The sequence below is a fragment of the Wolffia australiana genome, chromosome 6 (genome assembly GCF_029677425.1).
Source record: "Wolffia australiana isolate 7733 chromosome 6, ASM2967742v1".
In the NCBI taxonomy this organism is placed as follows: Eukaryota; Viridiplantae; Streptophyta; class Magnoliopsida; order Alismatales; family Araceae; genus Wolffia; species Wolffia australiana.
Window position 1 is genome coordinate 1,858,191 of NC_135840.1, and position 71,060 is coordinate 1,929,250.

At 38.3% G+C, this 71,060-nt stretch overlaps 5 protein-coding genes, 1 non-coding gene and 1 pseudogene across 11 annotated transcripts; 4 read left to right on the forward strand and 3 right to left on the reverse strand.

Annotated features, from left to right (window-relative positions):
- Nucleotides 1-6,275: 6,275 nt before the first annotated feature.
- LOC144704749 (small ribosomal subunit protein cS23-like) lies at nt 6,276-8,844 on the reverse strand. Its single transcript, XM_078577275.1, has 2 exons — nt 8,576-8,844; nt 6,276-6,757 (listed from the first exon to the last, which is right to left on the reverse strand). The coding sequence occupies exons 1-2, from the start codon at nt 8,810-8,812 to the stop codon at nt 6,470-6,472; spliced, it is 525 nt and encodes a 174-aa protein (XP_078433401.1). The 5' UTR covers nt 8,813-8,844; the 3' UTR covers nt 6,276-6,469.
- A 6,161-nt stretch (nt 8,845-15,005) lies between these two features.
- EMB1687 (ribonuclease P family protein / Rpp14 family protein) lies at nt 15,006-18,146 on the forward strand. The gene is made up of 4 exons (XM_078577450.1): nt 15,006-15,165; nt 16,142-16,342; nt 16,447-16,584; nt 17,976-18,146. Exons 2-4 carry the CDS (start codon nt 16,165-16,167, stop codon nt 18,122-18,124), a joined length of 465 nt encoding a protein of 154 aa, XP_078433576.1. The 5' UTR covers nt 15,006-15,165; nt 16,142-16,164; the 3' UTR covers nt 18,125-18,146.
- Nucleotides 18,147-18,811: 665 nt separating this feature from the next.
- LOC144705051 (U6 spliceosomal RNA) lies at nt 18,812-18,897 on the forward strand (annotated as a pseudogene).
- Nucleotides 18,898-19,186: 289 nt separating this feature from the next.
- On the forward strand, nt 19,187-19,258 carry TRNAW-CCA (transfer RNA tryptophan (anticodon CCA)). The gene has a single exon. It is a non-coding gene; the product is annotated as a tRNA-Trp (tRNA).
- A 2,518-nt stretch (nt 19,259-21,776) lies between these two features.
- Nucleotides 21,777-23,683, forward strand: LOC144704766 (Ribosomal protein L12/ ATP-dependent Clp protease adaptor protein ClpS family protein). 2 transcript variants are annotated; one of them, XM_078577290.1, is made up of 4 exons: nt 21,777-22,007; nt 22,691-22,747; nt 23,001-23,151; nt 23,250-23,683. In XM_078577290.1, the coding sequence occupies exons 1-4, from the start codon at nt 21,944-21,946 to the stop codon at nt 23,509-23,511; spliced, it is 534 nt and encodes a 177-aa protein (XP_078433416.1). In that variant the 5' UTR covers nt 21,777-21,943; the 3' UTR covers nt 23,512-23,683. The 2 variants fall into 2 exon arrangements, with proteins under 2 accessions (XP_078433416.1, XP_078433417.1); XM_078577291.1 differs by lacking the exon at nt 22,691-22,747 and having other exon boundaries at nt 21,789-22,007.
- An 8,602-nt stretch (nt 23,684-32,285) lies between these two features.
- Nucleotides 32,286-48,155, reverse strand: LOC144704143 (putative serine/threonine-protein kinase SIS8). 5 transcript variants are annotated; one of them, XM_078576415.1, is made up of 15 exons: nt 47,927-48,155; nt 46,694-47,471; nt 45,475-45,912; nt 44,497-44,600; nt 42,314-43,557; nt 42,169-42,209; nt 40,315-40,383; nt 39,404-39,504; nt 38,863-38,941; nt 38,656-38,754; nt 38,510-38,578; nt 33,330-33,379; nt 33,033-33,209; nt 32,524-32,655; nt 32,286-32,452 (listed from the first exon to the last, which is right to left on the reverse strand). In XM_078576415.1, exons 2-14 carry the CDS (start codon nt 47,180-47,182, stop codon nt 32,538-32,540), a joined length of 3,078 nt encoding a protein of 1,025 aa, XP_078432541.1. In that variant the 5' UTR covers nt 47,183-47,471; nt 47,927-48,155; the 3' UTR covers nt 32,286-32,452; nt 32,524-32,537. The 5 variants fall into 5 exon arrangements, with proteins under 5 accessions (XP_078432541.1, XP_078432542.1, XP_078432543.1 ...); XM_078576416.1 differs by adding an exon at nt 47,561-47,693 and having other exon boundaries at nt 32,286-32,655; XM_078576417.1 differs by having other exon boundaries at nt 32,286-32,655; nt 47,927-47,973; nt 48,039-48,142.
- A 2,928-nt stretch (nt 48,156-51,083) lies between these two features.
- On the reverse strand, nt 51,084-52,831 carry NDHL (inorganic carbon transport protein-like protein). The gene is made up of 5 exons (XM_078577184.1): nt 52,583-52,831; nt 52,366-52,437; nt 52,184-52,297; nt 52,001-52,095; nt 51,084-51,421 (listed from the first exon to the last, which is right to left on the reverse strand). Exons 1-5 carry the CDS (start codon nt 52,769-52,771, stop codon nt 51,307-51,309), a joined length of 585 nt encoding a protein of 194 aa, XP_078433310.1. The 5' UTR covers nt 52,772-52,831; the 3' UTR covers nt 51,084-51,306.
- Between the last annotated feature and the right edge of the window lie 18,229 nt (nt 52,832-71,060).

A 71,060-nucleotide genomic window follows, 5' to 3' on the forward strand; every position in this document is an offset into this window, starting at 1 on the left:
GTAGCGAGTAGGGAAAGAGAGGGAGTATAGAGTAGGGAATAGGTAGTAGTAGGGAGTAGGGAGTGCGAGAAAGAGAGATTGAAAGTGAAAATGTGAGAGAGGTCATGAGAGAGACTGATAGAGACTCTAAGAATGGGCGAGAAAGAATTGCACCACAACTCCACCTTTGTCACCGACGAAGCTGATATCCTCCCCCACTCTGGGAGTTTCTATCGTGACCTAGAAAGGCGAGAAAATGAATATAAAGTTAAGATTTACCGTAGGAAGCCTGCTTAACTTGTGGTCTAGAGGTGTGACTTTTTTAACTTCTTTATAAATTATCAAAGCCTTTTAATTGTTACAGTTTTTGTGCAGGGACTACGTGTTCGAATCCTGCCACCATGGTGTCATTGGGATATATGTAGTGAGACATACAAGTTTCTATTCGTTTTCAGAAAGAGAGAGACTAAATGGTGCCAGGATTCGAACACATACCCAGAGCACAAAAATAGGAAAGTCTGATTAGCATTGATGATTGATCAAGAAGTTGTTACATACATAACAGCTCGGTTAAGCAGACTTCCTCCTCCGGTATTTGTTAATCATACATTGTGGTTAAGCAAACATCCTCCTTGGATATATGTTAACCATACATTTAACCACGCATTGTGACAGAGACTTGAGAGTGTTGTGTCTAGCACTCAATCTTGTATTCTCTTCCTGGCCTTTCTATCTCACCTCTTGGGCAGCTGGAGGAAGGGGGAGGGATCGGCGTCTTAAGCGTTGATGGCGGCGGTGCGGTGGTATGTTTCTTTCTCGCTCACACTTTCCCTCTGTCAGTCTCTCTCATAATCTCTCACCTGCTCTCTCTCTCGCTCTCATTCTCTATCTCTCCATTTCTCTATCTCGCTTTCATTCTCTCTTTCTATCACCTTCCTCTGATGTGATACTTAAACTTTTCATCAAATTGGTCTTCATTCGTGCAATTCTGAGGTTAAGACAGAAGTAATCAATAGGCCACATATTTTTAGTGTCTAAGCTTGATATCCAACAATCTAGAAGGGGTTTCATGCCCAAAATTTTAATAATGGATTGCGTCTCTCTTCTCTGTCCATACACCCCTATCTATATTGAAATCCCTCTCAATGACTTATCTTGGTGATTTTTGGTCGTATAATTTTTTAAAAAATGATTGATTTCATCTTGAAAAAAAATTAGAAATGAATTTATAACATACCCTAGAAGAGATTGTTATAGACTATTGTCGCCAATTTACTCACCATTGGCACCCCCTCTTACGCACCCATAGTACGCTAACACCAGTAGAGTGTCTTGACAAGATATTTATCTCGTCAATACGCTCTAAACCTAGCCCTTATCTTCTAATAACTTGCAAATTATTACGTTAAATTGATGAATATATGTATTTTACTATCTATATTTGCATGTTATCATACTTCAATGGGCATAATGACTTGCACTATGATTTTATGATTGTTCTTAATTTTTTAGTTTTTTGTTACATTACATTTAACCTCAGTGCATTGAAGAATTATTTTTTTCAGGGCATAAAATACTTAGATAAAGGTTGTTAAGGGTTTTACTCATTTTTATGGATTTTTTTCCATTTTTTTATAATTTTGTGACCATTATATAGCCAAGAAATAATTTATATAATTAAAAGAATATGTTTTATGATTTATTTAATATATTAAAAATGTTTTTTATGAATTTTGTGGCACCACGTCATTAGCCCAAAAATTTGGGCGAATGGTTGGATGCATTAAAACGAGTGCTTTATTGGCTCATTATCGCGTAGCAATGCGTGATGCTATAATGAGCAAATTATTATCTCGAAAATGACATGGCGCGGGCGGCGAGGAAAAAGGTACGCTGTGTTTTTATTTGATTTGGCTTTTTCGTGCAATAAATGCACATGGACAATTGATCTCCGCGTGCATTTATTGAATAAGAATCTTCCACATAATCAATGAACGCGGAATTGATTAGCTGTGTGCATTGATTGCACACGGTATCAATTCCGCGTGCATAGATTTTAAGAAAATGAAAAAATATGTGCTTCTTTCTTAACTTTTTTACAGAGAATCGGAATAGGCAACGTGGCACTCTCCCATTCGCCAAAAAAGGTATAATTCTCTCTTATGAAAACGGTAGTAATTTTGTTATTTTCTGTGCACCACGTGGCAGCGTGCGATCCAAGGGCAGAGAAAACAAGGCGACAAATCAAAAAAATGTATTTTCCATCCGCGTGGAGGAGAGATGAAAAATATAACAGCCAGGATTAATCTCCATTAAAATGACGATATCTTGAGATCTAGCCGTCCGGTCGCTCTCAAATTTTGACGGTAGGTTTGTCTTTTCACCCTTTATGATCCATATGGTTGGATATTGAAATAGAGGTTTGGATAAATGGAAAAATCACCGAGGAAGCTCTTCCCCTAGAAATTGGCCAAGAAGGACAGAGGTGCTTCTTCTGAAGTCGACAGATCTTGGTTTGATATTCGAACTTGTTTTTTCTTCCTTGCTTGAACTTCTTCTTGAGCAATTTAAAACGCCACGGCATTGGCAAAATGTGCATGCTCTTGGAGATGGTTCCAATAGTGATTAGAATTGCAATTTGAATTTGATTCAATATCTGACTCTTAATTCTAGTTCTACATTAATTTTCATCTAATTTTGCATCTTAGATCTCTAGATTAGGGTTGAATTTCATCCTAAATTCAATTTTCCACAAATATTTATACTTTCTCTCTCTAGGTTAGATCACCTATTTTCCCTCTCTAGATCTAAAAATTGATTGTTGGAAAATTCAATTCAACATCTAAATACCTATACACAAAATTTCATCCAAAAATTCGTCCATCTTCAAGTCCAATTTTAAAAATCCCTTTCTTGCTTGTTAATTCCCAATTTTAATATATAAAAATTATCTTCATAAATCATCCTGATTTGAATATTAGAATTCAGAATTAATCTGATATAAGAATCAAAATTATTCTATCTGGATTGTCTTGATCAAAAATACTAAGATCACTATTAAGTTTTTGCTTAATTGTGATTAATTACAAAAAAAAATTAAACACAATTAAGGCTTATTAAATGCAAAAAAATTAATGCATTCTTGAATTGATTCATTTGAATTAGGATAAAAATTCTTGCAAGTTCCTCCTTGTGGTTTGACCCCTTTCTCATCCTAAACTTTCTATATTTTGAAAAAGGGAACTCTATAAATTTATTACATAAGCTTAAATCAAAACAACATTCATGAACACCAATTTTTGGCTTAGCATCTACACATCACCATCGCATACTTGCTATGGGTGCTATGGAAATGGTGAAATTCTTCTCGTTTTGTAGGGTCTACCATGAGAGCACTAGACGTCATACAACGCATCTGGAAAGGGCTACGAAGAACACACCATCTTGTACCACCCATTGCCCGATGCTCCCCACTTACATGCAGTATACTTTGCACATGGGGAATCACTACGGCTTTGACTTCCATCACCACTTGGCTGTAGATTGTCTTTCCCCATAAGCTATTTGTTGTATAAATTTTTTTAAAGATAGGTTTTGAATGAATTTTAGCTTCCGCTGCATTGAATCTGATTTCATGCACCAAACCGTAGCCCCATAGCATAATAAATCCATCATTCGATTAGTACTTATGCATAATGGGAGTCATTGGGGATTATCTTATCTAATATCTCCACTACACTTAACATGGATTGAATGCATCTTCCTTGAGTCAATCTCATCCTATATTAAAAGTAGATGACCTCGCTTAACCACTCAATCACCTTCATGTATTTTGTGATATGTTTAAGTATAGATGTGTCTGAATCCCATTAGATGCATCAGTGTCTCAAGTCAACGAATCACTCATACGATCATGATAGGAACCAGCATAATTTACTTTAAGTATAATCTCATTCAAGGATTCTGACAGATCAATTTAGTGAGCTATTTCTCTAAATAGCACCCACCATCTGTTCTTAGTGTCTCTATAATAATGTGTGCATGATCAACCATTATTATTGTATAAAAAGGATTAGATATTGTTATTTTTCTCTGGATAGCTTGGTCTCTGTCTTGTGTATCCATTAAATAGGAATATTTTGAATACATGATGTTATAATGAGTCCCTTATTATGCAGACCTAATTAGTGAATTATGATGATATCATGATACATTGATCGCAAGTGAATTTCAATGAACTTAAGAATGATACGAAAGCATGGTTGGTTTGACAACAGTATAATATAAATCAACTATGTCTTATAAAAAATCAAATGATTTAACATTTTAAAAAGATAATGCATTTAAAATGCAAAATTTGCTTAGTACTTCTTAGATTAGCATCCTCGCATGTTGGAACTAATATATCTAACTTTATAAGAGCATGTAAATCCATATTCATTTTTTTTATTCATATTTGTTCTCGCTTATTATATTATTTTCATTAGTCATGGATGTCGAAGCTGGAAAAATTCCTCGAACATTACGAATCATAAGTTTTGGATCATGTATATGGGATACACACGATGAACCCATTTATACTCCAGGAGATCTAAAAAATATGAGCATTGGTGTATAACCTGTAAACTGTGTAAATATCTTTAGTGGGATAGAATTTGGATTGTAGGAATAATATAATATATTTTATTATAATAGAGGTCCAAATGATATGGCTAGAAAAAAATTAAATAAAATATATGATATGTTTTAGGACTCAACTCATGGTTCCCATTTCATACCCTTAGCTCTCATGTCACCAATATTAAATAATCAGAGCATTTTTGTAACTTAATTATAAATTAATGTAAATAATATTTTTGAAACATATAACTTAATAGTAATAAATCAAAAGAACAATTATTTAACATAATGAAAATAGAAAAATTCATCTCAAAAGTAAAATAACAAATAAAATAGAGTAAAGTGGGGGAGATAAATATTTGAAGTTAGATACTGTAGCGATGAAGGTGAATGCAAACTAACATGGCTCTTAGTTGGTAAAATATCCGTACAAGATTAATGCAATTAGTTATTTAGGATACATTAAAGGCAATATAAGTTTTCCTCATTTATGATTTTTGTACATTAATAGAAAACATCACATTTTAGAAAATTCGAAGGTAACTTTCCCAGATTGATGCGGTGTATGGAATGTGTTTGACTATTGGTAATAGGCCAGAAATATACAATGTGTGACATTTTTTTGACTTCTGGTAACTAGGCTAGAACTACACAATGTGTGACATTTGTTTGACTTTGGTAAGTTTCCCAGATTTATGCAATGTATGAAATTTTTTACCTCTATATATGGATGTGGGGATTTGGAAAGAGCTCGATGAGGTTAAGGACCAAGTGATATTCACCATTTTAACACTGTAAACTTTTAAGCATATTAGAGTTCAAGATGTTCTTATACCGTAACAATTTATATTGACATCAAAATGTTCTTATACCGTAACAGTCTACATCCCAACCATCTTAAATTTGTTATTTCTAAGATGTTAGATATTGATACTTTGAGAAAATATTATTATTTTCCAAAATCCAGAAAATCGAGTATCACAAACTGGGATTAAGGCAGTCTTAAAATTTCAATTATTCACTATGTAAGGTCAATCAATACTCCATATAGATCCATCTTCACAGTTGAATATCCTGAAACACATTTTTGTTGGAATAGATGGAACTCTTCTTGAATGTCTCAACTAAAAGCTTAAGCTTTGGCCCTGACCCAAGAACAGACAGTGATCCCTTCAGGTTATTCATTTGTCAGATGGAGTTTGTAAAATTCAAAATCCAAAGTCCAGAATTTTAATTCCTGGATTGAGCTACCTCTAGAAGCATGCCGTGTTATTCTATAAGTTATAAACTCTCTGTGAAACTTTGACGCAGTCTTCTTTCTTCTAGGAGGCACTTGCAAAGAGCCCCAATTATATTGATCCACATAAGGCAATCATTTCTCCAAGAATCAGGATTAAGTGAAGTATGCATGGTATCATACAATCATCAAAATTATGTATCCTAAATAATAGTTTCTAGAAATTTTTTTATTTATTACTACTTTCTCAAAAAGAAAGAGAACAAGAATTACAAGGACCAAACTGCCCTTCTAAACAAGCATGAAACAAAACCCTCCACTTTGTAAACATCCCCGTCAGTCAAAACCCAAAACCCTTTTTATCTTTTTTCCAAGATGAGTTACTAAAGAAGTTCCCACTGTCAAAGATGAAGGTTCATCTTATAGATGAGCTAGTCAATGGATTTAACGATTGCTTTCCATTCTTGGAAGAAATCAAATTACAGCTGGATTTGATGCCAGGGTGAATTTCAGCTGCATCCAGGCATTGGTGGATTGCAGTTAGGAGGATGGACCAGAAGTGAAGTTGAATGAATGCTTTTTTTTTTGTGAATGGAGAAGTATGGATGGGAAGTGAAAGAAGAAAGAGATATGCTACCGAGAGTCACTGGAGACAGTTTGCTGCCAGAGATTAATGATTTCAGTGGCCTGGTTGAGGAGGATGATCATGCGTTTTTTAGAGATCCAGGGTTTACCTTGCAACAATGTTTTGAGTTGCTCCCATGCATCCTTCTGAGGCCAAAAATAGTAAGGGGTCAAGGGGATGGTGCCATGATTAGGAACAACCTGGTCCAACGCCAAGCCAATGCTCTTCTCCATCCAGATGAACTTGAGCACAATCCTTGGCTTTCCCTCCACCACCTTCACCACCACCCCCAATTTCTGTGCCACAGAAAAAAATGAAGAAATCTCAGATCTTGAGCCTAGAAATCTCATTTCTGCGCATGAGAAGAAATTTCAAATCTTGGGTGTCTAGAAATCTCATTTCTGCACAAGAGAAGAAACTTCAAATCTTTAGCCTAGAAATCTCATTTCTGCACAAGAGAGGAAACTTCAAATCTTGAGCCTAGAAATCTCATTTCTGCGCAAGAGAATAAATTTCAGAATCTTGGGTGCCTAGAAATTTCATTTCGTCGCAAGAGAAGAAATTTCAAATCTTGGGTGCCTAGAAATTTCATTTCGTCGCAAGAGAAGAAATTTCAAATCTTGGGTGCCTAGAAATTTCATTTCGTCGCAAGAGAAGAAATTTCAAATCTTGGGTGCCTAGAAATTTCATTTCGTCGCAAGAGAAGAAATTTCAAATCTTGGGTGCCTAGAAATCTCATTTCGGCACAAGAGAAGAAATTTCAAATCTTGGGTGCCTAGAAATCTCATTTCGGCGCAAGAGAAGAAATTTCAAATCTTGAGCTTAGAAATCCCATTTCTGCGTAAGAAAAGAAATTTCAAATCTTGAGCCTAGAAATCCTATTTCTGCGCAAGAGAAGAAATAACGAATCTCGAGCCAAGAACTCCCATTTCTGCGCAAAAGAAAAAGGAAATCGTAGACAGCGGGCCAAGAAATTCCCAATTTCTGCGCCAAAAAATGTAAAGAAATGTAAGATGGGAAACTCAGAAAATTGAAGAAAGCCCAGATAATTCCCAATTTGGCGAAAAATAAGTGAAGAGATCTCAGATAGCGAACCCAGAAATTCAGAATATCTGCGCAAAAAAAGTGAAGAAATCTCAAATACCAGGCCCAGATACCCATTTCTGAGACCAAAAACAAACGAAATCGCAGGTAGCGAGCCAAGGATTCTCCCTTCTACGCTAGAGAAAACAAATATCAAATCTTAAGCCAAGAAATCTAGGATATCGAGACGGTAAATCTCATCTCCGCGCCAGAGAAGAGAAACATCAGACTTTGAGCGTAGAAATCTCATTTCTGCGCAAGAAAAAAATTGGAAAATCGCTGATAGCAAGCCTAGAAGTCACAATTCTGCGCCAGAACGCAAAAGAAATCTCAAATAACGAACCAAGAACTCACAATTTCTGTGCCAGAAAGAAAAGGAAATCTCAGCTAGCGAGCTCACAAATCCCATTTCTGCACCAGTAAATAGGAAAAATCTCACATAACGAGCCAAAAAACCCATTTTTGGATCAAAAAAATTTTTTAAGAAAAAAACGCCAAAAGAAGCCAATCTCCGACTGAAACAGACTGAAGGCGAAATCAAAAGACGGAAGCGCCTCAAAAAACCCATTTCTACACCAGAAAATAGGGAAAATCTCACAGAACAAGCCAAGAAACCCCATTTCTGAATCAAAAAAATAAGAAAAAAACGCCAAAAGAAGCCAATCTCCGACTGAAACAGACTGAAGGCGAAATCAAAAGACGGATCCGCCTCAAAAAACCCATTTCTACACCAGAAAATAGGGAAAATCTCACAGAACAAGCCAAGAAACCCAATTTCTGAATCAAAAAAATAAGAAAAAAATGCCAAAAGAAGCCAATCTCCGACTGAAACAGACTGAAGGCGAAATCAAAAGACGGATGCGCCTCAAAAAACCCATTTCTACACCAGAAAATAGGAAAAATCTCACAGAACAAGCCAAGAAACCCCATTTCCGGGCCAAAAAAAAGAAAAAACGCCAGAAAGAAGCCAATCTCCGACTGAAACAGTCTGAAGGCGAAATCAAAAGACGGAAGCACCTAAAAAAACCCACCTCCGTGTGCTCATCCGCAGTTTCCGTGGCCTCCGCACTCGCCATTGCCGAGGCAGAAATCTTCCTGGCGCCATTGCGCGAGGCGAACGATGTAGAGGAATTGGGGAAGAAGAAAGAGCGAGATTTGGCGACCTTAGAGGACGAGTATCCATGGCTATGGTGGCAGCGGAGATGAAGAGAGTGGAGCTCGTACTGGGCTGGCGCCATGGCAGCTCCAGCGAGCGACGCGCCTATCATCCTCTTCAGCAAGAGAGAGAGAGAGAGAAAGAGAACTATAAAATATATATATAGAGAGAGAGAGAGAGAAGTAAAGAGGGAGATAGATATGAAAGAGAAAGAGATAGAGAGATACAGAGAGAGACAGAAACAAAGAGAGAAAGATATAGAGACTAAAGAGGGAGATAGATATGAAAGAGAAAGAGACAGAGAGATACAGAGAGAGAAAGAGATAGAGAGAGACAGATAGAAAGAGATGGAGAGAGAGGGAAAGAGAGAAAGAGAGAGAGAGAGAGAAAGAGATGGAGAGAAAGTGAACGAGAGAGAGAGAAAGAGATAGAGAGAAAGGGAAAGAGAGAAATATTATAGAGAGATAGAGAGAAAGAGATGGAGAGAGAGAGATGGAGAGAGAGAGAGAAAGAGAGATGGAGAGAAAGGGAAAGAGATAAATATTATAGAGAGAGATAGAGAGAAAGAGATGGAGAGAAAGAGAGAGAAAGAGATGGGGAGAAAGGGAAAGAGAGAAAGATTATAGAGAGAGAAAGGGAAAAAGAAAGATTATAGAGAGAGATAGAGAGAGAAATAGATGGAGAGGAAACATAGAAAGATATAGAGAGAGAGATAGAGAGAGAAATAGATGGAGAGGAAACAGAGAAAGATATAGAGAGAGAGACATGGACAGAAACAGATGGAGAGAAAGGGAGAGAGATAGATATATTGAGAGAGAGAGACAGATAGTGAGGGAAAGAGAAAGACAAAGACAAAGGGGAAAGAGAAAGATAGAGAGAGAGAGAGAGACATAGACAGAAAGAGACGGAGAGAAAGGGAAAGAGAGAAAGATAGAGAGAGAGAGAGAGAGATGGAGAGAAAGGGAAAGAGAGAAATATTATAAAGAGAGATAGATAGAGAGAAAGAGATCGAGAGTAAGGGAAAGAGAGAGAGATTATAGGGAGAGTGATAGAGAGAAACAGATGGAGAGAAAGGGAAACAGAGAAAGATATATATAGAGAGAGAGACATAGGCAGACACAGATGGAGAGAAAAGGAAATAGATTGATATATATAGAGAGAGAGAGACACAGATAGTGAGGGAAATAGAAATAGAAAGACAATGGGGGAAGAGAAAGATAGAGAGATAGAGACACAGACAGAAAGAGATGGAGAGAAAGGGAAATATATTGATACATAGAGGGAGACAGTGAGGGAAACAGAGAGAGAAAGACAGGGGGGAAGAGATTGAGAGAAATAGGGAAAGAGGGAGATAGACATAGAGAAAGGGGAAAGAGAAAGATATAGAGAGAGATAGAGAGCGATAAAGAGAGAGAAAGAGGGAAAGAGAGGGAGAGAGAGGGCTAAGAGGAGAGAGAAAAAGACTGATGAAGGAAAATTATATTCTTAACTTTAGTGTCATTGTAATTTAAATTTGCTTGAATCAAATAAACTTTATAAAAAATAGAAAAAAAATCACTCCAATGTATAGTATGAGTAAGGTAGTCTCCACAGGGTCTGGCCTTTAGATGTGAAATTCAATAATTGGATTATAGATAAGGAGAAGTAATAATATGAATAAAGATAATGAATAAAGTACAATATAAGTAATTAGTAAGCGGAAATGTTAAATGGATGGGGGAACTAGATATGAGAGAGAAAAATTTAGGTATTTTTTATATCTTTTTGTAGATATTAGAGACAATAAAGAAGTAAGATAATTAAAAATAAGTAATTGTTTTACAATTATGGGTGATGTTAATGTAGGTAGTGGGAAGTAGATAAGATTAAAAAGATATATAGTATAATTAAAATACTATTAACAGTGTCTAGGAGGTTATTTATTTAGTTAATAGTAAGCTATAGGTCAGCTAGGAGATAGAGATAATGATAATGTATATTAAGATCTTAGTTAGATAGCGAATAAGGTTTTATGGTACTAAGATGTAAGTAGTCAGTTGATAGGAGTATTTAAATTAGTAAGAGGTAAGAAGAAGAATGAAAAAGAAGAAAGGGAATATAATTATGAAGACCATGGAAATGAGGGATTAAGGGATTATTCAATTAGAATGAGATATACATTAGACTATAGATATATTAATATATAGATATTTTCAGAGCTTAATATAAAGATAGGTAGATATAATAAAATTTATTTAGCTCTAAAGGAATTCAGTTAATTAGATAGAGAGAGGGAGAGTGACAAAATATAATATGAGGATAAAAGAACTTAAGAGGTTAATACTTCCATTGTTTTAAGTTTTTGGTAGCTTAGAAGAATAGATATAAGTTTTATACAAGTAGAGATATTTAATAAGTTTTTAGTATGCTTTATAAGATTAAATCTAAAGATTAGTATGATATATCAGTGAAAGTTCCTTGATGCCCCATATATGTTTATAAAAATGCCAAAGAGATTGAGTTGAGGAAATGAGATTCAAAACTGGTCTAAAGCATCGATTTCTAATGTATCTTAGCATGGGGTTTTTCGTATAAGCTAAATATATATCCAAGAATGTTCAGAAGATCACCTGTAGCCTGATTTGGGCGATTGAGGATGGGAGCGATGTTCACCCCCCCCTGATTTTGACGTGTGTCTCAACCACCCTCCACTACGCTGGCACACCTTCGGTGAGTCCTGGACCTTCTCGAGCCAGACCCACCACCCTGAAACTGTCACCGACTCCAACACAGCTGAACAGGCTGCCGGAGGGATCTCACACCTATGTTTCTATCTTGATTGGGAGATACCAGAATTAGGAGTTGTAAGTCCCCTTTTAAGGACTCTATAGGGCCTTTGTTGGCCGTAGATGAGTGTTTCTGGCCAGGGGGGTGCTCCAGGGCCCATATGATGGCCTATGGTCCCCTCTTCTAGCTGAAATCTGTTGTCTGGCCGCCAATGTCAACGGGCAGGGGGTGGAGATGGATGGATCTGCCCCTGGCTATCTGATCTCCGTGATAGCTTATCCAACGGCTGCAATTAAATCTCAGACGTGGACCCTTAGTAATAATGTGCACCCATTTTTGTCATGTCAGCAACCTCATCAGATTGCCCCATCAGCATCTTCATGCGTGATTCGCCAATAGAGGGGTCCTGCCATCCTTGTTGGTGAGCTCAACCAATCAGAAACCTACAAATAGAAGAGAAAAAATTAATTGAAAGAGAAGATCTTTTCGTCCAATCTTTAGCAAGAAAATCAGATGGTCAAGATTATATCATTATACCTAAACCAGCCTGATGTGACACGGGCTTCAGGCCAGGTCAGCTCGAAGCCCGGTCATCTCTTATTCTTATGTTTCATTAAGATGTAGCCCATTGGGCCACGATGTATATCATCACTTGTCAACCCCGCCCGATACGGAGCTGAAAGAGATATTCAGATAAAATCTCATAGCAAAAAATTATAGGAAAAAGTAATGCTGTGTAAATCACATCAGATATTATAGATCGAAATAAATGAAAGACTCCACTCTTGCGCACGTGCACAGGCCCTTGTGGGCTCCTCTATGGGCTCCTTAGTGGGATCCTTGTCATATTGTTGGGGTTTATGCTTGGCGCTACCACTTGCACATGTGGGTAGGCTTGAGTGCTCTGCGTTCGCTTGCATGTGTCTAGCTTGGCTGCTGCACGTGGCATGGCCCCAGCTGCCCACTTAAACCCATTTTTTTATTTTTATGTATGTTGTTTATTTCTCTATATACATCTCTCTCTCTTTTATTTTTTCTTCAACTATGGATTCCTCCCGGAAAAAGCATAAATTTACATACTAGAGGGAGTATTAATCTCATTAAGATTTACAATGTTTCAAATATATTTTTACTAAGTAATACTCGGACTTGTAAAATACATAAAAATTACATTAAAATGCATTGTTTTATCACTTGCTCCATTTAGTGCATGAGATAAAAATTATTGTAAAGTTGAAGGTAATACACATAAAAATGATCCCAAAATGACTTTAGAATGTGTATAATCATATGCCACATTTTGGGTTTATCAAAGACAGAGAGCGAATGAGAGAGAAAAAAGAGAAATATATGTTTTTTTGAAAATTTATCATTTGAGTATAAGAGGAAGGAATCCCCAAATTAAATATGACCACACTAGTCTATCTTTGGGTGCTCCACCTCCCTTTCTCCTTGGGTATCCTTCCCTACATAGTGTGACCATAACAGTGAGATGACAGAGCTTATTGAGTAGAAGACTAGAGGAGGTTTCACATACATAGGACCATGGCAGTATGTCTAGAAACTGGACATGTGTACATATCAAGACGACTTATTCAAATGAAAGAACACTCTGCACGAGGTGGTTAGATCATCATTCATTTTTATTTTAAAGGTTCATTTTGATAAATTTTATTCTGTTGTGTGAATTGTTTTAAATCATTGTTCTTGACCCATGGCCTTATAGTGTAGGTTTTCAAAATAGTGCCTCCTTGTGCAGAGAGTAAAGACAATGAGAGTAGCTACCTCAGTAATACACTGAGCATGTCCTTAAATAAGAACATTATCATTTGTGTATACCTTTTTAGATGACACAACTGGTTTCCACCATTAACTTGATAGTTATTTGACCACTACTGCTTCACACACCAAGTGAGTTGGGCTGTCCTAAAAGACTCATGGCAGTGTACACCCCCATATTACTACACAATAATGTTGCCCCATCTATATGATTGTGACACCTTGTTTCCATCAGTCTTTGAACAAGATGTGCCGAAGCATTAGCCAAGATCTCTGGTCTTTGGTGACCTTTCCCTATTCTTCTATAAAAGAGTGTTAAAGTTCCTGAAAAGGATGTACTATTTGTACGCGTCTTGATTAGTCATTATGTTTCATATTACAAAATGCGATACAGAATTATACAGAATTGCCACTAACACTACATATGATGATGTCATCAACAGGTTGGGTCCAATGTCTACATCTCTGCCGGGCATGAAATCACCCGAGCACACAAGGGTGTATGACCCTCCTAGGGATAATGTGTGCATGTGTGCTCTCATTGACACACATTGCCAGCCTCATATGCTTGTTTACATCTGATCTAGAAAGAAATTGAGATGTGTGACTGGAAATGTAATGCATATGCCACATATGACATATGAAGATGTTTTTGCCCCATAAAAAAATTGTTTTGGAGTCTCGAGGCACGAATATTTATGTATGACTCCCTGATAGTGGAAACACTGCTCGGCATGCTACACTTCGCAAACACTCCTGTCTGACTTGTGATTGTAATTCTTATAATTTAAAATTAATTTTTTATTATTTATTAATGGCATGGCCAGAGCTCTTCCCCTTGAGTACGTATTGGTCATCCTTTTTGTGGCTTACTCCCTCTTCCATAGATCGTAAAGAAACCTTATATCTGCAACAAGTGAAATAAGGGCATGATGAAATTCTTCTTGACCCACAAATTCACAGACTCTAGAAATTGGTAGTTGTGGATATTTTCCATGAATTTCATTGCGAAAATGACAATGAAAGCCCCACAAGGGAAGAAGAGACCGATTATTTATGGAATTTACAACATATTAAAATATGAATGGAATTTCCTCCTACATGAATGACTGAAAGAATTTAAATTTTTAAAAATAAAATAATAAAAATTGAAGTATTGTTTTCTGACAGACAAAAAGTCAAATAGTCAAAGTACCAATGGCTGACGTTGACCGTTGCGCTCGCTGCTCATCAAGGGTATGGATGCTGTCTGTTGTTGTTATCACCTTCCATGCTCTCCAGTGTCGTGGATTTGTCTCCCACATTTAATTGTAATTTTAAAATTATTTTGGGATGTTTTTATCATTCTTGGGCCTCCATATTTATTCTTCCAATTTCTCTAATTTAAGGTAAATTCACCAAACTAGTTATCATCGAAGCTAATATACGAGAGAAAGAGAGAGAAAGCTAATATGAGAGAGAGAGAAAAACTAATATGAGAAAGAGAGAGAGAGCTAATATGAGAGAGAGAGAGAGAAAGAAAGCTAATATGAGAGAGAGAGAAAGAAAACTAATATGAGAGAGAGAAAGAAAGCTAATATGAGAGAGAGAGAGGGAGGGGGAGAGAGAGAGCGAGAGAGAGAGAGAGAGAGAGAGAGAGAGAGAGAGAGAGAGAGAGAGAGAGAGAGAGAGAGAGAGAGAGAGAGAGAGAGAGAGCTTTTTTGGGCTTTAAACTGAATAATTGGGCCATTTTCTTCTGGAACTCGACCCAGTATTGTTAATCTTTCATCTCTTCCGCCTTCCCAATTTTCGGTCCCTCCATTTTGTGAAGTTGAATGCTGGGAATGATCTTTGTGCCCTTAGCGACGGATTTCTTCGTCTCCATTACCTTGAATCGTTTCAAATATTAGTTGACTTCGAAGCATAACGTAAGGGTGCAAGGTAAGATATGCAGGACTCGTTTTGTTTAAACTCAAATCGTTCTTCTTTTTATTTTTTCTGTACTTTTAGTTATGATTTCTGGGAAGACGAAAAAGGGTTTCTTTGGATTGTTTTTTAGAGTTCTTTTTTCGCATTCTACAAGTTTCAAGTCCGACGGAATTGGGTTTCTGTTTAGTAGCAATCAGTGATATAGCTTAGTATGTTGCCATCCTCCCTCTGCCCACATGTTTACATTACTTTGATTGTGATATTGATTGAGCCGGAGAAACGCTTTGAGATCTGTTTATACAATGCAGAGGTTTGTATTTTATTTGAGTTTGAATATGATTCGTTTTAATTTTATTTTTTTCTATTTTTAATGAAATTTAACCTTGGGAGTCGTGCACCTCTTTTAAAGGTTTCAACTATTTATTATCGTTAATTTCGAATTAAATGAATCATGAGTCCGCTTTTCTGTTCCCTTTTGTATTCACATGTTTACTTTGAAGTGAAATCTACTTTAAGCCACACGAGAACTCTGTGAAATAAATAACAATTCCTCGTTCAATTCTAAGATTTATAATACTATTTTAAAATTAATGCATTGATCATTTATATTTTCGTCGAAGGCTATGCGGAAATCAAACTCCTATTCCACTATATCAGGTAATTCAACTTATTCATGCTCTGTGTAATATCTCTGTCATAACCTTGGAAAGGCTGCACCTGGTTCTTAACTACCAAGAAAGATGGTTTCCAGTGTCGCCTTTTGCTGCTTAATTTATTGTTTTTGATTGTCTCCAAGTAAAAAGTTATTTTCCCCTCTTGAATAATAGATATATCATTTCAACTTTGTTGAAAATCTTATGTTTTTAGGAAGCTTCATGGTAATGATCATATTTTCTTGTTAATCAAATCCATTGAACTCTGTTATTTCCTTATTTAAGAGAGTCATTGCTGTGCCGCTCCAGCTTATTCGTATTACTGTTATGGGCAGCGTTCATTCGATTTTCAAGCAAGATGGTGGCAGTTAAAAACCGCTACATGGTGATGGAAGTCTTCATTGATCCAAATAGAGAATGTCAAAAGAACGAGCCCGTAGTTCTTACACAATCCAATGTATTGAAGGCTATCAAAGAGAGCATTCTCTTAAACTTTGGGGAGTGCGGTCTTGCATCATCTCTAGGATCATTCCAAGGTGTGGCCCAAAGATTGATTAATTTGCTTGATTTGGATTTTTCCGTTTTTCTACATTAAAGCATAAATAGTCTTTTTTAAACTTATTAACATTGTTTTTTCCAGTCAAGTATATAAACCCTATCACAAATGTTTGCATCATAAGAACTTCAAGGGAAGCACACCAGAGGATTTGGTGTGCAATAACCCTGATCCAGCGCATTGCGAGCTGCTCAGTTTTTTTCAATTTGCTGGATCTGAGCGGTAAGTCAGATTCTTTTATCGCCTTGTATTTCTAGTTACCATTTTCCCAGAAAATTGTGCATAATTGCGATGAAATACATAAATGCAATATCTTTTACCTAGGGGGGTTATCCAGATGCTTTTCAGCTACCTTGTATCCTACGAATGATAAATGGATAAATATAAATGTGGCCGAGATAAAATTTTTTCTACCGTGACGTGTTGAGAATTAGAGTCAAAGCTAGTCTTGCACAAGATTTAGTTTTTGCATTGTCTCCATCCTAAAAGCTACTTGGAATGTTTTTTTAGCTTTTCCTGTCTATTTTTTTTTTTTTGAATCTTGGGGATTATAAATATTAAAATTTTAAAGGCACGGTAAAAGGTTTCTTAAGGATCCATGCTTTTCTCTAGACTCAATTCCATATGTATCGCCATATAATGTTAAAGTGGTGACGATAAGAGAAATTTATATGACTGAAACAAAGGTTCCATAGGGAACGTATTGATATGCAGCTGACAGTTCTTGATGAGAAAAACGAGATTGAAGAAGTCAAAAAGAATAATTCCTCCTAAGAGCGGAAAATAACTAAAAAGTTGCCGTCGACATTCACTTCTGGATTGGAGGATCTCTGTTCTCCAGCCTCGGACTGTAGTCTCTAACTTAATTCTTGTTATCTTCTCCGGAGACCCCTCTCTTACTTAGAATGTTTCCTCCTTGGTCTAGGATCCTGTCTCGCATGCATCGTGAAATCGTGCTGTGCGTGCCTAACCCTCGTCTTACGTCTTCCTAAGTAGATGTAAGGGAGGGCCGTATCACATGTCTTGGGCGAAGAGAGAGGGAACAGCAGAGAAATGTAGAAGGGCTTACTCAGTCCTTCACTATTTAATAAAAACCGAATGGACTAATATTGCATCACAAAGGTACTGTAGTATATTCATTGGCCATTTTTGTTATTGGTTCATGATGCATATGCTGGCGGAGGATAACATATATTTTTTCTTAAATCTTTGGTCAATCTCTTTTAGCTCATAACTGGATACTTCAGGAAGTATCTAATGGACTCTAAATGCATTACATCTGTCCTGTAATTTCAAATTTAATGGCCAATCTTTGTACTGGCTATTGATACGTAAGTTAGTAAATAGATAAATTATTTTTTTTTCAAAACCTTTGGATGTTATTCTCGCTGGTCAATCATTCCCAACATTACATTTAAGGTGAAATACTCTATCTTCACACACAGGAAAACAAATGAACTGTGTTATCCTTTAATACCCACCAAAGATAAATTTTGTTTTCTTATCCCATTAAAGTGCTCTTCCTGAGGAAATTATGAATATAACCCGACGTTTTTACCAAGATTTTCAGATTACTCATTCTAAGATTTTCACGATATTTTACATCCTGGCAGGATGCATCAGGGCATGCCGGTTGGTGGCATTGAAATGCGACGAGGCCAAGTTTGAGCAGTTGAAGATCGTCTCTGGCGACCGTCTCTCCCCTGAAACCATACGACTTGTCAAGAACTGCTTTGAGAAGATCAAAATCTTGGATCATTAAACAAAAGCTTTCTTTCTCTCTCTCCCTCATTTTAAATCTCTCTCTCTCTCTCTCTCTCTCTCTCTTTCTCTCTTTGAACAAAAGTTTTTGAGCGAATCAATGACAGGAAAAAGGAGTGTAAGCAACATCTGCAGACAAGAAATGCAAGGCAGTGAAGAACAACGATTGATTTTCCTTGGATTGCCAAATGAAAACATACATTACTTCAACACCACCCAAAGAAGTTGAAAATTCTACAAACTCCCCATGTTTCCTAATATTTCCTTTCAATCTGCCAAACGAAGTATTTCTTTGAAAACTTGGAGATTGAGCAGGCGGAGGAAATGAATAAAAATGATAAGATGTGGATGTGCTCTCTTCAAGAAATGCTCTTCAAGTGTGTCACTAGTGATGCATTCAACATCTTTATAGTTACTTTTGACTCTCAGAGCAAAAAAAGCTATATGAGAGAAATGGTGTCAATTCCCTCCATAGTGTCTTCCATCTTTGAAACCCAAGGCTATTAACAATGCCCAATTATGAGAGAAACTGGTTGTATTAGTTCTTCCAACCCGGGTTTTCTGGTTTGAGTCCAAGTCAAAGAGAGAGATTGGAGATTGTCTTAAATAGCCAATAAGCAGCCAGATAAAAATGGGTTCAAAATTTGGTCGACAAATAATGTTGTCTATGGTGCCATTCATTTCTTTGGTCTCTTCGGAGTCATCCGATAAAATTGGAATGATACGAAGAAGATTAGCATGGCCCCTGTGCGAATTGAGAGTGATCCAATTACTGCACTTGTGATATGCCATGCTTCTGATACTCTCTTCCAAAAATGTATGTGATTTCTTCTAATCTTGGTTATTCAGACCCCTGGGACACAACAAAGGGACCTTGAGGCCCAAGATATAAGAAATTTAATATATGTCTAGAGACAGTGGCTCACTCAAAACCCATCTAAAATGAATTAAACTGTAGGACATCCCACTTAAGACCCATCTAAAAAAGACCCATATCAGCTCATAACAGATACGATGGAACATTTGAGATTAAAGTAATAATACATTATATAACTTTCACCAAGGATCCGTGGCGCAATGGTAGCGCGTCTGACTCCAGATCAGAAGGTTGCGTGTTCGATTCACGTCGGGTTCAATCTCGGGAACAATTAAATTCCTTTTTTTTTCTGCGGATGATTTTTATAAAATTTGTTCTTTGATAAATATTTTTTCTCGTATATGCCGCCGTATTTATAAATCCCGGCGATGATTTTTATAAAATATGTTCTTCGATCATACATCGATTTTTTTCCACTCCTAGCGATGAGTTTTATAAAGCCCGGCGATGATTTTTATAAAATATGTTTTCTCATATATGCCGCTGTATTTATAAATCTCGGCGATGATTTTTATAAAATATGTTTTCTCATATGCCGCTGTATTTATAAATCCCGGCGATGATTTTTATAAAGTATGTTTTCTCATATATGCCGCTGTATTTATAAATCCCGGCGATGATTTTTATAAAATGTGTTTTCTCCTATATGCCGCTGTATTTATAAATCCCGGCGATGATTTTTATAAAATGTGTTTTCTCCTATATGCCGCTGTATTTATAAATCCCGGCGATGATTTTTATAAAATATGTTTTCTCATATGCCGCTGTATTTATAAATCCCGGCGATGTTTTTCATAAAATACGTTCTTTAATAAAATATTCACGTCGGGTTTAATCCCGGGATCAATTCCCTTTTTTCCGGAGGATGATTTTTATAAAATATGTTATTTGATAAAATGTGTTTTCTCCTATATGCCGCTGCATTTATAAATCCCGGCGATGATTTTTATAAAATATGTTCTTTAATAAAATATTCACGTCGGGTTTAATCCCGGGATCAATTCCCTTTTTTCTGCGGATGATTTTTATAAAATATGGTCTTTGATAAAATATTTTTTCCCATATATGCCGTTGTATTTATAAATCCCGGCGATGATTTTTACAAAAATATGTTCTTCGATCATACATCGATTTTTTTTCACTCCTTGCGATGATTTATGCTCGAAATTTATGGACTTTGGTAAAATATATTATCTGATATATCCATTTTTATTCACTCCTGCCGATGATTTTTATAAAATATGTTATTTGATAAAAAAAAATTCCTGATGTATGCCGTTGTATTTATCAGCAATCTTCGAGCATATATCGATTTTTTTCACTCCTGGCGATGATTTTGATAAAATACGTTCCTTGAGCAAATATTCATTCTGATGTATGCGGTTATATCTATCAGCATTCTTCGAATGTAAATCGTTTTTTTTTCCCCCGCTTGGCCATGATTTTTATCAAATTATGCTCCATGTTATGTTATAAAAACATGATTTTTACAAAAACTTCGAGCATAAATCTAGGTTGTCATTTCTGCTATGGACCCACATAATTTTTGTGGATTAATCCAGAATTTGAATTTCTTCCCCGATTAAGATTCTAGATTCGTCTAAAAAAAACATAGAGTCCGATTTCCCAATCTTCATTTAGTTTGCTTCATATTTATCACTCTAAATTTATTTATTTATTTTTAAATATAATGGGGATCCTTGTTTTATTTTCTTCAGAACTGGTATATAAAGATAGGGATCTGCAGTCGTAGTCTGTCTGTCATCCGTCCATTGTCGTTCAACATTTTTAGATTACGACGACGGTGACGACGACAACGACGACGATGCCTTATCTTTACTGTAAGGATTAGAGCTTGTTAACCTGACCATTGACCAATGATTATCATTGACTTTGACCATTGACTAGTGTACCCATCAGCAGCCCAGGCAGGTTGACTTTTAGTTTATTGATTAAGACAGCTGGAAATTGTCTGATCCGTTGACTTTGTATTGTAAGGTTTGTGGGTCAACGGCTGGTTGCTGAATTAGTTTTAATGTTTAAAATGGAAAGTGTTTTTATATTTTCACTAGAAAGAAGAAATAATGAAGGCATCAACTTTATTCCGGACATGGGAATATACCCCATCTTATTTTAAGCAAGATAGAATAGTTCGGATTTATGACGTCATAATTGACAACATCTTTATGGACTTAATTTTCTAAGCTTGGGCCCTACGAAAATTTATGGATTTTACCGGTGGCTTACAAAATTTTCTTTTATGTTTTAATTTTGAAATAAAATGAAGCCCTACATTTTATTCTGAACCAAAGAATCTGCCCCATATCGTTCCACATAAAATGAAACTTATTTGTATATATGCATATTCATTTTAAAAAATATATATATGGACTTTAAATTCGACTAGAAAGAAAAATGAAGCCATCAACTTTATTCAGGAACGAAGAATATGGCTCTCAACTTTATATGAAAAAAAACGAATTTTATTTAGGTATATGACATCATAATTATCTTCGACCCGCATAAATTTAATAATTTTTTTGTTGAGATCAAATTTTATTTCTCTGGAAAGCAGAAAAAAATGAACCTGTGGACTTCATTCCAAACCAAAGAATATGCCCTATAATACATGAAAATAAGACATCATAAATCATAAAATGGAGATTATCATTTTTTGTAAATTTGTGGCGTTCAGAGGGCGTCTGTAGCGCTACGTATCGCTTAGATAAAAATCTAGTCTTTGGAAAAACTTGTGGGTTCTGTGCGGCCATTTCACTGGTAGTCTCCACCAGTTATTTCATGCTTGTCTAGAGAGAGAGAGAGAAAGACAGAGAGAGAAAGACAGAGAGAGAAAGATAGAGAGATATAGAGTGAGAGAGAGAGAAAGATAGAGAGAGATTTAGAGTGAGAGAGAGAGAGAGAAAGAGCTAGCTTGGGAGGAGAATGGAGACGGCGATATGTGCTGGAATCACTCTCTCGCCCATGCAGGTCTTTGCACCGAGACAAGGTATGATCTTTTTTAATGGATTCGGCTTTTTTCTGGTTCTTGATTTTTAATTGATAGAGTTTTCCTTGAATTCGAGTTCTGGGAAGAGTTCATAATTTTATGGATTTATTGATCGCTGCCCATGTGTTTTTGTGATCGTTTCTGTCCATGCCGCTTTCAGTACTCGAGATCCATTCTCTTTGCTAATTATCTAAAATTTTAGGTGTCGTGATGTGATGGTTTTATTCTTCTGGATGTAAATGTGTGGGATCCAGATAACTTTTTCGTATTTAATCCATCATGGCAGGAATTCTGTGTAAACTTCAGTTTTTGGGTAGTTTCAGCCATGTAAAGTATATTTATTGCTATTTTATCAGGTAAATACGATGAATTTCTTGATTGTGTATCCGTGTGGATTCAATAAATGGTTTTTAATTTGACGATTATAAGGAGCCATCTTTAAACGGAAGAATATAGTCATACGAGCTAACATTTTATTCATCGGCTGGCTGTGTGCAGAATCTTAAGATAATAACAGAATCTAAAAGATTCGGAGGATTGTGGAATATTTTAAAATGCGGATTTGATAGTTCAATAAGCTGTCCTTAATTAGTGGCTCATAGGCAGGAACCTGTACATAAGAGCTAATATTTCAGTAGTTGGTTGTCCATTCTTCATTAACTTGTTTCAAATTCTTTGTTAAGATTCTGGATTGGGGGAGCCTTACCGTGATTTATGGTCTCAACAGAAGATTTCACATGGTGAAGCTTTTGTACTTTTCATATTTCTAAAACATTCAGACCATCATGTTTGTCAGGATACAGTCAGTTTTAATCAACATCAGTGATCCTGATATTAACATCTCTCCGTATCTAGTAAAAAAAATAAAAAAAAACACTTCCACTGCATGGAGATTTAATAATTTTACGTCATTGTATAAAGTAGTAGCATTACTTCATTGTTACGTTGACTTATGAACATCACCTTCACATTGACTATAAACTGGAAATGGAGGTGACAAGCACCTTCAGCTAAAGGGACCGTTTCTCCATCGAGGAGCTGTTGCGCCGGTTGCCGCTGCTTCACCAGGAAAAGGAGGAGGACTTTTGGATAAACCCACTGTTGAGAAGACGACACCCGGTCGTGAATCTGAGTTCAACTTGAGGTACCCCCTCACTTCATTTAAAATACTGAGACAATGTCGATGTCATGTCATCATTCTTTTGAGACTTAGCCATTGGATATGGATGATGCCATGGGCAGGAAGTCAAGAAAGATGTCCCCGCCGTACCGCGTGCTTCTCCACAATGACAATTTCAACAAGAGAGAGTATGTGGTTCAAGTGCTGATGAAGGTCATTCCAGGGATGACCCTCGACAATGCGGTCAACATAATGCAGGAAGCTCACTACAACGGTATGGCTGTGGTCATTGTATGTGCCCAGGCTGATGCTGAGGAGCATTGCATGCAGCTCAGAGGGAATGGCCTCTTGAGTTCTATTGAACCTGCCAGTGGCAACTGCTGAGACTTGATCTGCTCATTGCATGGTTCTCTGCATATTTGTACATAGATCCTTGATCCAATTGCCAGATCTATAAAGTCTATGGAGGAAAACATTTGTCATGTCTTCATTGACATGCATGATGAATCAATTTATATTTTCATCTGAGAATTTTAATGAGATAATTGTTTTTCTTTGAGTGTAGTCAGGAACATTGCTGGCCAAGTTCAGTATTTGAGGTCTTTTCCTCTAATGTAATACGGACTTCTATTTTTTGAAAGTTTTGCCTTCCTTCTTGAGGAAGAATGATTGGTTATGAGAAGGCGGTCATTTTTGTGAGAAATCATTAAGTCAGAACTAACTTTACCTTTGGGAGAAAGATTTTCAGTAGGTCAGTAAAATACAAGTACAAAAATTATTTGGAGTGGCAATATTGTAATGCTTCTTTAAAATGGAGAAGCTTGGTATCATGAACTTTTAAGTGTATGCACCACTGACCTCCACTTATTTTTCTATGAGATATCTAAATGCAGAAACAGAACACCATACCTATGTAAATGAGCAATGCAATGTATGTCGTCCAAGTAGTGTATCAGCCTATTGAGAAGTTACGCTGCACATTTCTAAGTAAAACCTGCTCCATTGGAGCCCATGATCACACATATCAGATGAAATGAGCACCTGAACTTTATGAAGCAGCTAACTCTAGCTCCACACAGGAACTTGGCTCTGAACTTGATACATTGCAGTACAAAACCAAAAGTTCTACATTGTATAGGCAATTCAAGTCCTAAAAAATGAAATACAAAGCAGTTGATGTAATAAAAAAATGAACCAAAATTGGACTAAAACTGGGCAAAAATGAGGATATTTGAAAAATATTTCTGTTCCGTGGCTAATAAAATGTTTACCTAATTTATATCTGTCTAAATTAGCAATTATGATTTAGTTTCACATAAGATTCTCAACAGTGGACCGATTGACTTGCAACACTCTTCCCATCTAAACCCAATTTGTACTGCTCAGGAAACCTCCCAAGAAAGCCCCTATATAAAAGTGCAGACGGTCACCTTTTCTAGAAGCTGAACGATTTCACATCAGGAAGTTGTTACTGGTAGCTTGACAGAAGTCACTGGGATACCCCCAAAAAATGGAACAAAGAAGAAGAGTGCAGGAGATCAAGAGTTTTGCCCTAGCTCTATGAGCACCATGCCCAGGAGACCTGACAGCAGGTGATTACTCCATACATATAATTAAGGAAAAATTACCAGCCCAATCCATGCTTCAGCTCATCATTGGCTTAGCCTCCACTCTCTGGAACACATTGTAGCCGGTTTGTCCTATTTTGATCCCAAGCCATATGCTGGCCCACCATGCCTGGTTCAATTTGTGCATAGGCCTACACCAATTACTATCTATGCTTTACATCAGCTTGCTTTGTTGGTCTGCATCTTTTTCTAGCCAGGGATGAATCAACCCACAAAATCCACTAACCCACTTTTCTTCAAAGTAACTTATTTGAAGCTTTTAGCCCTGGCATTTGGATTGCTTCCTTGTCTTTACAATGATCCAAAAAAATACCCTAATGATATACACCAAAAGTATAATAGGCTGTGATATCTCAATCTCACCATTCCTAAGCCCATCATTGGGTTCCGTCAGGCTTGGACTATCCCCATCCTTCTCAGTCTACCCTACTGGACCATAAAAACCTGCACCACATGCCATCACTATATCGTTTTATTATTCTTTTTCCCCTAACCTGACTTCATAAAATAACCCCTCATATTTCCTCATAAAGGGATAAAGAATTCAAAAATAATGAGCTCCTAAAAAATGAGAAAAGAAGAATAAATTTGAAGGGAAGATATTCGGAAACTATAGATGGAACTTTCATTAAGCATACTCTATGTAAACATATTATCTTCTTCTATCTCTTTCTATCCTCCTTAGGGACATGCTCTATTGGAGGCTGTCTAGAAGGACAAAAAAAATCTAAGATCTTGGTAGATAAACCTGGTTGATGTAATTGTTTGAAATAATTTATTTTTTCAACCCTATTCTTGAGTAAAGAATGTCAGATCCAGGCAGAATATAGGGATCCAAAGTTAGCGATATGCATTGAGAGCTCAAGATACAAAACAAAACCTCAAGGGCCTATATCCCATCCATTTCCATCATCATAATATATTTCATCAATTATAAATTTATTTTTTCACTTTATTCTTCCATTTATACCACTTTTTTTTCCTTCTTGAGTGACTTTATCTCTTTAAAACCAACATTGATCTATATTTTCTGTATCTAAAAACTAAAAAATAAAAATATTACCCTGTCAAATCGACATTTTTCTACCATTTCTTGGGGGCTTGCCTTTGATTGCTAGTGTTTCCCACAAAATATGCATCTGTTAGTAGTGCCTACCAGCAGGTTGGACACACCCCTGCGGCAGCCTGCCTGTGTACCCATTGGATTAGTCACCCATACCCTTAACACCAAATGTTAAGCTAAAATTTATTATTATATTACATTAAATATCATAAATATATAAAATACTGTAAATATTATGAATTTTTAATATTACTTGTTTCACTCCGAGAAATGCATATATTTTTTGAAATTGAAATGATATAATATATTTCTCATTTATAAACCCTATTCCACTATCTTCAAAACTTGATAAATTTAGAATTAAATTCCTAACTCCTTGTGGATTGACCCCTTTATTTCCCTACCTTTATTATATGTAAAGATTTTTGGCTAAAATTATATTGAAAGGTGACTTAAGCATCCCTGAATTTGGACTTATAACATATAAAATATCGTTAAATAGGGATTAATAAAATTACATAAACTCATGTGGTGGGAACTAACATGTTTGATCATGTGTTCCACCTTTCTCCCTTAGTTCACATAACTTAATAGATGGCTTAAGTGCCTAATCTGCTGCTGCATCAGGGTCATAATGGTAACTGGTCTATGATTGGGTCTACCAAAGACCTTATAATAGATATGAACCAACTAGATCATTTATATACATCAATTTGGTCAAATAATTGATCCACTCTGCAGTGATTTTCACTAAGAGAGTGTGAATTAGTGAATATCCTTTGTATTTTATAATGAATGTAATTTCCTTCATATTTTATTTCACCTCATTTATTTATTTGGGAAATTTAGTTTGGAATCTAGGTTCTTGGATCCTAGCTGATCTTTTAATTTAATCTTGAGGAGTCTAATTAACTCCTGATGGTTAGTAGCAAATCACATTGTTCAATGCACATATATAACTTGTGATGCAAAGGCTCTCTTGTCTTATATCTTCACTCCTTTAGTGCTTGTTGTCTTCCTTGAACCCTCGGGTTCAGTTTACGAACCCTCCACTCTTCACCAAGATTCCCCTTTGGTGTGGTTTTTGTATGTTAAATCAAGCAGTTAGACTCACAACAACTGAGTTTCCCGAGTCAACTCATTGACATTTCTGAATTGAACTCACCTCCTTTAGAGTCAACCACATGACTCTTTGGAGTCGACACCACAACTATTTAGAGTCAACCATGAATTTATTGCACATATCCATTAAGTTAAAGAATCATGAAAACTAAAGCTAATTTAAGCCATATATATCAATGAACTGTCAAGAAATATCAGCGTAAAATAGCTTTGATGTACATATAAAAAATGGACGAAAAATTTATGTTACAATGCAGATATCACCAAATCAGTATTTTGAGTTGAGAGATACATGTTTAAAATCATATCAAACCATAAAATAGTTTTTTTCAAAGTAGTATACTAAACTTGGATTTATGATTGACTGACAACAGGGCAAATGTAAAAAGAAATTCAAATCCCAATTTCTGGTAGCTCAAAAATGACTCAACGGGTATATATAATTGAGTATCAAATATGGATGGAAGTTTCAAATTTCATTGATATACATCAAGATTAAGAATCAACCAGTTTGGTTCAAACTGTTTGGTTGAAGAAATTTTCATGTTTTAAAACCGTGGACATAGAATATTATCTATTTTGGAATTTTCATGAAAAGAAATCAAGCTATCTGAAAATAATATTGAGTAAATCTTCAGGTCAATATTTACCTTAATGAGTTGGAATTTTCATAGAAATCAATGTAACTTTCTAATCACAATATTTATCAACTTTAAAGTTGATGTTTCATAAAAACGAATACCATTTCAAAAACTTCTGATTAAAGAAACAAACATAAATAGTCAATATCAGTTATGTTTTTTTACTAGAGTAAAGAATTATAAAACCACATTTATTAGCATAAATTTCTTCACTAAGTTCAATAGTTATGAATTTTAGACAAATATTTTATGTAAATTTTATGCTCTATTTTTATTATTGATTTTAAAATATTTGAAATGCACAAATGATTTGATTTTAAGAATTAAAGTTCTATTTGAAGCCAAATTGAAAATCTAGTTATTGAAGTAATTTAAGAATTTTAAACATATGAAAACCATTTAGAGGATTCAACTATCATTTCTAACTACTCATGGAATTGATAAAATCAAATTTATGGTTAAAATTGTGCCTCTCCTGATTTGATTTTAATCAATAAATTTGATAAAAAAACACTCAGGTTATAATTTTAGGAAGAGTATGAGTATGGGTTGTCTCCACAGGGAACATTCCTTAGGGATTTAACTCTCTATAGATACTGATTTAAGTAGGATGGAAAATTATACATATATAGTAAGAGAGAGTGGTGAGATGATAGGGAGGTCCTAAGTATATAATGAAGACTTGACTGTAAATAGGAGAAGAAGTGGGCATGATGACGTGAGTAGAGTCGATGAAAATGAGGGAGAAAGATAGGCAAATATGTAAGGGGAAGACGGTAGATGTAGGAGACAAGTGAGAAGGGAGATGGAGGAAGATAGTGGTGTAGGGTTCATGATTTAAATAGAGGAGAGAACAGATGACGACATCATGGCACAGATAATGTGTGATGTAGATAATGGAGAGTGATGGATGGTGATGAGAAAGATTGTCTTGATCTAACTATTGTATGTGATGGAGATAAACCAACATATGGCAAGAGACTAACCTAAGATCCCCATGTTTCGCTTGGATCAGGGTAATATTATGATGTAGATTGGCCTCTCCTATTTGCCTTCTCCAAGCTCTCAAGACACTAAGAAAACCCTTGATGGACCTTCAAAACCTCACTCTCTTTCACCCTGCCTCTTTAGGAGGAATTGAGTTGAAAGATGTTTTTAACAAACATCAGGTCAATTTTTTTTAGATCTAACCATATGAATGGATAGAGAAGGTAATTAGAAAACTGTCCTCAAAATTTTAGCTCGATCGGTCTTATAGATCGTTGTATATCAAACTCAGAAATTGGAGAATTCCTGGCCATTGATTTAATTGATTTATTTCTCTCTCCTTGTCCTCTTCAGCACCATCACATCACATTTAGAGTTTTTTCTTCATGTTAGCATTAAATGTAATTATTGGCCATGATTCATCCGTATTATCTTCGATCAACGGCTCACATCGCAACACATATCCTTACATAAAAAGGAATGATAATATAACATTAAAAAATCATTATACTAATAATATTAATAATAATAACAATAAAAATACTAAAAACAACAACAATAATAATGATAATAATTAAGGGGGCTTGTGATGTGGCCGAGCGTCAGTGCGAGTGGCTCCATGTCTCTTGTGAGACATCAAGTCAGTGCCACACTTTTTGGCTGGTCAAAAGTGAAAGTCAAATAAAATAAGTCATATTTAGTTCTCATTTTCTTTGTCTCTACATCACTCTAATTGAAATTTAAATATTTCCCTTTTTCTGATTGGGCCACATGATCAATGTAATTAAAAAAATGATAACAAAAGAGTCAGTAATTAATGTCACTATGGAATCACTTATCGCGGTGCCATAAACATCAGAATAATAATGCATAAAATTTTATGCCAGTTAAAATATACATAAAATAGATTTGTGATTGACTTGATGACCACATCATATCCCTGACATCATATTTTATTGATTTTGGTGATAACCTAATCCTTCGTTTCTCAAAAATTACCTTTAAGTATGAAGAATCATGTTTAGACTCATTTGACTCTCAAGTAGTTTCTCATAGTTTTTTCAAAGCATGCCATTCTTGATGGAAATATATGTGGCTGGAAACTTAATTACACATTCATATCTCGTTGAGTGTTCATTAATATAATATCTCTTCCTGCTAAAGAGCACCCATGATATGTCTGTAGTGTCTCCAAACTAATGGTTATGGGATTAGCCAATCCAACTGATTCATGTCACAGTTGTGTAAGTGGTCCTTATATTAAAGACATCAAAGACATCCTGTGGATGGACATATGTACTTTAACTATTATCTATGAGTTCCAAATCACAAAATGTCTTCATTGCCTTGGGTGCATAAAAAAAGGTTTATGAAGATGGTTTTGTGGTCATGATGGAATTCTCCACCCTTGATATATGAGAAGACACTTCAAGAAGCTGACTGGATGAATTCATTGGCCAAGACAGTGGAATATTGGAGAAGAGTTATCTTATATTTTCAAACGCATCAATACTAACTCGAATGACTGATTAAGGTTTAACATTTGATCATACCCAAAGTCATCAGAAGCATAAAGCATATGAAGGAAACTCAACCTATCCATTGATTTCAAGTTAATGTGATGTTTTATTTTCTTGTCATTAAACATTAAATATATCTTAAAAACTCAAGTATATTAAATCCTTTACCTTCTCTTTAAACCAATCAAATACATAGTAAATAATCTCAATTTTTTGTAAAAACTCATTCTGATAACTTAATTCTAATTACCTACAGCATAAAAATATATATAAAATTTTTCTTGCAGAAAAAATAGGAATCCACACTTTTTTATTCTCGAAAGTTATAAATAACTTAACAAATATGGACCAAGTTATACATGTTACCATTGACCTTGTCATTTGGCTGGTCAAATAGAAGTCTGTAGATTAAAAGTATACTCTTTCACGGAGCATATGTTCATAGTGTTCTCTTCATGATTTGATTTCCAAAATCACTGTTAAAAGTCAAAGTTCCTCATAAAAATTAAATGATAAGTAAAATATGATTTTTTGATTGTCTTGCTAACGGTTTCCAATAAAATGAAATCAATTAAAATGGTTTAACAACTGCTTCATAAAGATATTGAGCACATTATCAATCATGGATAGTCATCCAAATACATTCTTCTTCAATTGGAATCAGTAAAGGGAAAGAAATGATAGGGCAAATAATGTAGAAAGATAATATGTAAGCCGAAGCATTCTTAGTCCAATAAGATGAAAGGAGAAGCATCCCTCAAATTTCTACCTTTCAACTTTTTAGTTGTTGGGAAGTTTATCATTGAAATAATTAATTTTTAACAAATAATTTGAAAGAATAAAATGTTATTAAATCCTGAGCAATCAAGGCTTCACTTTCCATTGAATAATGAAAATTTTAAGGCATTTTTTGGATTCATGTTTGCTTTTGTGATTGGGATGACAAAAGATTTATAGGATTGGTAGGGAATTGAGATCCAAAATCTATCCAATTTGTTTCCTCTCTGCCAACCAGGTTAGTATTAAACTTAAACATCCCACCATAAAACTTCATATCATGATCTAGATTAAAAACAACATAGATCAACTCCTTAAAAGTCCATATTTCTGCCACTACAATGTTTCAGAGTTCTAAGTGATTAAAAGATCACTAGTCCCCAGTTTTGTTCGATAAATTTGTTCAGATCCCTTCCTTGCACACTAATTCACTGTCCCTTCTGATTAAAAAATGGCAACCCAAATGGTTTAGAACTGATTGAATCTCCCAGTGGAGAACCTCATTTCATTGTTCTAAAAATTTAGATTATTTCGAGTTTGAGTGATAGATTTTACTATATCTTAAATGGCATTAATCCTGATATAGTCCATCAACAGGCATGGATCTCTCACAAATCCTTTGATCTGCAGTAAGTTAGGAGTCAATTAACATAGCTATTAGAGACCAAACTGAGAAAATAATATGCTCGAACAGCTTCACCAGAAATCTACCTACCTTCACTCATCTCTCTATGTTTAACCCTATATTATCACCATTACCCTTGCCTTATCCCACTTGATCTCGATGACTTGCTCACACATTACAATTCACACCCCCATGATCTAATATCCATATATTTTCACTCCACAGCACCCATTAACCTCTCTACCTGATCTTCATGATACCCACAAAAATACTCTTACCTCAACAATCTACTCTCAGCAAGCAATTAGCAGTCCAAAATCTCCACTTATCATTAACTCCAGTTATCATCAAACAGACCTATCTCTCACTATCTTCCCTAAATTTCAAACGTGTCCTCTCTCAACACACACACACACTCTCTCTATATATGTATGTATGTATATATATATCATCCATTAATCTCTCTCAAAAATACTCTACCTTGACAATCTGCTCACAGCAAGCAATTAACAGTCAAAAATCTCCCCTTATCTTCCCTAAATTTCAAACGTGTTCTCTTTCTCTCTCTCACTCACTCTCTCTCTCTCTCTCTATATATATATATATACATATACATATATATATATATATATTTGATACAAACCTGCATTCTGTCCTTCACGTGAAGGTTTGTTTTCCTTCAAAGATGCAAACACCTGGTGCAATACTACTCTCTCCTTCTATCCCCACCAAGAACAGCATACAGTAGCAATAGGGAATTCAGAGAACATGAATATGGAAATTAAGACAAAATCAGAAAGAACTATTAAGTCGAATGCCACACTAAACTTAGCCTCATGTATACATACAACCAAGTTGAATATCATACAACTATTTACAAATACAATTTGAAATTACCCCTGTTTCATTTTCTCCCTCTATTTTTATGCTCCATTTCATCATGGAGCAAGTGCAGATAGGAACTGCAGAGGGGAGATGAGAGAAGGGCATATTTGGCAAGAAATAAAGTCAACAAACCGCGCCAAGAACGCACCTGTAACGATGAGTTTATGGCGTGGCCCGCTGCTGCCTGCCTTGGACCGTTTGGGTGTTGGTCAATGCCTTCTTCTGCAGAGGCTTAAGGGCAGCCATGATTTCTGAGAAAGAAGGCCGAAGCTTCGGGTCCCTGCAAGCAAGCAATCAGAAATTTGATAGGTATGTGGGTTCATAAGTAGATACCGACAGACCGACATATGGACAGACGGACTGATGGACAGACGGATAGAAGGACAAACAGACAGACTTTTTTTTTTTGAAATAAGGATAGGGGAGATCACACAAAGTCGGTGACCTTCCCAGTGAGATAAAAATATAAACGATAAGTATATGAATGGCCTAAAAGGCCGGCCAGGGCCTTGGCCTTGGGATTTTACACCATGCAACAGTAAAACCCGCAGCCGCAATTTAGGACATATGAATGGACAGATCGACGGACAAGACAGACAGAGGAAAAGTATTGGAGCAAAAGGGTCTTCTAAGAAGGAGAGAGAAAGAGGAACTAACGTTTGCCAGCAGTTAATGATGATGTCAGCAATGGCAGGGTTCAAATCCTCGGGTATGTCGAGCTTGCGGCTTTGGAAGCCGACAGCGCCCACAACCTGCATGGGGTTCATTCCCCCCCAAGGCAGTTGCAGCGTACACAGCTCCCACAGTATCACCCCGAAGCTGTAAACGTCACACCTGTAAATTTCCAACAAAACAAATCAGTTATTAAAATATTATAAAGTACTCATTCTGATTCACCAGAACGTAAGGAAGAATATTTGAAAAAAAAAAGAGGAAAGGGGATTGGACTCTTACTTTTCATCCGAGGGTTCATTTCGTAGGACCTCTGGAGCCATCCACTCAGCCTAAGAAAGAAACGCAAATTTGATGAAAAGATTGCAATCGACAAATTTATGGATGGACATAGAGTTTCTAAGAAACAACCATGAATTTGAATAATGTTCAGCAAATATACTGTCTGAACAAGCTCAGCAAACTAAGGGAGAAGAAACAAAAGAAAAATGCATTCACCTAAAGAAATACAAGGGAAAAAGAGTAATCAGGGGCATATTGGTGAAGAGTAAAGGAAAGAGAAGGCTGCTCGGTGGCATTGTTTTCTGTGGCACAGAGGAACAAAAGGAGTATTGTGGCACGCTGGTTATTAATTCTACCAGCTTCCTCCTAAATACTACACACTTCCTCCATCTCCTATCAGGAAACATAACATAGGTCTATGCAATAACATGCCTAACGTTTCAATATATTTTTTTTGAAGAAAATCATACCGTTCTATTGTATTTGTGGTGATGGGATACTGTCCTTTAGAGAATAAAATAAAAACCAATTGTAATTATCTACGATTTGTCCTCTTTACAGAAAAGCAGCAATCAGCAAAAACGCATGTAAGCAAACAGAGGAGAGGGATACTACAAGGGCATAATATTTGCATTGGACAAGATGTAGATCCTGGCGAGGGCCCGTTCTTAAAACATAAGAAGAGCACTACTCCAAGACAACAATGGTAAAACTGGCTCTGATACTAAAATAGTTGGACCCAATCCCCTTAAGCACTCAGTGAAGGAAAACTTTCCACATTTCAAGGCAAATCGTTCAAGTTTTCAAACAAGGGAAATGGGGAATCGAAAGGGAAACACGAAAGGATAGAAAAGAGGGGCAGCCAGGAGTGAGGCCATGTTCCCCTCTGCTACACTGGCTAGCTGGAGGATCTACCAAGAATTGCAGGAGGATGTATGAAGACAGGAAGAGAATGTCTGGAGATCTGCCATGGACTCACATGCACACACTCAGGCTGTGTACATGGGACTGGAGATGCCAATTTGGGCTGCATCTATCCCTCTATCTATATTTGATGTTCTCTGACGAATTCCCAATCTGGGATCATACCCCTATTCCATGCCAAAAAGTCTCATTTTCTTTCAGATCACTAATAATATGGCTTACTTTTACAAAACAGAGGTGTTATGAAGTAGCACGTGTCAGTAACGTGCTACGTTAGGTGAGACAGAACAAGCCGTTGTACTTGAGTCTATGTATATATGTTTCTGTTCAATGCAATAGAAATGCGCCTTTTTCATTATTTTGTTTCTCAATCTTCTCTCGCTTGTCGATTGATAGGGAACTGACGAGGATTTATTGGGAAAAAAAGGAAGAAAAAGAGACATGCTCATGTCGCTCATGCACCAAGCGCCTCGGGTCAGACGCTGGAAGAGACGAGGGCGGCTAACAACCTATAAGGCGCAAGGGCGCACCGAACAAAGGAGGAGGAAGAGAAGACCTGGGTGTGGGGAGAGTCCCCGCGGAGCTACGAGAAGGGGGTGGGAGATCCTCTCGCCATCTCGCTGGAGACTTGCCGATCCAGCAGTCTATCTTTTCCATTGTTGCAGTTTATTTATCCGTGGACTTGGCATTTCTCTCATCGTCGATTTTCATCTCGGAACATTGTATTCTGGTAACGGACAACGCTAGAGCCGAGTTATCTCTTTCTGTAGAACGACCAGTGGGGCAAGTTTGCATCTATAACAAACGTTACATTTCAGGAACTCGGAATACCGTAACATCGATGCCTTAAGAGAATGCCTTGCCTCCATCTTTCTCTCTGTCTCCTCTATTTTTCTCTCTGTCTACAACCTAGCTGAAGCTCAGATCGGAATCCTAGCAAGAGGAAATGATGCAGTAAATATGAGCTTAGACGTCATGGCTGTAGGCCAGTATCACTAGACAAATAAAATGATAAGCACCCCTTGCACACTTATATGTCCAAGAAGAGAAAGGGAAACAGCCTTTCACCTGGGGAGTGACTCGCACGTGCAAGATTTTGAATAAGCCGGGTATGCAAATGGCCGGAAAAGAAGAGATAAAAAGGGGAGCGGCCGGCAAGAAGAGGGTATCGACAAAGTTGCAGAAACTCTAGGGCGACTCAGGAGATCCTCCCGCGTCCAGACCGCCGATCCGGCCGTCCACGTCTCGCCATCGAATATTCTACTCTGAGATACATTCTTCCAATTCCTCTCTCACCCTGCATTCTCTCTTTCCGCTGGATTGTTGGTGCTTCTTCTTGATGAATCTTATCCCCGGATGAATCTCTCCGTTGAATGTATGGATACTGTGTTTCATCGATCACAAGTGGAATAACTCAGAGGATTATGTTCATTGATTGAATCATTGTCAAGGTTCCTAACATAAAAGACATCCATTCTTTACCTGATTGATCACAGTGCTCAAGTTCTCGGTTTGAAGGCTCTCTCCGTAAGGAAAAAACCCATCTTTGGCAAACAGATCTTTGCACAAAAATCGTGGCATAAAGTATCGTGAAGCATTTGAAGATGTTGAATGTATATGTTAAAGATTGTAATTGGATCAGGCCCACTCGGATTATCCAATGGGCCTCATAAGGTATTACCCGATTGGCTTAAATGTCAAATCGGGTAAGTAACGGCTAGTAAAACTAGCCATTACAAGTAGCCGTTATGGCTGTACGATACAAGATCTGTATATAAGCCTTGAGAAAGATGAATAAAATGTTGTTCTTTGCTTTCTTCTCTTCTGTTTGTCTACTCTTCTCACCTCCTTCTCAAGTGCATCATTATTCATCCACAGAAGATATCCTTGAATTTTTTAAAGACTTCTAATCCCTATGTAATACATTTTTTCTAAAGATGGGGTTCAAAATCAAAGATATTAAATTCCGCCAAAAATGAGTGTATGCCGCTACATGTGGCAACCAAAGGTATTCTGATCCCCAGCTACAACATAACCACATCTAGCAAATGAAACGGAATCAGCTAGGGTAATGAGAATGTGCAGGATAGCTGACTTCCTAGCCATGGAAAACTTGCTCTTCGCAAAACAACTAGCATAACTGATCACAGGGATAGCAAATATCCTTTCACAACAACTTCCAAAACATGGTTTGCACCGCCAGACATGGGTTTGCACTGACCATGTAAGAGGAGAGCTTTGGCTCTCTTCACCTGTACCTTTGGGTGGTTACCACTTTGTCGGATGATCGCCTAAAATTATTTTTCAAAATAAAAAACATGGGTTTCCGCATGCATCCAAAAAATCTCCTTTCTGTGCGATGTCATATCCAGTACCCTCAAACCCAGAAGAGAGCATGTGTATAAGCAATTTTGGAGGCATAGTGTCAAATACTATTAGTTGTATGAAAAGTAAAATATCGATGGAATCTGTTTTCAAGAAGAGGGCCAACCCGAGTGTCATGTCATTGTTTTGAAAAAGCAAGCACTATCCTAAATTCTGGTAATATGAAACTAAGGATGGAAAAACCTCAAATATGGTTATATTTCGAGATCCCCTCTAATTAGAGAGATCGATCACTGTTGAATGACAAAATACTATCTCAACTAAGATAACCCTTGAATATTGCATAATCATGCAGGAAGTTTTTTTCTGAAAAACAATCATGCGGGAAATTATGCGTAGGAAATCCCAGGAAATACACTGGGCAAAAATTTAAATCAAAATTATGAGAGTAGTGAGGGTGTGACCACGCCATGGAAAGGGAATTGCCGTGGGATGATGGTGACTACGATAAGGAGGTTTAAATCAGGAATTCAGATTTAACTTAATCTTCTTTACCGTCTTCAAGGGAGGGCTAAATAGAGTTAAAGGGAAAGGGGAAAGTTATCCAAGCGACAAAAGAATAAAATTCCCCCTTTGGGCTAAATAGCTGAAGATGCCATTGGCGGGGTATACAATCATGTCAAATTTATAATGAAAGGAATATATTAGGAAGATGTGCTTTGGAAGTAGTAGCTCCCAAGTACTTGGATCACGTCAATATGTTAGGCATGCTCAAAATTAATTGTGGCATAATCTATTTTGCCAATTTAGAGCAGATGATATAGAGTGAACATATTTACCTTTTCTTAACAAGACCGCTTTATAGGCTGTGGGGTTTCTCCTCCTCTACTCTATATTCATTGCACTCACTTTTTCACCTACTGGATACCAACACAACACTTTCTGATGATTTGGAGCAAGGGGAAGGAGAGGGTGACCTACCGGCTTGACTTATCTTCATCCATTCATCTCCCTCTTCCCTTCCTTGTTTTAAAAGAGTGCAATCTAGAGGGATCCATACTCTTAAGGTTCAAGACATTCCAGGATAAGCTAGCTGATGACATGAAATGGACAGAATTTGATTAATACATGATGTGCCACAGACATGAAGACTCCATAGAGATGTTGGAACCTCCTTAAGATCGGATTTATGCAAACATAGTGTGACCTGATGGAAGAATAATTTGTACCGAACCATACAGAAAGAATGCTGGGGAGGATGATGATAAGGCGCTCCCTCGGACGTATGAAAGCAAAAGAAGGAAGGTTGCCACGTCACGTGACAGCCTGGAGCCAAGAAGTCCAATCGAATAAAGACGTTACGGAGAAAAATGAATAAAAGGAAGTTTTGGCCGAGGAGGGAGGGCACGTTGAAGAAAACGGTTTTGTGTCGACGTCGAGAGGAGCTCTCGAGGAGGGGGTGTTGCTGATTCGGCTCGCTTCTGATCGCCGGGGTCGATACGACCTTGTAGGCGGATATCTTTGAGTTCTTGTTATTTCTTCGTTGTTGGAACGTTTCAGGGCGGAAGTCCCTCATTTTTATTTGATCAACGATTCCTTCTTCCACGATCAACGTATTACTAGGCTACGTACACTGCATCTGGAGATCTCGAGAACTTCTCCAGCCATATTTCATCAGTCCGTGTTCAGAATATTTCTCCGAATTAAAGGGACATTATCAGATGACGACTGAGAAACCCTTGTTAAGTAAAGAAAAGCAAGGGATAGTCAGAAACAGGTAGGAGTAATGATGGGTCATGGGGGAAAAAGAATGTGACCACACCAACTGATTGCAAGTTAATGAGAAAATTCTTTGATATGGCTAGTAAATCAAATGGTCAATGATTAAGAGCCTTCAAATAAAATGATGATTGGAGATGGACAATGCTTACAGTTCCGGCCATTGATCTTGATGAGAGAAATGTACTGTGCTTAATCCGGGACAAACCAAAGTCACAAACCTGGGCATTATTCAAAAGATCAACCCTGGATAATAATAAAACAAGTAAAAGTTTTGACCGCAGCTCAAAATGCGCACCTTCACCACCCAGTTCTTGTCCACAAGGAGATTGGGAGACTTGAGATCCCCGTGAACGATCATTGGCGAACAGTTGTGCAAATAGTTCATCCCTCGAGCCTACCATCCAATGCAACATCACAAAATATAAGGAATAGTTTCTGAATGCCGTGTGGTTGTAAGTTTAGATGACAAAGAAGTTGAAAGGTTGTGTTTGAAAAGACATACAACATCAAGGGCCATTTTCAAGCGCCTTCTTTCATCCAGCTGATTGTTGGGCCTATGAATTAGCCTGAACAAACTACCTCTGGCAGACAATAAGAAAAGATTATTACATGGTAAAGATAAAATAGTCTGGAAACAGGACTGACATTATAGGAATCACTGGGGGCACTTCGGATTCGCCTGAGTGTCATATTTACACAGAAGGAAAAGAGAAACGAAGTGCCAAGAAAGTGTCATATTTTTTTCATAACGGAGACATATGAGGTGGCATAAGAACTGGAGAGGGAACATAATTATTAAATAATAATAAAATAATTTTTTTCCAAGATAAGACGGGCAAGGTTGAGATTTCTTGCTTAAGGGGAAAAAATTAGGATCACAAGTCCATGCCTATTAATTCCAAACGATTTAAATCTAAAGTGGATTATTTAAGAAACAGAAATTCTTTTGCAATCCAAAAATGAGCTCATATTTTTAGGTAGCTACATATTCGACCAGTCTTTCATTAGAGTATACTGCAATTAAAAATACTAAAAACTCATACCTGGGAAGGAACTCCGTGACTATTGAAAGGTTTGGTACACGAGTAACCGCTCCCATAAAGAGAACTACATTAGGATGGCGCAATCTTTTCATTATCTGGACCTACGAATGAGAAATAATCACCGTTAAGAATAATTTGGCGCACAAACCCAGGCAAAAGTTTTCAAGAAACATGGAAATCAGAAATATTAAATAAGATGACGCTATGAGACCTGATATTTATTTTTGTGTGATCTCCCCTATCCTTATTTCAAAAAAAATATACATCTAATAATCCGAAAGAAGAACAAATTCATTTGAAATTGGATTTAAGCAGCACGCATTTGGTGGATTTCCTCTTTCCTATCCATATTCTGGATTAGCATCACAATCACGTTGTATGGTATTTAAAATTAAGTGTAACACGAATCATATAACTCATCTTGATGTCTACAAAAATAATTCACAAAATACTAAGGAAAATGTAGACCAGATTATTTTTTCGAGAAGAAAAGTAGACCAGATCCATGCTTGGAACCATGGGACTGAAAAGATTGTCCCATGATTGATGGAATCTCGACAGATGAGTTAAGAGAAACACAAGAGATATAAGTGGGCCCTGACTGTCAGACATCTTTTGACATCAATAGAGATACATAACAAACAGGTCATAGGAAGACAGTAAGATCTTTAAAAATAAATGATCACAGGAAGAGTTCATTTAACGATAAGAAGGATACATGAAGCATAGAAGTTTCATGAACAATGAGACTAGCATATTATCAAGGTTTCCGCACAAAAAAAACTACAGGGAAGAACTGAATCAAACTGGTAAATATAAATTAAATATAAATCGCAGATTGGGAGGAAAAAATAAAATTGTTGGATGACGAAAAGTCAGCAAAAAACTTCAAGCAAACAGTAGTGAATTACTTCAGTTCTAAATTCGTCCAAGGCGTCCCCTGAAAGATCTTGCTGCAAAAACTTCTTTATGGCGACTTCCTAGGGACAATAAACAACAAAGAATTCTTTGAAAAAAAATAAACAAAGAATTATGTCATTAGACAGAAATAAATAAATTGGAAAATAATTTAACGGGAAAGTGCTCAGCAGGAGCAAATAAATAATGTTGTCTTTGTTTATCTCCCGAAGATAATCAATGAATACAAGTTTCTGAAAGCTAGGCTAATCACTTCACATCCGGAGAAATCATCAAGCCCAAAATCAGAATTAATGGACGAAAGACCTGAAAGGTGACATTGTCCTTCAAACATGTCTCTATGTTCAAAGATCATAGAAAAGAATGAAAGTATCAATCCCAGTCGAACAGACAATCCTAAGCAAAGGAGCTGTGAGAGGGTATCAACCATAATACTTCAAAGAAAATATAATAACTTATCAACCTCGTGATGCTTTTTGAATATCTGACATGAACTTTTGGTAATTCTGAAGGGTATAATCTGTATGATGACAAAATTCTTAACATCGGTGACTTCCACAACAGTAGCAAATTACTTGGACGAATCTGAGTATGTTCCTGGTATAAAGGCCGCAGACTTATCCGGAGAATGATTGTGCATTGTCGAAAATAACTTTTGGATAGCCAAAATGTGAAAGAACTAATAGACTGTCAAAGGGCGAGCCTTTATAAGAAAATACCATGCCAAGGAAAAGACAGTATTACCCCAATGGGGGGAAACAGTTAACCCTTAGTCCCAGAGTTATGTAAGTCATTTTATAGTCTTTGTTGAAGATATGGGCTTGCTGAAGATATGGGCTGAAGATACTGAATGGATCACGCTGAGGGAGAGAGTTATCGGGCTTCCTTTAAGCTCTTATCTGGCTCTATTAAGCCCATTAAGCATGGCTAACGGCGAGTCAAACAAGCCGTTAACTAGCCGTTCGAAAACTAGCCGTTCGAAAACTAGCCGTTAGAGGGCTAGTATAAAAAAAGATATGAACGATACTGTAATTACTGTTTTGGCTTGAATAAGTTTATTTCTCTCTTGCTTCTGCTCCATCTTGCTCAACAATCATCAAGAAAAGTCGACAGTCTTCTAACGGGGTAGATTTTCAGTCCCTCCTTCCTCTCTCTCTCCTCTAGATTTTATTTTTTTATTTATAATTTTGAGTCATAAATGTAACTTTTATCCTCAGTTTGCTTATTCTGAGACAAGAAGAAGTTGCGTATGACCATGGAAGAACTTGAAAATCTCATTCCAAATGGATTTGAATTGTCTTTCCTCATCCTTCTAATTCAGACACAACCAATGTTTTTTTATCAGTGACCATGCTTTATCCAAGTACACTGTGAGCAGTATATCATACTCCCCCCATTACAATTAAATACAGTGTGAACAGTCATCTTAAACAAGTCGAAATGGACCACACTTATATCACAGAATCTTTCCTCTAAATAAAAATCTGATGGTGTAATTTTTGGGATTGTTGATAAAACTCTCCACAAGGAAAGGTGAAGATGCACGAAAGTTGCATCGACATGAAAAATGAAACAGTAATTTTTTTTTTAAAAAATGAAACAGTAACTGCATGTTGGAAGAATGACCCATCAATGTAGGAAACAAAGGAAAACCCAGATATTTACAGATCCATCGACAAGGACATCGAATGATTCTTGAACATCCCAGAGTTAATTGTATGGGAAAATTATAACTGTGTAATAGACCCCGAGAGTAAAGCAGTTCACGCATAGACTTTTTGCGACATATTTGAAAGAAAATATCAATTCAGGGGTATAATAAGAAATAACGAAAATTTTAAACTTACTGTCCCATGTAACACTCCATGGAAAACCTCCCCGTAAGAACCTACAAAAATAATACAAGAGAATTAAAAATTACAAACAGGAAGAGAGCGCACAGCAACACATGGCTCAAATATCTGAAATGATAGAAATTATAAAGAAGAATACCTAGTCCAATCCGCTCTCCCACAGTCAAGTCCTCCCATAATATCTCAAATTCAGCTACATCATCAAGAGCAAAATCAGATTTGGTGCTTTCATTTCCAGTAGATCTGTCAGAATTTCTCTCAGCTTCATGATATGACTCAGCTGTATGACTTCCATGATCAAAACCGGCATCATACTCTTTCCTGGGAGTGCCATCTTCTTCCCCTGATTTCTGAATTGAACTGATCGGTGAACCACAAACAAGATTGAACGGTTCGTATTGCTTGCTGACCGCGGCAGTGGTTGCAGCCACCACAGCAGCAGTGGCTGTGGCGGCTGCTGCCATGGGAACCTCCAAAGGGTTGTCTGTGCTTGATTTAGCGACAGCAACAACCATAGAAGAGGCAACTACAGCTGCAGTTGCGGCAGCAGCTGCGACAGGCATTTTCTTAATCAATATTACTGGTGATGATGTAAGCTCAGCCGTTGTTTCAGATTGAGGAGAGGGGCAAACAACAGATAAATCCAGGGGTCGAGGGACACCTAAACCTTCAACGGGTTCAAGATGATCCACATGAAGCCTGGGGAAGACCTTTGATGGATTTAATTGGCCATTATTGTAAACAGATTGGCTCTGTTGCCTTTTTTCATCCTTTCCAGTCACTGATAATTCTTGCATATCAGAAGAGCTCATGACATCAGACGCTGTTGAATCTGACTGAAGAGGGCAAATTTCGGCAAACAGACTGGGCGGCGCCACAACCCCACTTTCCAGCAATACATCATGAAGCTTCTGAGCCAATTGTGGATTTTCTTTAGCGGCATCAATCATGTACTGTGATACGTCCTTCGCTTTCATCCTTCGAACAGTAGTGGAACTAATGCCTTCTGTCCAAGAAGGAGATCTCGCCAAAGAATATGTATGATTTTGTTTAGGGGTGGTTTTATGTGACGAGGCTTTGAGGTTACTAAAAGCATCAGACGAATGTTGAGCTTGCGCTGAATTTTTATCATGCAAACTTTTACTGGTTTCTTTTCTTTCAGGTTGTTCAATCTGATTACCAGTTTCCATTTTGGCGGCAACGGTTAATCTTCTTTTCAGTTTTTCATGCTCTTCCAAACAGCCAGGAGGCTCTGACATGCTGTCCACAACTGCGTATGAGGAACTAGATGGAGATAAACCTATTTCACCATCTCCACGAGTTATTACAGCATCAGATGGAATGAGAGTTCCTGGATCTGCCATAAGATCAACGATGTACTCCCTGCAATGAGAGGAAACATTATGTTCAAAACTGGAGTAATCGGTGATGCAGGCCATTAAAAACGTTATAATTTGAAATATTTACAAATGAAACGTGGTCACAGATTGATTGGAAGTAAACAGGGAAGCCAGACTAAAGACAGTCGCAAATATAATCCATTCAGGAAAGCCATCTCGAGGGTTAAATTAGTAGTAAAATTTTCATCTACTCGTTTATTGAAGGCTGCAAACCGGCCAGCATAGGTGATGATGTAGAAATCTATGTTGTGGCCAGTTATAACGCCTAACAAATCAGTTGTGGTTCTCTAATGCTGTTTTTTTTCTTGAAATATGGTTCTCTAATGCTGTTATCCCACGCCTTAGCATTGTTTGACCAACCAGTTCTACATCTTCCTTTGCGTTGGGAGGAAGCAAAAGCATTTGATCCAAAAGAAGTTTTTTAATTGAACACTCCATACATTAGGGCAATTTGGGCAACTACAGCAACCAAGACACCTTCGATTGATGTGAAAAGAATGGTTAATAGGGTTAGGCAAGTTTTGATGATGTTGACATGTGACATTTATGGTGATGTTCGATCACAGTTTGCTGATAACGTTATCGACATTAACAAGCATCACCCGTCGTCATCAACTGCCATTTTAGGTAGTCAACATCAAATCATCTAGGCTATTTGACATTAAGAATTAGGTTGGCTTTAGTGAGGATGACAATCTTTAACGAGAATTTACTAAATTGATAGCGGACAGAACCAACCGTCTGTGATAGTCAATACTAACTGTCAACAATGACCTCACCAACATCATTGTCATCATCCGCCAACCTACAATTGGCCAATGTCAACATCATTGTTTCAGTGTTGATGACATTTTGTTGGTGATTAATGAAGCCTAGTTGCAAACGTTACAAAAGCTAATATGGTGACCAAAAAAGGTTATACCTCCCATTATTCATCTTCACAATGTTGACGGTTCCGTCATCCGAACCTGTATAATACTGACCTTTCAATAATTGGCATGGAAGGCCCACACTGTCAGACAAGACCTGCAAAAATTTCCAGCTAAAATGAATACAAGTATCGCAGCAAGCAATCATTATGATACAAAAAATCGTAGATATCTTCCCTGTTCAGAAAATGATCAATTACTCAGGTACTGTGTTTATGCTGTCTACTACAGTAGCCAATGTTATCATTAATGTTTCTGCCCTAAAAATGGAATTAGTTTTTGCCTTTCATTTTAAAAAAATGTGCAACATATAAATAATGTAGACATTGATATTGTTGACTCTGAGAAAGATCAACTCCGAATCTCGATGGTCTACTATTTTGGTCTACTATTTTGCCGACGGAGATCTTGACCTTCCCAAGTAATTAGGGTTTGCAGAGTAAACAAAACTTGATGGTCTCAATGAAGTGGGAAACCCCACTCTACAAAGGACTACTCAACCCCGAATCCGGCTCTATTAGTCTCTAAGTAAAGTTTAAATGGGCCTTCTATGACGAGCCACATAGGAGTCACATAAGGGAACGTTAATAGGGATACACTAAAGGCGGTCCATTACTGTAGGCTGACAGCTTAAAATACCGAATCCAGAACTTTCTTAGGCAACAAGGAATCAGACAGGACAATTGATGGGGAATGTGCAAAAAAAATGAAAATCTAGAAGGATAAAAAGGACATTCTTTCAAACACAACACAATAGTAGACCAAATTTCTAAGATATGACTACCATATACAAGAACATGCACTCTCCGGAAATATTATCTTAATTACTCGCGTTTTTTCCATGTGGCGAACAGCTTTAATGACTAACTATTAACGTGTACCTCTAATCAATATTTAGATCATTAAGAAAGACAGACCGAATAGGCAAAATATATGCTCACTGAAATCTCTGAAATTGAGCAAGAAACTACCTTGAACATCAGAGCGCGATGTCGCGCTAGACCAGTCATCAGGAGACCAAGTGGCAATATTGTATTACCCAAACTGAGTCTCAGACGATTTCTCAGGTCCTTCCATTCTTGTGAAATGACTACTGTGTCCTTGACAGCACCACCCATATGCTCAGCAACCAAAATGGCAAGACTTCGGGCCAAGGTGCCATCTTCATGCTCTTTGCCGGCTGACCTAGATTCTAAAGCCAGCAGGAGTGCCTTGTTTTCGAGATTCAACAGATCAGTGTCACTTGCTCTGTTCACAATTATTGCTTCCCAGTCAATACAATCGGAATCAGGTATCTCTTGAAGATCCACGAGTGAGGGCATCCTTGTGGAACTTGATTCAGAAAAGATACCATATAGATCATAGAAACCATCCAGGATCTTGTCGTCATAGCTGAGAACGCTATAATTCTGAGAAGTATAGACAAATTTCGTGCGAAATATGTCAGAAACTTTTAATGACACGGGCTGATAGCCTCGTTTGTTGGTTTTTTTCTGGGTTCAGATTCAATCTTCTCTAGAATTGAAATCAGAATGAAAGGAGACTGCATAAAAACATCAAATTTTGAACAAAGAAAAGGAAAAAATAGCATCATAGATAAAAAGAGGAACATTACGCTTTGCAGAAGAGAATTACAACTATTTTCACTCTGTTTCTTTCATCATACTAAAATCATGAAACAGCGACCATCATGATTTGTCAATTTTTTTACTATTTCTAACAGCTCAATTTAATTTTGGAATGTCAATTATTTTCTGTACATTAAAGTATTCATAGAAAGGAAAACAGCAAACATACAAGGATGGTCAAACATTAGGATTCAATTATATGCATGATTTCATTTTATCCTGACGCATACTACACTATACTACAGAATGAACAAGCACCGATTTAGGCATTATCAAACAGCTAAAAGTATCCAGGAAGAAAATGCATCGCTCCAATGTCTCTGCAACGGTGGAATGAGGACCCAATCAAATCATAGATATCTAAAAAACCTTTTTTCTGAATTATAATTCACCTGTTTCTGAATAAACTTTTCCCGTCGGTAGAAGTTAAAGCATCAGTGCAAAGAAAAACTGACTATGACCACTGAAATCAGAAGATGTAAAACAACACATTCACCTGTAGATTCCATAATACAATCAAAACCGAGGATTTCAAACTCCAAAACTGAGGAAAAATACTAACCCAGTATCTGTAAGCAACAATTTCTGCCGGTGTGTTCTCCAGAGGACAAGACCCAAGGCTGATTTGCTTCACAGCCTCGATCTGGACAGCCTCAGGATCTTCCTTCGCGCTCAATTCAAGGGCGAGCTGTATTTGATATGCTTCAACATCCAGATCATCACACTCCCGCGCACCAGAAACTCGTCCCGAGACTTTGTGTTCAAATCCTGGACCAGGATAATGGTAGCTGCGAGCACCTTCAACCTCCAAAGGTGAAGGAGGGCATGAAGATGAAGTATTATCCACGTTAGAGGATTCACCATGCCTGCTTTTAACAGAACTCAACCAATTTGAGAACCCCGAGAGAGGTCTTTGATCAGCTAGCATCTGGAAGCTACGGTGCACTGGCGACTGATTTCTACTACTTCTGCCTTCGCCGTCGCTGGAACAAGACGGAGCGTCGTCTGATTCGTTCTGCACGATGTGCAGCTTCTTGAGGATGTTCTTCATCTCCAAAATCCTTCCCTGCTATCTTCTCCTGTTCCCCATTCCCCTTGGTTTAAAAAGACAGACAAGGATTTGAAGAAAAGAGCAGATCTTTGCTGAGAAACTGGGCATGGTGAGCAGCATTCATTTACTCGGGGAAAGGACGGATCCGTTATTCCTCGAATTTCGATCTGATACGCAGATCTTTGAGGGGTAACCGACCATATGCAAAAGCGACAGAGATTCAATTTTCATTTCGTAAACAATGAATCCAGACGAGAATTCTTCAGCTTGGGGGAAGTAAGAATCCGTTCTGCCAAGAAAAGATATTGATTTAGATTCCATTTCTTGAAGTATGAATTCATAAGGGCATTCAGCTACCCGGGGAAGGATCTGTTCTACCAAGAAATTTAGATTCGAGTCTCATTTCATGATTAATGAATCTGGACGAGCATTCATCAGCTCGGGGGAATTAAGGATCCACTCTGCAAATAAATTTGACCTGATGCGCAGATCTTTCGCAGGGAAACCGACCCTATGGACACAAGACATTGATTCAAATCCCATTTCTTGAAGTACGAATTAATAAGACCATTCCACTACTCGGAGTAAGAAAGCATCAGTTCTAACGAGAAATTTAACCTGATACCCAGATCTTCGCGGGAAAACCGGTCATACGAACAATAGCCAGCGATCAAAATCCCATTTCATGAAGCACGAATTCAAAAGAGAAATCAACTAATCGGGGGAAAAAGGGATCGATTCTACCTCGAAATTGGACCTGATACTCATCCGGTGCCACTCTGATCGTTACACTGCACCAATTCTGAGCAAAATTAGGTCAAAAAAGAGCGATTCTTCTCTACATCTGGCAATCTACCGAGCAATAAGAAGCTGAGATCGAGCTCGAGGAGGCGGCGGCGATGGCGGCGGCGGCGGCGGCGGCGGCGGAGGAGGGCGGAGACGACGGGGCACTGACCTGGCCGTGAGATAAAAGCAAATATTTAAAGGGCCTTCTGGTCAGCAGTTAATAACGAACTTATTAGGGGGTTTTCTGATTTGACCCGGGGTTCTACGCTTCACGCTGATTGGTTGAAATCATTGAGGATGACGTCAGCCTTTTTCAGTGGGCCCTACGGGGCGAATTTCCAACCGCCCCAAACCCCTAGAACCGCCCAAAACCGCTCGGTGACATGACAAACGGACGGGACGGTTTTTTCGTCTCCAGTACAGGCAAACAGTCCCGTCCAGTGCCTACTTTTATATCTTTCTCTATCCCTATGTCTATCTATATTTCTATATCTATCTTTATCTCTGTCATTTTCTCTATCTATCTATATCTATCTATATATCTATCTCTATCTCTATCTCTATCTCTATCTCTATCTCTATCCTTATCTTTATCTCTCTCTCTCTATATCTATCTCGCATCCCCATCCCCGACAATCGTGCACTAAACACGCAGGTGCCCCAAGTGCCTGTTGATGACCAAAAAATTCACTACATTTAATGCCAAAAAATATGTCTTGAATGTGTTCTGAATTCCTGACCTCTAATTTTTAAAAAAATATAGATTAAATAATTGACCTGTTGTTGGCCTACACCCACATGAGTCATTTATTTAATTTATATACTTATATTTATAACCGATCAGAATCGCTCCTTAATTCTGACCCAGACCTTAGGCAGTGGGCAAAAATTAGAACTGCACCACGCATCGACCACACAACCGCCCAATTGTCTTTGGGATCGAACCACTATCGCACGAGGACTGTCAAGAGCGGGGCTATTTTGGTCAGTAATTATCCACGAGTGATGGGATGTGGGCCCGGGCTCTGTTTACATCCCCAGTTTCTCTATTCCTGTGGCTAGTAAATATCATCATAATGTCATATATTAGATTTTATTAACAAGATTAAGGTAGATTAGCCGCAACAATTACTTTTGATTAATGTCCACTGCCCTTTCTGAGCTTCAAATATTACTCTATCATTTGGGCGAGAAATTTGAAAAAATAATTTGATGAATGTTGTAGTGGCAATCTCCATCTAATTATTTGCATTCCTTTAAATAGTTTCATGAAACCATAATTTTTTCTGAAAATATTTTTTTTGAAATTTACTTTTTTCCAAAAAATCTTAGCACACTTGTTCCTATTTAATGGTCCAGACAAAATTTATAATTTTTTTATCAACTTTTTGCCCTTCATGTATCTCTAGAAGAACTGCACCTCCATCTATATTAAAAAAAGTCAGCTATAAGTGTAGCGTGATCAGCAATTTGTTCATCATGTTTAGCCCTAATGATTAGCTCCATTATATTGGAGAAATTCCATAAAAAACTTGGTCTACATATTCAGAGGCAATTTCCATTTTTCGTTTATTTTAATAGTTGGGAAACAAAAATTATTAGAGTAAACTTAGGAATCTCAGCCCAACTGTTTTTCTTGGTCTTGTCAAATTTAAGACAAGCCACTCAACTGACATACCAACATTCAACTAAGTGTAGATCACTCATCGTTTTCTACTGTGACTGTGAGCTTGGGAGCACTCATCACATTCAACAAGCTCCAATATTTGAGATAAATTTCTACAGTAATAGTCTATGGATGTAATGGCCACTTCTATTTGTTTTTTTTCTTTCAGTACATAGCTTAACAAAACCACATTTTGTTTGAAGAAGCATAGCAACCTGATCCAGACTCGACTATTGTGCAAATATATTTTCATTAATACTCATTTCGCCGTATCTTTATCATTAGAGGACATGATACTTCATGAAAATTCCAAAATCAAATATAATTATCCCAAATAGTTTATTTCTACCAGGACATAAATGTGAAAAAAAAGTATGCACTGGCATCATTGCTTGCCTCTAACAAGTTAACTATCTAATGTAATATCATCCTCTAGATCATCCAAAGAAAATTTGCTCATTATAAAAATCATCAATCAAAAAAGCTAGTTTAAAATCCATTAAGATTGTCCTTGGGGTTTTATGCTAAAAAATCAAGTTCTTTAGGATAGACACTTTTTACCCTTGATGTTTAGAACTTGTCTGGACTAATTCAACTTGAAGTTGGCCAATGTTGCATAATCAAGGGCCAAGTGCACAAAGAAACTCTGCTTTCAGAAGTCTAAATCTCCTCCAAGCAAGATTCATAACACTCATCAAGATGCCAAAGTAATGTGATCAAATCTAGATGTTCTTATTGGAATATGAGGGCCAATTTGACGGAAACGGATAGAGAGAGAGATGTAAGGGAGATGATTGATCAAAAGGTAGTGAAAGGAATTGTTGGAGAGGGAGAGATGGAAGGGAGATGACTGATTAATAGGGATTGATAGAGAGAGGGATGGAAGGGAGATGATTGATTAGGGGGGAGTGAAAGGGATGGAGAGAGAGGGAGATGGAAGGGAGATGACTGATTAATGGGGATTGAGAGAGAGAGAGATTGAAGAGAGAAGATTGATTAAGGGGTAGTGAAAGGGATTGATAGAGAGAGAGATGGAAGGGAGATGACTGATTAATACGGATTGATAGAGAGAGGGATGGAAGGGAGATGATTGATTAAGGGGTAGTGAAAGGGATTGATAGAGAGAGAGATGGAAGGGAGATGACTGATTAATAGGGATTGATAGAGAGAGGGATGGAAGGGAGATGGTTGATTAAGGGGTAGTGAAAGGGATTGATAGAGAGAGATATCGAAGGGAGATGACTGATTAATAGGGATCGATAGAGAGAGAGATGGAAGGGAGATGATTGACTAATAGGTAACGAAAGGGATCAACTCGAGGGAGAAAATTGGATATATGCTGATGGGAAACCATACCAGAGAGAGGGGATTAATGATCAGCCATTTGCCAATTCTCCTTCAACATCATACAAAGTTGAAATGACCATAATAAGACTTAATTACAAAAAATAGCAGAAGAAAAAGGGTCGTCTGATTCAACCAATTAAAAGGCTTTTTACAAGAACAAGATACATGGTAATGGGTTGAGGTGTGCCCAGAAGACATCCTCAACCTGCGCCTCAAGAATATTTAAATGCATCGGCAGAGAACTATTGAATAATATCAAGGAACTACATGTTCTCCAAAGTAGTACCATCATATAAGATAACACAAGGCCCCTCTATGTTCGTGTTCATCGAAATTTCTGGCTATTAATGTTCAAATCAGAGGGGGTTGACCATGGATACTTCATGGATGGGTCTCTTGGAAATTTCCTGAAGTTCAGAAACGGCGCCCAGAGTAGCAATCTTTGCAAATCAAAATAGTAGTGTATCAGTTTACCAAGAAAATCAATTAATGGCTACAGAATCTCACTCCACTCTCTATGATCAGCTTCCCAGGTAGGGAAAGTATATGCATCAGAAAATTTTAAAAAAATAAACAAAATCTCACTCCAGTGCGACAGATGTTAACCGCCCCAATAACGCGAGAGATGAGTGCCCCAACTCTAAATAATTCTTTTTTTGACTGAATCACAACTCTAAATAATACAACCAAAATCCCGTAATCCATTTCTTTTCTTGCATTTGGTTGAAATCATTATGAACAAAAAAAGCAATATGAAAATTTTACTTCAGAACTCAACTTTCCAAATATCGAGTGATGAATTATGCAGTTCTAAATAATATAACCAAAATTCAGTAATTCCTTTTCTTCTACGATTTGATTGAAAGGACGATGAACAAGAAAAGAAATCAATGTCTTCTTAAATAGGAAGGAATGGCCAAACAGATTGAAAGAGAATTAAGAAATGGTTTTATATATTATGTACTGAGATATTTTAAAAATATTGTTCATAATTTAAAGTCATGGAAGCAGAGGCTCACCCGGGGAAGAAAATGAAGACAAGCATGAACTGAAGATACATCTCAAAGAATTTGCGCTTATACCACCGGAGCCTCATCCAGTTCATCAGCACTGGCTGCATTTTTTAAACAGCTCAAGAACATCAGAAAACTCAGATCAGAAACAATCTCCCCAAATTAAGATTTAGTTCCTCAAGAACTAACCGGCACCACAAGAAAGTAAAAGAAGGCGACAATAGCAGACTGTATCAGGGTCGAGGTGAGATCATCATCGAAGTTATTATTACTCCCAGTGACAGCTAAAGCCGGTTGCGCAATCTGGAAGCTTAAGAGTTTATAGATATCACCAGGAAATCATCAACAAAGGGATGACATGATGTTCTTACAGAAGCCATCAGAGCTCCACAATGTAGCAGAAGACCGGAAAATCTCTGGGCATCATTCTTTTCCGAGATCACCTGGAATCAAAAATTAAAAATCAGTACTTCAAGAACACGAACACGAACAAGAACAAGAACAATAACAATAACGAGAACAAGAACAAGAACAATAACGAGAAAAATAACGAGAACAAGAGCAAGAACAAGAAGGTTAGGGATTCACCGGATCTGGGTCTTGAGCGCGGAGTGCAAGGGGGAGAAAGACGAGTCTTGCTTGGAGAGAGGTGCTTTGCTTGAAGAGGCCATTCGGGGAGGGAAAAAATCGCAGATTGCGAGAAGGGCAACGATGAAATGGAGAAGGGGACACCGCTGCCGCCGCATGGGCCGGCGGCAGAGCTGAAAATCTCATCATTTTTGCTCAGAATTGCCTCTCCAAAGCCAAGGAAGAACAGCCACCCCTCTCCCTCTTATCTGGACTTGAGTGGCCTGGAGATGGGTGCTAATTCCACAGAAAAAAATATTTTTTATAATTTTTGCTTTGGGAAATTTTTAGTACACATCAAGAAAACAAGATTGAGTGACATATTTCATTTTTAAAATTTCTGATAAAGTTCAGGAATAGTTCTCAATCCATGAATTTAGTGATACTAGCAAGGCTAACTAGATGGGTGTCTCATTTGATAAGTGACTGACTCTAATTAACACAGTATATTTATGACTACACTAGGTTTATTTTTACCCTTGGTTTTGCTAAGCCAATTTGCCTTTATTTAAGTATTCTTTATCAAATGTTCATAGAGTGATAGAATGATTTTCTCAATCTAGTGTAGTCTTAAATATACTGTGTTAATAAGAATTAGTCATTAAGAATTCTGTAATAACAGTATAGTTTATAATGATGCAAACACTAATCGGCCTCAAATGTGTACTAACTTGCCTATACGAATGTTGGCTACCAAAATTAGTTTATGCATGGTTTCTACTGACATAAGATGCACTATACACTAACATCGTTTATGAAAATAGATTAGATGCATGTTTTGATTGGGAAATATAAACATTCTATCTTCTATTGTACACCACATTTTGATGAATTTATCAATTGACAGTTCAGTATTTATCTTGAATTATTTCAACAATCTTTGCTGTAAACTGTAGCATACTATGTTAGTTCTTGTTATGTCTCGAATGATGGCATAAATGAAAATATGATTACTTCAAGGGTTAAATGAATCCACAAACATGAATGATAAACTGAAAAGCGTACTTTATCATTTTTGTAAGGCTGTATTGTGAGCCCTAACAATCTCAATAGAAAGTCGTCCCTTGCTAGCTTGCAGTGATCAGGATTGGTTGAATTTGTGATTGAGATATTCTTTAAGAATTTTTCATTTCTCAAGAAATCCATACCACAAATATGTCCTCCATCAGAGCCCTGTGAAAGAAAATACATTTATTCTTAGTTGGAACAGCATATATTTGTTTCTTAGAGATCACGATCAATCTGTGTTGAAACAAGCCAAATTTCAAGACTGCACTCTTTCAAATACTTGTTCTCAAGATTATGGGCTTTCCCTAAAAGTAATTTTTTTCTGAAAAATGATCCTGGACTAAATAGATAACACCATCTGAACTGGGCATCCGAATATATTCAAGAACCATATTTATTTATTAAAAGAAAATACAGCTAATTCGTTTTTCGATATCCATCAGTTACATATCATAAAGATAAAAATAAATATTATTTGCTCTGCACCATTTTCTGATATCACTCTGCTTTGTCAACTGATTGTTTAAATTTTGAAAATGTAAATCAAATTATTGAGTTCTGAATAAAATGTAAATCAAATTACTGATTGTTTAAATTTTGTAATATTTTAGAAAACAAGAAAAAATTTCCATTTCTGAACTGATTCTTCAACTTCAACAGAACAATAATAAAAATCTGAATCAGTTTTGGCTAATATTCCAAAATTTTAAATTTTAAGTTAGTTTTTTTTCTGGTTCATATTTTCAATTTTTATTCAAATATGCAATGCATTATCTTACAACTTGAGGTGGAAAATTGTACAAGCTGAATATTTTTTATCTGAGACAACAGATTATAACTGCCGTCTGATGATTATTAATGTGTAATATGAGAATTCAATCTCAGATGTAAAACCTATTGCAACTGAATTTACTATGCTCTACTCTTTAATGGATTACCGCAGAATAAAAGTTTTGCCAAAATTTAGAGGTCCTTCAAATTTTAAGAGCAAGTTATCTGCTACTAAAGATCTATTTCATTTTAATTTAAATATTTATCACATGAATTTTACTAAGTGATTTAATATCTTGAGATATCACATATCTGATCTCAAAATTCTATAGTTAATCTTGCTATTAAGTGGTGTCTTCAAATATTTACTAATTTGGAACTAGTTTGTGGGGCAAAGAGAAATGGATGATTTATCCCATACTGAATATAATTACTCTATCTTAAAATCCTGAAATTACTCCTTTCAAATGATAACTTATCTTGAAGTATTATTGCTGCGAAATTGAATTTTCTTATTGAGACTAACCTAAAGAGATGAGAGATCTTGGATGAGCTGAGGAGAGAAAGGTGAAGTCAATATTTTCACCATGGAGACCTGAGTGGAGGTGTAGTTGAGGTCTACCATGATAATAAGAGTAAAATTGGAACTATTGCTTGAATATGTACTTGGGCTCACAACCGTGGAAGTCAGTTGACATTGACTAAATGTGAGCCTCCGTCGGATACCAAGGGTATGTAAAATCTAGCTACAAGCTTGAGCCAGTTGATGCCTAACTGTATACTAGTAGTGGTGAGTGAGGACCCATAAATAGGGTACTGTGATATTACATACAAGAGTAATCTACTCCCCTAACACATAAAAATGATTGTCTCATTTACATCCCTATACCTCCTTCTCTAGATATAATAACTTATAATTACATAATTAATCATCAAACTAAAAAAAAATGAATATAAATTTACATTACCTTATTCAACACCCCATTAGGTGTTTACTATCCTATAAACTAATATTAGAGTATATCAGTAGGATGAGTACAGCCTTCTCTACGATCAAATAATCATGTGTACTTTCCAATAATATTATTACATGGAACTATCAAGGCCAAATCATATAAAGGTTACAAACTTGTTGATATTTTATAAACGGGGTTTTATCTCTTTATAAAGTTTTATTTTCAGTATTTATGTAAGTAATTGTACCAACATTATACACAATGCTATGAAGTTGGGGAATATATTTTTCCAATATTTGGGAGATATTTTAAAATAATTTATGCGACTTGAATTAGTTTACATAAAACATCACTCCTGGAGCACAATATTAATAAATAAGCATACGACCCACTATTTAGGAACCAAAACCTTGGCTACAAACATTTTAAATATAAATTTGTTAAAATTCTCACTGTGTAAATTTGGTAATGAGTATCATGTTAATGATGTCAAAAGTTCAAATCCCTTTGATATTTTCATCCAAAATCTTCCATAATTTAACTATAACAATCATGGTTTCATTTTTTATTTAGTTTTAGAAATGAGATATTATTATTTCATGGACTGAAATGTGTTTCACTTAATAGAGGATTTATTGATCATGTCATGCTATATTTTGTATTTATGTCCAAATTTACATAATTTTTCTTTGATTGATTGAATTTAAAAGAATGATATAATTATGTGTAATAGGACTTAAAATGTATAATTGATTTTAAGTACTTAATTAAATAGGAAACAATGTAGTATTGTTGGCCCATTTAGTTGTTTGATGATCAAGGGTATATATGATTGTAATTTATGATTTGATGAAGTGGTAAAACCTTAAGGCTTCATTAATAATGAAGATGATACATGTGTGTAAAAAAGGAGTTCAGATATATAGAGTTAGTGGGAGTGCGATCACTTTGATAATCCTTTATGTAGATTACATTTGACTTATTAGGAATGATGTAGAGAAAAAATCCTCAATAATTGCATTGCTATCAAAGAATTTCTCTAAGAAGTATTTGGGAGAAACAACCTACACATTAAGAATATGTATTCATTATAGATGGATAAATGAAGTTTCTAAGATTGTAACAATCCATTAGAGTAGAAATGAAATTCAAAACATCTGGAAGTGAGAATTTCAAGAGTTCTTGTAATTCCAACACACTGAGTTTAGATATATATGAATCATTCGTTGAGTTATTTGGTAGATAAAGTTAATATATTTTGTAAGAAAAAATTATAACAGACTGCCACCATAGCTACAGCTTTTGCTTATGAGGAGAATGTGTGATTAAAGAATTTCATCACCAATTCTGATCCTAGATCTTATCCCATTTTTATGTGACACCATTTTTTTACCATTGCACAAGGAAAGTATTGTGGTTTCATTAGAAGATAAAAAACATTCTAAGATGTTTTCCCTTCATTAGGGAGATCCTTGCAATATTATATATCATGATGTGAAGGGTTCCATTAACAAAATTTAAAACAAATCAGATGACGAAGTCATTACCTTAACATTATTTGAGCCTCACTTGAACACAATGGTATTTTTATCTTGGAAATATAAGCTTATATCCCAGCAAGAAATCGATGGAATCATATAGCATATAAGAAAATCCAGCATCTGTGTCTGCATATAATCAAATTCTTCATTATGCATGTGAGATACTTATAATTAAGTCCAATGATATATGTAATGAAAAAAAATTTATGATGAGATCTTATTACCGTTATCACTTATATTCCTATTCATATGATAATCATGATGGACATCAACATAGATAGATGGAATGACACTATTTACTCTTCATATGATGATAATGGTTGAGCTCATTACCATTTGTGTAGAGATAATAATGACACATAATAGGTGCTCTTTAGCGAAAGACAACTTTGATTCATGTCATGGTTTTTGTAAGTGGTCATTATAGATGGAAAATTGGATTTTGAGTATGACCTACGAGCCCCTAATCATGATATTTAAAATAATCTTGCCTTGGATGTGAGAAAAAAAGCACACAAAATTGATGTTGTTGTAAAGCTAGTATAAGAGGTAAAAACTTCAAGAAGATGATGCAATGAAGTTTTTACAAAAGACAGTGGAAACATCACTAAGATTTTTAATTTTTTTTCCCAATTTATAATTCCCAACAAGGATGGGAAATTAGGGTTTGATAGTTAATAACGCCCAAAGTCATGGATTTTATATGGCCAGCAAGCCAATCACACTGCCATACCATTATAAGTTAATTAAAATAATTATTTATTCATTATTATTATCATGTGATGTTTATCAGAAGTCCCTGGATACATCGAATGAATTAGTAAATTATAATGAGAGCATAATGATCATTCATTAGTCTCCAAATGTGTATTTTTCAAGATTCTTCTTTAAGTATACTTTAGATGAACAATGAACTATACGGGACGTACTACCTCATCCTACTTATATGAAAAGTAAGACAGATCATGTGGATATTAGTGCAGATCATGTCCATACAATGGTTACTCTTTCAGAAAGAGTTTCCTGAATTCATCCCTAGGAATCCCTAAATTATATCATATCTAAACATCAATCAAGTTGATTTGTGTAATGGTTGTATAATTAGTCCTTTTACCTATGACATTTTGTGTTGGGAGGCTATATTTTTAATATCGTTTATGATAAGCCTAAAAATGCACGTAAATATGTCGTTGATTTTGGATTTAGACTTATACAATAAAATTTTTAATTTCCCTTAAATACTAAATATGGAATATAGAGCAAGTAAGGGGTCGAACCACAGGGAGGCAGCAAGTGAGAATTTTATCCAATTTCAATGAATTAATTCAAAGATGAATTAATTTTGCAACGAATAAATCTTAATTATGCTTAATAATGTTTTTAATTAATCAAAATCAAGTAAGACTTAATTTTGATTTTAAATTTTTCGGTCAGAAAGCTCAAGATAGGAATATTTCAATTTTAAAATCAGATTAATTCAGATTATTAATTTCCCAATTATTATAAAATGTTAAGACAATTATTATGAATTAAAATTGGGAATTAAATAATCAAGAAAGGGATTTTTAAATTGGACTTCAAGATGGATGAATTTTCGAATCAAATTTTATTTTTAGGTTTTTATATATTAAATTAAATTCCTAAACAATAAAAATTGAAATCTAGAGAGAGAAAGTAGACAAATTAACCTAGAGAGAGAAAGTGAAGAATTTGGGGAAAAGATGAATTCCAACCCTAAATTAAAAATCTAATGATTCAGGAATGTTCTAAATTGATTTAGAATTAAGGATAAAAAATCAGATCTTCAATCGGAATCAAAATGAAGTGCTAATTTCATTCTTTTTTTTTTTTAATGGCAAAAATCACGGTGCCGGGTACGTCCAACCCTGGGGTTATGCCTGTAGTCCGATCCAGCCGTGCCTTGGATGCCACCCAAGGGGTTTTTATTTGTAGAGTGTAGTGTTTTTCAATGTTTGTGGGCATGGATCGAGTATATATATCCCAATTACACTCGGATCCCACTTGTCCACGCCCATAGTTAGGGAAAAGAAAAGATACATGAGTGATACCTCGCGGACGCTCGAGGAAGTGTGTTCGTCGTCGTTTCTCCGGAGCGGTTCCACGAGGTCATTGTAGCGCTTGGTGGCGCTCTAGTCGGTGTGGTTCTTCGTCGTCTTCGTCATGTGTGCTCGGAGTGGGCGGAGTGGCGCTCTAGTCGAGGCGGGCGCGGTCCACGCCTCGTACCCCAGCGCTCCAGGCGATCCTCCAATCCCGCGGGCCAGGCGTCGCGAGGAGGCGGCATATGCGGAGGGAGGGCAAGCCAAGACGATCGAGCCGATGACATCCTCGGGCCATGGGCGGAAGCTCCTGCCAAGAATAGAAAAGAGTGGAGTGGGTGCGAGCGTGTACCGCATGGTTGGCGAGGGCATCAGCTGTCTGGTTTCCCTCTCTCAGCTGATGACGAAAGCACGCGATACGCGAGCGGCACCGCATGATGTCGTTCCACCCTCGACGTAGTCGCCACTAGGAGCATGTGCCTGCACGAAACATATCAACTAATATCTGTGAGTCCGATTCCATGACGATATTATGAAGGTTCCATTCCTCACAGAGGAGGAGACCATCACGTATCGCCATAGCCTCGACTACTGTATTAGTTTGTACGCCATAAAAAGAAGAGAAGGCAAGAAGGAGGCTCCCTGTGTGATCGCGGAGGACACCTCCACCCCTTGCTAGCCCTGGGTTCCCTTTCGCCGCACCATCCACATTCAATTTGAGAAAGCCTACTGGCGGTGGGAGCCAATAAACTACTCGATACTGGATGTGGGTAGCGAGGGGGGTCACCGGGATGCCAATAGAGCGGAGGAGGTTGCATGCAAGTGGTGATCGGCTGTCTCGCGGTGTGAGGAGAGGCTGAATGCGTCGAAGCCACAGCTGAACTCGACGCTTGATGTCCTCAGCTCGCATAGGTGTACCTGCAAAACGAGATGAATTTCTCCCTTTCCAAATCTCCCATAGAAGATAAGCTATGGTGATGGGGAGGATGGGGCTCCGTGTAGAGCGAGTTGGCGAGAGGATAAACTTGCTGAAACACTCAGACGGTGTCAAAGGACAAAGACAGTCGGTGATGAGACGCCAGCAGTCCACTGCTGTCTCACTATGGAAGAAGAGATGATCTATCGTCTCTGTGCGCGGGAGAGTGGGGCAGCATTGGCAGTGCGAACTAAGAGAACAGCCTATCCGAGCCACTCGGTCGTCAGTCGGGAGGCCTCGGTGGAGGAGTCTCCAAAGGAAAAAGGAGACACGTGTATGGATCATCGGATGCCAAATGCGCTGACCCCAGTGCTGTGATGGAGATTTCACACGGAAATGCTCCCACGAGAAACGACACGTGTATGCTCCCTGGGGTGTGAGTGTCCAGATGGCACAATCAAGACTAAGGTTAAGAGGGGTAGTCTGGACCTCGGATAAAGTGGCCAAGGGAAGGCCGTGCTGCTCCCATAGGTGTGGTGTGTTGCTTCTAAGCAACTGGGCCACTGTGAGGTGCACACTGTGTGGTACGAACTGAGGATGAGAGGCGAGCGCCACATCAGCATGCCAGGTATCATACCAAGCGCTAATGTCGCCTCGGTCGATGTGCCAACAGGTCACGTGACTCATCTCAAGCCAGTGGCGTTGCCATGTCCGCCATCGCTTGGTGCCCTGAATATCAAGCTCGCGTTGGGCCCATTCTTTGTATTTAGCTAAGATGAAACTCCCCAATGGGGAGTGGGTGGTACGCATATGCCATACCAGTTTCTTTTGAAGCATGTCTTGGACATCTGAGAGGCGTCTGATCCCTAGACCCCCTTCGAGCGTCGGCCAACACACTTTCTCCCAAGAAACCCAATGGTGACGTCGCTCCCCCTCGAAATGACCAGACCATAGGAAGCGTGCACATAGGCGTTCGACAGAGCGGAGAACCGTAAGTGATAGTGAGTGGACCGCCAAAATGTGTAGCGGGATACTCATGAGGACATGTCGTATCAGTTGGATGCGGCCTCCAGGGGAGAGGAAACATAGTTTCCATCCCTCCAGTTTCTTCCTTAGCTTGCCTAGCACGACATCAAAATAATGATGACGAGCAGGGCCAAGGAAGATAGGGCATCCAAGGTAGTCGAATGGAAGCTGTCCTCGTGAGTATCGTGTGGAGTGCTGAATGATCTCAGAGCACCTCATAGTGGTGGACGGGCCCACAATAAAGCTGCTCTTCGAAGCGTTGACGAGTTGGCCGGAGGCTTGCTCGTACGCTGTAAGGACACTCATAAATTTCTTGATGGATTTTTTAGATCCATTAAGGAACATGATGGCATCATCAACAAATAAGGAGTGAGAGATGATCAGGCAACCCCTCTTTGTAAAGTACGGTTGGATGAGGCCTTGGTTGATCGCCCGTGTGAGCGATCGGCTAAAGACCTCCTCCATCAATATAAAGAGGATGGGTGAGATAGGGTCACCTTGCCTGAGTCCCCGCGTAGCCGTGAAAAAGCCAGTAGAATTTCCATCCATCAAGAGGGAGAAGTGATTCTCCCTGATGCAAGCATCGACCAGTGCGATGAAAGCATCCGTGAATCTGAAGCGGCGCAACACTTCGAGGAGGAAGTTCCACTCAACTCGATCAAAGGCTTTCTCCATATCAAGCTTGATGATGACGTTAGAGCCCAGAATATGAGTGTCTATCGACTGGGCTAGCTTGTGTACTAGTGTGATGCTGTCATGGATCTGTCGACCCTTGACAAAGCCACACTGTTCTGGCAAGATAAGTCTATCAAGGAAGCGTCCAAGTCGGTTTGTAATGATCTTTGATGCAACTTTATAGCATACATTACAAAGACTGATCGGACGAAAGTCACGGAAGGAAGTGGGGATAAGCGCCAAAAAAGTGGATTTCCAACTCTTTGCGAAGACTTTACGTTGGAACGCTTCCTTGATAGCTAGGACCAAGTCGGTGCCTACCACATCCCAGCACGCCGTATAGAATTCTGTAGTGAAGCCATCGGGTCATGGGGCTTTGTTACGGCCCAAGGAGAACACTACCTCTTTGATCTCCGCGCGCGTCGGGGTAGCTAGCAAAAGTGCATTTTCCTGGTTGGTCACTAAGGGGGGGATGGAGGTGAGAATATCCTCGCTCATAACAGTGGGCTGCGAGGAGAGGAGGGAGTGATAGTACTCCACGCCTGCACCTGCTAGCTGGATAGGGTCCTGGCCATGCGTCTCGAGGAGGGTCGTATAGTTCGGGCGGGCTCTGTGACGGATCGAGGCGTGAAAGAAACGTGTGTTCCTATCACCCTCTCGCAGCCATTGGATGCGCGATTTTTGGAGATAAAAAATCTCCTATCGTTGCATAGCATCCTCTAGCTGCTCTCTAAGTCGTAGTTGTCGCTCCCCCATGTCATCTGTCTAGCACTCCTGTAGGTGTCGGTCGACATCAACCAATTTTCGTTTAAGCTCCTCTACTGGGGAATGGACGTGTCCAAAGACATGGCGGTTCCACCATTTGAGGTGGAACTTGAGGTTGCGCAGACGGTAACTAAATTTTTTCATAGGTGACGTAGAAATGGAACTGTGCCAATGACTACGTACATATCTATGGAAATCACTATGCTCTAACCACAGGTTTGGAAGCGAAATGGGGGGCGGCGGATCCGATGACTCGAATCCGAGAGGAGGAGAATCGGTGTGTGGTCCGAGTAAAGTCTCAGAAGGAACTCTACCGTGAGAGTGCACTGCATCAATGCGGAGCTATTCGTGAAACAACGGTCAAGCCGTTCGTATATACGCGCATCCGCTTGGCGTTCATTGCACCAAGTCCACTTCTCCCCGGTGGTAGGGGGTTCCACTAATGAAGTGTTGTGAATAAAATCATTGAAGGCTTGCATATAGCGTAGCCGAGGAGGGCGGCCCCCTTTGCGCTCGCTAATGTCTCGTATGCAATTGAAATCTCCGGCTATAAACCAAGGGAGTTCAACTAGCTGCGAGTGAGAGTGAATATGGCGGGCGAGTTCTTCCCAGAGGGCCTCCTGCTCAGTGTGTCTATGCGGAGCATACACAATGGTAAGTAGATAAGGCTTTGGGGAGCATAGCACGTCAAAAGTGACGTATTGTGTTCCTTCGGCAAAGAGTGCGATCGAATAATCTCGCTTCCAAAGAAGCCAGAGTTTATTTGATGGATGGCAGTAAGCATGATCCATCCCAAGTTTCCTCGTGATGGTTGGGGATTGATCCGATGTAAGCATCGGCTCTAGTAGCCCCACGATGCCTAATCTATGCTTAGTAATAAGGGTAAGTAGATGGGTTTGGGTGAGAGGGTTACCTATCCCTCTACAGTTCCAAACAAGACTTGGAATCATAAGTCTATCGGCTCGCGTGACGCACTCGAGATCGGGTGTAGTACGTGCGGCGTGAAGGTGGGGGTGATGCATGTGAACGGCGTCTCGAGCCAGGAGGGATATCCACATCCGAGTCCTCAGAGAGGGAAATATAATCCTCCATGCCGGTGGAATCCCGACCGCTAGTACTACTAGCACTGTCCTCCGAGCTAGTGAAAGGGGCTTGACAGTTTGTAAAGCGTTCCACTTGTTCAGAAGGAATATGCGATGGGTGGAGGGCGGGTGTGGGGGGGAAGGACGTGGAGGGTGTGGAGGGGTGAGGGAGGGGGCGGGAGCGGGTGCGGATGGTGAGCGGGCGGGAACGGGTGCGGGGCCGGTAGTGGGGATGGCGGGAGCGGGTGCGGGAGGGGTGGTGGGGATGAGTGCGGGGGGTGATGTAGGGGGGGTGGGATGGATGCGGGAGCAAGGTGGGAAGAAGAAGAGGGGTTGTGTGTGGGAGTGTAGGAAGGACGTGGTGAGGGGGAGGATAGCGAGGCGATAGGTGTGGCAGAAGAAGGCGTGGGGAGCGGGGCAGGTGATCGAGGAGGGGCGATAGATCGGGTGGGGGAAGAGGTGATGCTAGCCTCGGGGCCATCGGGGACCATCAGTAGGGCGAAAGAGTTCGAGGTCCGCATGTCCTCGCTAACCTCCTTACCCTTGCTGGAGGAGGGAACTCTAGTGCGTGATGGGGATTTGGGGCGCTTCTCAGTACCCTTCCTCACCCACTGGGAAGTGGCAGGGGCAGGCTTAGCCATTGGGGGCTTGGTGGGCCTGCTGGGTCGTGGGGGCGGGGGTGGTGCAACAGTGGGCTGCACCGATGTAACCACAGGTCGAGAACCTGGAGGCGGTTTCGCGCGTCACCCTTGGGTGTCGGAGATAGCGGCTGCAATATAATCATCGTAGGCCAAGGACGGGAGGTATTCCTCCTCCGTGGTGGTGGTTTGTGTCACCTTTTGGCGACATGTATGTAGGGTGTGTCCTAAGACAATGCAGTGTGTGCAAAACCGCGGGAGGTTTTCATATACTACTGTCTGCCGGATCATCTCATCCCCATTTCGGATCAGTATCATGCGGTGTAGAGGGGCGAGAAGATCGACCTCGACACATACCCGGGCATATCCAGGACGGCTAAAAAGTTGGGCATCTTTGTCCGCTCGTATGAAAGTGCCGACCGTACTAGCTAGAGATTCTAAAACCCCGGGTGTAAACAAATGTGGTCGCAGGCCAGGAAAGCCTATCCACACTGGGACGGAATGGGGAGAAACATCACATGAGTTCCCTGACTGCTCGGCCACCCAGCGAAAGGTATGCATCGTGGAGTCCTTGATCGTCCATGTCGTACGGCTCCAGGCCCATCGAAAGTCATCCTCTAGCTTGAAGCGAATGAGTACACTCCGATGATTCCGTGCTCCAATGACCACCGATCCAAGGAAGTTGTCGGGTGCTGCGTATACTCTCGTGATGTCATCGATGAGCGGCCGCTTCGTCGCGAACCGCCCTATCAGCATGTAGGCAAACGGCGCTGCCATACGTGTTACCTCCTCCTTGGAGAAGGTAACCAAGCGAACACCCTTTGTGTCAATATAACCCCTAGGGGGGATCGAGTTATCATAAAGAGGGGGAAGAGTAGGCTTTGGGAGTGAGGTAGTGGGTGGTGTATGTGTGACGCCCGCCACCCTCGCTGCCCAAGTCATACTCGGGAGTGATTCTATACCGTTAGTAGTGACCGGCTTGGGGGCCTCGTTCACCGGGCTAGGGTGGACATGGTCTCTCGGGTCCGGACGATGTGAAGGTGTGGAGGTGAATGCGGTACCATGGTTGACCAAATCACTCTGTTGGTCAACGCTGTCCATAGTATCAAAACGATCGTCCCGCCTCAAGTTAGCTGGTTGGTCAACGCTGACCGGTTGGTCAATAGTAGCATCGTGATCGGTGGTGATCATTTTTGCAACGTTAACCGTGTGGTCAATAATGACCGCTTGGTTAACGTTGACCATTTGGTCAACATTGACTGTTTGGTCAAAGTTGACCCTTTGGTCAACATTCCCCGGTTGGTCGATTGGGTTGACGTTGACCATTGGGTTGACGTTGACCGTCTGGCCGACATTGACCGAGTGGTCGACGTTTACCGTTTGGGCCGCATTGACCATTTGGTCGACATTGACTGTTTGATCAACATTGACCGTTGGGTCGACGTTGTCCATTTTGTCAACGTTGACCGCATGGTCAACGTGGACCATGTGGTCAGTGGTGACCGAGGGGTCGGTAGGGATCGGATGGTCGGCGGCCGACCGGTTGACTCGGTTGACGTTGGCCGAGTTGGTCGGTTAACTCGGTCGATGTTGGCCAAGTTGACCGGTTGACTCGGTCGACGAGGGGCTGAGTCAACCCGGTCGATTCGGTCAATGATGACCGAGTTGACTCGGTCCCGCGTGACCTGATCGAATGGGTCGACCGGGTCATTCCTGACCAGGTTGACTCGTTGATGAGTCACCGAGTCGACCGGGTCAAGTCGGTCGTTCGCGACCCGGTCGACTCAGCTAGTAGATGCCGAGTCGATCAGATCGACTCGGCCTTTACTGGAACGTTGGGCGCGTGCTGAGACATCCCAGTCGACAGAGTCGACTGGGATTGACTCAGGTGACGTGGCGTTCAGGCTGCGGGGGTGGTGGGTACCCGAAGACGTGGCTGCATCGCAGCCTTCTCTCGGGTGGTCTCTCGGTAGATCGGACGGAAGAGATAGGTGAGAATGGTCAAAAATATCAGGCGACGATGACGAGGATAGGGCATTTAATGCTTTTTTGTCGTCTAACAGAGTGGAATAGTAAAAAAAGTTGGGCGGCGTTGGCGGTAACTTGACCGCCAACGGTCCAATTTTTTGAACTACTGGGATGTCCACCGTGGGTCCACCATCCGGACCGTCCGTGGTGCGACACCTGTCGACACCAACGGTCTGGTTAAGTGGACAAATTTCACCCGCCGTAATGATGGTGGACGACGGCGCAAGAACGGGAAGTTTTTAGGTTTTTTTTAAATTCGCTTTTTTTTTGTTTTTTGTTTTTTCCCTGTCGTTAAATCCATCCAGGCTGTCGCTATCGACGGCGTGGATGGACACACGTGGGATAATATCCAGACAACCCACAGCTGAGGTGTTAAGCACGTCAGATGTGGGGCTCAGCTGGTCCCGCTGGCTGCTTGACGTGCGTGACACGTCAGGCGGCCAGCTAGGATCCGCCGCTGACTCAGCGGCCCGCATGGGATTGCGGGCCGCGCTCTTCATTTTTTCTGATTTTTTCGGCGAACGATGAATAAAACGAAGATTTCACATGAAAAAAATATACGAAATGTAAAACTGAACGTACCTTAAGATTCTTCGTCCCGAGACGAACAATTAAAACTGAACGTTCAAATTTTGAAAAATAAAAATCGGAAATGAAAAATTACCTTTGTAGTTCAAATTTCTCCAGAACGAGCTATACTGATCCGTTTGAGGCGATCTTTGAGTCTATTCCAATGGTACCAGTTTCAGCTCGATCCGAGTTCAGACGCAAAGAAGATGCTTGGGAATACCATCATGGTAGTTGACATGGATCCATTGCCACCTACACATTGAACCTCTTTTCCTTAACCCAATAAACTTCTAGGGCATGTACATTTCGCCCATGCCTTGGCGTTTTAGAATCGTTCAAGAAGAAGATTGAAATACAAATAAAAAACTTACAACTTTGAGTGCAGAATCAAGAACTGTTGACTTCCAAAGCATCCCTTGTGTCCTTCTTGGCCAAATCCTTGGAGAGAGCTTCAAAAAGTCATTTTCACCCATTATCAGACCTCCATTTAAAGATCCAACCGTCTGGATTGTAGAGGGAGAAAGGAAGAACCTACCCTCAAAATTTCAGCCCAATCGGACATCTAGATCTCTAGATATTGGCATTTTACTATTGATAAATCTAGACCGTCGGATTTAATTTATCTCTCCTCCAACAAGTTCGGAAATGGCATCTCCTGATTGGCCGCCACATTATTTCCTCATTTTCCCACGTTTTGGATTGCGATCTGACATATGGTTGTCCGCGTCCGCCGCCACAATCATTGGAGATTATTCCTTCTTTTTAAATGGCCAGGAAAAAGCCACGTCACCCTGAAATAAAATAATAGAAAAAACAAAAGACTCTCCCTCTTTTTTTATATATATTTTTAATCGTACAGCCGCATTATTTGACCCACGTGCGCCATCGGTAGCCGCAATTTTTGACTTGTCTTTCAATAAAAAAAAACGGCGGTGAGCTTATCGTTTAATTTTTTTTATTGATTTACGGCGTCGATTTCCGCGTGTACGCAGAAAATCGACGCTGTAAAGCATCGATTCCTAAAAGAAATGTCGGTTAGCGCGTGCATGGCACGCGCTAACGACTCTCTCTATATATATATATATATATATATATATATATATATATATATATATATATATAAACGTTTGGTTGCCTTGTGTGCCACATAGATTATTTATGATCTATAATTGGTTCGTTATGGCATCGCGATTTGCGATGCCATAATGAGCCAATAACGCTCATTCTCTCTCTCTCTCTATTCTTATTTAAATAAATACATCCATTTATTCGCCCGAATTTCGGGCGAATGACGTGGATGCCCCTTGGTAAATATTTAAATATATTATAAATGCCCAATAAATTAAATATGTAAAAATCATTTCTTGGCTATATAATGATAAAAAAATTATATAAAAATATGGAAAAATTCCTTAAAAATTAGGAAAACCAAGTATTTAAGGCCCTGAAAGAATTATTTATTCACTGAAATGAGGTTAAATTCCATGTAAAAATGATAAAAAATTAGAAATGATAATAAAATCAAAGTATAAGTCATTTATCTTTATTTTATATGATAACATGCAAATATAGTCATTAAAACACATAAATATAATGTAAAATTCATCCATTAATGATGTTAATTTGCAAGTTATCAGAGTCCCTAGTCAAAATATTCAAATCAATCTTAACTCAGACATATCAAGAATAATTTGAAGTTATTGATTGGTAAGATGGGATTGTCCATCCTCAGTATATAAGGAGATTGACTCAAAGAAGAAGATTCATTACAATCTTAGCCCAGATAGTGGAGATCTAAGGGAAGGCATTATGTAATGAACTTGATTACACACTAATGCCAACTGGAATAACAGATTAGGGTTAGATGAAAAACCATACCCTAACACATTCAAGAGTCTTGCACAGAAGAATGATTTTGCATATATGGAAACTGACAATGGTAAATGTTTCATGATAGAGTTCAATCACTCACTACTATGTATCTTCTAGAGCACGAGGTGTACCTTCTTACCCTAAGGATGGAAACTTAGCCTATTGATTGTATTAAATCAATTCTTATTTGATTTATCTTTATGTTTATATAGTTAATTAATAAGGTTGACCAATAAATGTTTTGTAGGCTATTAAAATTATTGATTGGACTCATAAATGGGCCTAGAAGGTTATACACATAAGATCTGTGGACTTTTCGGGTAAATGGTTAAATAATGGTCCCGATCATAAATGATAAGGACTTTTATGGAATGTCTTTCAATAGGTATATATAAAGGGGGCACCTAAAAGGCCAGATAGACTTGGGTGCCCCCTCCCCCCTTCCTTCTCTTCTTCATATATTGAGTGAGTCTTGATGGTGAGAAGGCCTACTAGATCTTCAAGGAGCATTGGAGAAACTGAAGAGTGGATGCAAAAAAGCATGGATTGTTTGGATACACCTATAGGTCAAGCACATGAATGACTTGAATAAAATCTCATTCGGAGCAAGTAAAGAGTGGAACAAGTTCATCTCAAGGTAATAATATCACAATCGATGTTTTGGCTCAACGTTTATATGATCAATCATTGATGTTTTAGTCAATTGTTTAAATTTTATTTACATTAATTATGTTGCATTTTATGGTTTATATGATGAATGAAGCCCTAAGAAAACCCAACATTAAATCATTCTAGGAATGTCACACAGATGAGGGATTATATATATAGGTAAACCAATGACATAAAATTTCTATTAAAGGATTGATGAACCCCTTGTACCTTCAAGAGCAATGGTGTACCTTAGCACCTCCCATGTTGGCAATTCGACCAATGGAATGTGTTAAATTGATCAGAAATTAGTTGATCCGTATGTTAGATGGCATTAATTAGTTGGGTACGCCCATTAAGAGTTACTAAGTTTAGAGAGTCATTATCTCGACTGATACATGGGCCTAGAGGGTCACACACATAAGGTTCATTAGACATCAAGTAGTCTACTCAAGTTTTATGAATTTATGAAAAAAACCTTGTAATTAAAAAAAGACACTAATTCCTAAAAGATAAATATCAATGCAAAAATTATAAAATATGATTCATTTTTTATTCCACTGTGTGATTCTCATCTCAGACGATTAATCATGATGGAACCTAGCAAAGAGAAAGGAAATATTATAAGAGTACAAAGTCGAAAGTTCTTTATCTCTCTCTCTCTCTCTCTGATTTCATGAAGTCAGTTACTTACAAAAATGAGATTTATTATCAGTTTAGGCATTTTAGTGATGAAATTGTTGGGTTCTAAAGGCCTTGACATGGATGAATAAGTGGAAACATTCTACAGCGGAAGCATTGAACGGAATCATAACGGCATTTATAAAATCATTGAAATGAAGTACCTTTGCACGGATTTGCATCCGTGATTTCTTCAATCCCGAAGTGAGACAAGTCGAGGTGCTCAAGTGTGCAGCCTCTAGATGTATCCACGCGATCCTCGGCACGTTGAATATCCTCCTCATTGATGAGCCCCATTCCACCTCCACCGTCGTCGTTATGTCGTTCCGATCGCATCGGGCATGGAGAGGGGTGTTGGGAGAGGGGAGAAGAAGGGGAAAGCCCCTGAACAATTCAGGCCTTGGTCGATTTTGTTCAAGGCCTTCCCCTATTTATACTAAGTGGGTATTTTTCATAAAAACCCCCAAAACTTAAGTACATCTTTCGACGTCCAAAAGACCATTTGCGTGTGACCCTCTAGGCCCATGTATCAGTCTAGTTAATGACTCCACTGGCCACTAACCTTTATTGGCCTTCCAAATTAATTAAATATATCAACATATAGATTAATTAGTGTCGGATCGATTTAACCCAATCAATAGGTCGAGTCTCCAACATGTGGGGTGCCAAACTACACCTTGTGCTCTAAAAGATACAAAGGAGTGTATATCGACTCACTCATGGAACCTGTATGTATTATCCCTCATACATTGGATGCTCCTTGGACAACTTAGGTTATGGTCAACTGTCAAACCCTAATCGGTCATCTGAGTTAGTACTAATGCATTTGGAAATCATTAGATAACTCTTCTCTGATATTTCACTGCCTTGGCCAAGGACTTCATCGCATCATCTTCCTTGAGTTGTCACCTCTTATACCGAGGGTGGATGATCCCATCTTGACCACTCAATCATCTTCGTGAACTTCTTGATGTATCTGAACTAAGACTGTTTAGAATCCCATGACTTGTTGGCCATTGTCAAAGTACAACCGCCCATCCACAAATTGCCTTTGGTGTCTCAAGTCTAAGGACCACTTACACAACCATGAAGTGAATTGACCTGATTGACAATTAAATATAACACCATTTAGGAATTTGTACGGATCAATTCAGTGAACTCTTTCCACTAAAGAGCATCCACTATCTATCCTTAGTGTCTCCACA

What these genes read in the sequence shown, in the direction of transcription:
- LOC144704749 (XM_078577275.1), bottom strand. Translation starts at nt 8,812, where the DNA reads ATGATAGGCGCGTCGCTCGCTGGAGCTGCCATGGCGCCAGCCCAGTAC. An exon ending in CTGCGGATGAGCACACGGAG is followed by an intron (nt 6,758 to 8,575) that starts GTGGGTTTTTTT and finishes TCTGTGGCACAG; the next exon opens with AAATTGGGGGTGGTGGTGAA.
- EMB1687 (XM_078577450.1), top strand. Translation starts at nt 16,165, where the DNA reads ATGGTGGCAGTTAAAAACCGCTACATGGTGATGGAAGTCTTCATTGAT. An exon ending in ATCTCTAGGATCATTCCAAG is followed by an intron (nt 16,343 to 16,446) that starts GTGTGGCCCAAA and finishes TGTTTTTTCCAG; the next exon opens with TCAAGTATATAAACCCTATC. An exon ending in CAATTTGCTGGATCTGAGCG is followed by an intron (nt 16,585 to 17,975) that starts GTAAGTCAGATT and finishes ACATCCTGGCAG; the next exon opens with GATGCATCAGGGCATGCCGG.
- LOC144704766 (XM_078577290.1), top strand. Translation starts at nt 21,944, where the DNA reads ATGGAGACGGCGATATGTGCTGGAATCACTCTCTCGCCCATGCAGGTC. An exon ending in TCAACAGAAGATTTCACATG is followed by an intron (nt 22,748 to 23,000) that starts GTGAAGCTTTTG and finishes CTGGAAATGGAG; the next exon opens with GTGACAAGCACCTTCAGCTA. An exon ending in GAATCTGAGTTCAACTTGAG is followed by an intron (nt 23,152 to 23,249) that starts GTACCCCCTCAC and finishes TGCCATGGGCAG; the next exon opens with GAAGTCAAGAAAGATGTCCC.
- LOC144704143 (XM_078576415.1), bottom strand. Translation starts at nt 47,182, where the DNA reads ATGAAGAACATCCTCAAGAAGCTGCACATCGTGCAGAACGAATCAGAC. An exon ending in GTCACGGAGTTCCTTCCCAG is followed by an intron (nt 38,942 to 39,403) that starts GTATGAGTTTTT and finishes ATTGTCTGCCAG; the next exon opens with AGGTAGTTTGTTCAGGCTAA. An exon ending in ATCATTAACTGCTGGCAAAC is followed by an intron (nt 32,656 to 33,032) that starts GTTAGTTCCTCT and finishes GCTTGCTTGCAG; the next exon opens with GGACCCGAAGCTTCGGCCTT.
- NDHL (XM_078577184.1), bottom strand. Translation starts at nt 52,771, where the DNA reads ATGATGAGATTTTCAGCTCTGCCGCCGGCCCATGCGGCGGCAGCGGTG. An exon ending in GCGCTCAAGACCCAGATCCG is followed by an intron (nt 52,438 to 52,582) that starts GTGAATCCCTAA and finishes TTTTGATTCCAG; the next exon opens with GTGATCTCGGAAAAGAATGA. An exon ending in TTTACTTTCTTGTGGTGCCG is followed by an intron (nt 52,096 to 52,183) that starts GTTAGTTCTTGA and finishes TAAAAAATGCAG; the next exon opens with CCAGTGCTGATGAACTGGAT.